Here is a 72089-nt window from a genome sequence, read left to right on the forward strand (position 1 = left end):
GTGTGGGCAGAGTTGGTAGCGGTCGAGGGAGTCGTGAGCGGCTTGTGATCGGTGAGGATATGGAATTGCCGACCTTCGAGGAAGTGTCGAAAATGCTGGACAACCAAACAGGCCGCGAGCAGTTCGCGACCGAACGTGCTATAACGAGACTCGGTCTCTGAGAGCTTCCTTGAGAAGAAAGCGACCGGCTGCCAAACTCCGTCGACCAAATGCTGCAGGGCTGCTCCGATGGCGACATCGGAGGCGTCCACGGTGAGTGACGTGATAGCGTCGCTCTTTGGATGCGCGAGGAGCGTTGCGTTGCCAGAGCTTCCTTGATGGAACTGAAAGCTGTCTCAGCGTCGTCTGTCCAGGACATGGAAGCGTTCGGCTTCATTTCACCGGACAGAAGTGCATGTACCGGTTGCAAGATGGCCGCGCAGTGTGGAATAAACCGACGGTAATAGTTGGCAAGCCCGACGAATTCACGCAGCTTCTTCGTAGTTGTTGGCCGTGGAAACTGCAATATAGCTTCCACGCGCGCCGCCGGTGGAGAGATCCCACGGGAATCCACGCGGTGACCAAGGAAGTCCAGTGAGGAAACTCCGAACTCGGTCTTCGGTCCGTTGACGACAAGTCCATATTTCCGGAGTCGCGTGAAAACCTGCCGCAGGTGAAGCTCTTGATCTTCTGCTGAAGTGATGAGTACGAGGATGTCGTAGATGTACGCGAAGCAGCAGGTCAAACCACGAAGAACGTGGTCCACGAATCGTTGAAAGGTTTGTGCGGCATTTCGTAGACCGAAGGGTATACGTATGTATTCAAACATGCCAAAAGGTGTTATTATGACTGTCTTCGGTACGTCGGAAGGCTCCACAGGTATTTGGTGCTATGCCTTCACTAGGTCAATTTTGCTGAATACGGTGGAACCGCGCAGCAATGCCGTGAAGTCCTGGATGTGCGGTATCGGATAACGGTCCTGTACCGTCACTTTGTTGAGGGCGCGATAGTCACCGCACGGTCTGCAGTCACCCGAGGGTTTGGGAACCATGTATAGCGGTGATGGCCAGGCACCGGAAGAGGGCGGACGTATCCGAGGTCAAGCATGTGCTCGAATTCTTGCCGTGAAATCTTGTAACGGTCAGGAGCGAGACTACGAGCACGTGCAAACACCGGTGCTCCTACTGTCACAATGTGATGAGTGGCATTGTGGCGCACCAGGTCTCCAAGAGATAGAGCACGGATGAGATCGGAAAATTCTTCCAGAAGCGTAAACCACGGCGAGGAGACTTGGCATGAGCTTGCACGAGACGTAAGGGTGGTAAACTTGATGTCACGCCTTGAACTGTTAGGTGGGTCTCAGAATCCACGAGGCGGCTATGTCGTAGGTCTACCACAAGCTTAAACGGCCAAAGAATATCCGCACCGATAATTGGTACACGCACGTCGGCGATTAAGAAAATACAACGAAACGTGTGGCTCAAGCCGATGTCAAGCGTAACAGACCTCTGTCCGTAGGTCCGTATGGTGGAACCATTAACAGCTGTGACAGGCGGCGTTGTCTGGCGCCGTCGATGGTCCTCCAGCGTAGGAGGAAAAACACACACTTCGGCACCCGTGTCAATGAGGTATCCAACTTTGGTGAAGCGGTCCATGACGTGCAAGAGGCGGCTGTATGTCGGGCCTGCAACACTGGCCGCCGTCAGTGCGTGGCCCGTGCGTTTCCCGCAAACTGGCATGGCTGATGGCACTGACGAGCGCGTGCCCCGTATCGTTGGCTGTACCAGCAGACACCGTGAGGCAGATTTAGCGATCTATCGCGGCTTTGGCGTCGTTGTCGTGACGTAGTGCGTCGGTGGTCTGCTTTCAGTGAGCTCAGTTCAGCGGCCAGCTGGTCCACTTTGCGGTTCAGCTCCTCGTTAGCTTGAAGGAGGCGGTCCAACGAGTCATCGCGGACCAGCGCAAAGTGGGAAGCGTCACGTTTCTCGATTGCAGATATGGACGGGGCACCAACACCCATAATCTTGTCAGCCATCTGTGCCAGTGAGTCGAGAGTTTCCGTGGAAGACACACTCAAAATCATCCGCACCTGCTGCGGCAGTCCCTGTAGGAAGAGGTCTCGTAGGATGGATGCGTCCAATGCAGCAGGGTTGTTCCCGATAAGATGTCACATGCGACGCAGAAGCTCCGTAGGCTTTCGGTCAGCAAGTTCTTCCGCGGTGAGCAGCTGCTGCAGCCTACGCTGTTCCGACTCGATTGTCCGGCGGATGAGCTCTGTTTTAAGAGTGTCGTAGGGGTTGTCAGGAGGCGGAGAGCGCAGAATGTCTCTTACGATGGCGAGGACAGCAGGTGGTAAAGCGCCGATGACGTAGTCGTACCTCACTGATTGCGATGTTACCCGGTGTCGTCGGAAGAGGGGCTCGACACTCAGAAACCAGAGTTCCGAGTCCGCCTGCCAAAACTCCGGTATCTTGAGAGTAGCGACGACAGCGTCGGGAACCGTGGGATTCGGCGTTGCGTCGCTGTTGGGTGTGTTGTCCATGGTCAGTCGGAATGTACGGGGCTGAAGTCCTTACTGTAGTCACCGAAGAAACGGGGATGGCCGTGACGCTCAGTGCGTGGGTGAAGGGACGAGCATGTGGCGCGTTGCGTGTTCGATGTCCGGGTCACCACTTGTGGGATGACGTGAGGCGTTCACTTTCCCACACTTCGTCGTCTTCTCTCGCGTTGACGGCTCGCCATACATCCATCCATCTCGTCACGTCTTTATTGTGATAGTCGTGACTGTTTTCCCTCAAATGTGCATAGTGTATTTCTACTCACGAAGTCGCCTTCGGCGCAGATGTAGGGGCCCGGCCGGACGGTGATTATGAAGCCGAGTCTGTGGGCGATCTTGAGGAAGCGCTCAAGGTCCTGCTGCCCTTCGAAATAGTACTGGCCAGCTTCGGGCTCGTGGCTGTTCCACTCCACGTAGCTACAAAAGGCCCATGCAATCTCTGAATGTACGTAGCTCTGAAATCACTGCTTGCAATAAATAACGGACGCTCGCCGCCGCAGCCAACACGATAGCTAATGAAACACGAGCTATGTGCAGTACTGGCGATTGAAACGAGATATTCTGAGCTTGGGGCTGTCGACGTTTGTTGCACCACAGGTGAGTGCTCGTGAAAGCGAACTGACGCATTGCGGTATACCGTGAGCTCGAGAGCGTTCGCGACGCGTGGCGATGACTGCATCTGGTAGACAACCGCTGGTAACGTTGCGCTCAGTCTGTGGTGCTTGGCGATGGAGCGCTGCACGTCATGGCTTCAAAACTGTACGCTCACGTGTTGCGCCGCGCGAAGCACCTATGGGCACGGTTTAAAGACACACATGTCTTCACTGCCGCTCTGATTCCACATCTCTGTTGTGACGCAATTGCCGAAATGGACGGTAATCAGTAAGGGGTTGAAGATCTGACCTCTCCGCGAAATGTTATGCAATAAATGTCTGCCTTCTGAAGTAGTTTAGGTGACGGGCCGAAATGCGACGTCTACAAAAGCATATCATTGATAAGCCTGTTTCCATTTTCATACAGAAAGGTAGCCCGTTGTGCGTAACTGGACCTGACGGGCCTTTATTGTTACACCCGTCGTGAGACGAAGACGTTACTCAGAATTCTGTTGTGTTCAAGCCGGACGCCTGCATTGTCTTGAGGCGGTCCTCCCAGAGGTTAGGCAGGACCCTGAAATAGTGGATGGCACCCGACATAATCTGGACACGATGGCCGTTCATCACGAATGATTTGCCAGAGTTGTCTACTGTGAAGGACGGCTTACGAAAAAAACATTCATGGCTGATCCCTCCGTCATAGGAATCGGTATGACACAAAAAATTGGCCGCGTATCTTCGTGCTAAGAAGATAGAGGAGATAGAGGAGGCGCTGCGTAAGATATGGACGCCATCTGGCAAGATGCCGGGAAACATGAGCTTGTGCAGAAGGTTTCCTTCCTCCGTGGCAGAGGGCGTTCGTCGGCGCGCACAGGCATTTTCAGCGTAGCCACATTTTCAGCGCAGCTTAAGAAACTAGGGTTTTACATTTACGTGTCTATGTATGTTCTATTAAAGGAGCACACCACCTAACACTTACCTAGTGATGTTGTGCCTCAAATATGCGTAATATTTACTTTTTCATCGACAACGTTCACAAGTATGAACAGCCGTACCAGTTCAAGACGGGTGGGCGGTAAGCAAGTGGTTCAGCATTGGCCGGGTCGCTGAATCGGGTGACAGACAGACAAACAGAAAGACTGAGAGACAGACCAATATATCTGCGTTTAAGTTCCCCAAGAAAGACTATCGTCTTTAAAAATGAAACGTATCTTCAAAGAAGTAGTGCTTACTGTGTTCTGATATATAAGAGCTTGCAAAATGTATAATGGAGTTTGGAAGCTATAGCACCGTTTGATGGAGATGCACCGACGCTGGCGCCCAGTGGCACATCTTGATCGAGAGGACTAACGCCCATGATTGTGATTTAACCGTAGAGGTAGCTGAAGCTTTTAACATATACCTGGACACAGCGTATCCTGAATCTCGCGCAAAGACGATATCAACAAGCACATAACAAACACTGCTACTCGATATGCAGTTCTTCAAAGCGTCGTCAGTTAAGGAGAAAAACGGCACGGTGTGCGCTCCTGAGTAATAGAGTAACCTACGCCTGCGCCCATGCACACACTGCGCTTCAGGCAGATGTCCTGCGATGACGCAACGGTACCCTACTGAGACGTTCCGTTATGTTATTTCAATAATTCCACATGTTTCCGTACGATTCATAGAGAAATAGAGGGATAATATACGGAAAACGTATGGGCTCCGTATGAATTCCATACGAAAACACGCGGAATTATTGGAACGGCATACGGAACATTTCAGTAGGGAGGCGCATGAAAGTACCAGCTTGTTGCAAGACAACGCTTCCAGTCTTAGCGACGGTGCATACATAACTCCTTATTGGACCATACAACCTGCGGTATGCTAGTGGTTACGGCACCGCGCAGCTGAGTTCGAGGCAACAGCACACGTGACACGACAGCGTGGAGAAATTCGTTCCATATGCCGTACAACACACGATGGTCTGGGACACTCGTGTTGGCTATTGCTACATGGTGCTGACTAACAGCATAATGAGTATTTTTGGCTAGTGTTTGCTATCAGAAAATAAACATTGTCTTCATTCAGTTGTAATTCAATGTGTGACTTGTCTGCCATTTTTTTAAGGCTGTCAGTTGTAAAATGACCACGCAGAACTTACACAAACATGAACAGATTGGAGTGCCATGTTTACAACCGAATGACTCAGCAAAATGATTATCTTTCTGTAAATTATTCATTCTGATACATTTCAAGCGAACAAAGTGGATATAGCATACGCTGCCCTTATGCATTAATAAAGGAGCCTCCTGCGACGAAATGCATTTGACACTGCGTGCATACACTCACCCGAAATGATGAAAGCCATATCGACCAGCCTTTCTTTAGTGGAAACGGAAGCCTGTCCGGGGACTTGTACATGGATAACCAGAAAAGGCAAAATACAGCGCTAAGCAAAACCAACCATCTGAAGAGGGCTGTTGGTCTTAGCGAGGTAACTGGTCGACAAATCCTGATCCTCATCTCGTCGATGTGTCCTCGTAAGAAGCCGCGTACCAAGTTGCGAAAAAAAAGAAAAAAAGAAACAGAACTGAACATCATCATCATCATGAACAACAGCAATAGTCACTTTTTGTCCACTGCAGGACGAAGGGCTATTCTAGCGATCTTCAATTTACGCCATCTTGCGCGAGCAATGAACGGCAAATTACAGGCAGTTAAGCAATAACCTCTGTCATGCGTACTATCTTGACAGGGATGCCTTTGTACGTGCTCATGCCTTTGTACGTGCTGCTCGGGTTGAAGCGACAGCAAGCACGAAGGTCGCATCGCTGGCTGCAGCGGCCACATTTCTTTACACCAGTGTTTTGTTGAGTTACACTAGGTTGCATGCTGAAGTAGTGAGCTGCTAGCCTTACTTCGTATAACATTCCAAATTGTCGCTCATGCTTTACCACTACGACGAAACGAAGTATCTATTTTTTCTTCAACGCGTTCTCGAGGGGTTGAAATGAAGCTGAAGGTTGGGCGAGACCGCACTTTTACTTCCGTATACGTGAGTACTGGAATATACAAATATTCGCTGCATGCTATAAATGGCATCACACCCACGCTCGCGCTACAAGGATGACTGAACTACCAGAGCTTGATCATGCCACCTTTCTTTCTGCTGACCACAAGAAACATGGCCCTCAAATTTCACGTTATCTCGACCGATTCTTATCAAAGAAAAGCTGTGTTAAGTAAAATACTTCTTACGTACAAGTGTAGCGCACTTCGGATCGAGACATGCCTTACCTGAGCAGGGCGGTTGCTTGGTTGGTTGGTTGCTATAGCGGAATAGCTCAACCCACTACGGAGGACTGGCCACGAAGCGTGCGGCAGTAGAATTTGTGACAAAAAATAAAATAAAAGGAATATGCGAAAAAGATCATTTATAGTAAAGCAAAAATGTTAGTGGTATTTTTCATTAAATGTTAGTTATCATCATCATCATCATCATCAGCCTGTCTACGCCCACTGCAGGGCAAAGGCCTCTCCCATGTTCCGCCAATCAACCCGGTCCTGTGCTTTCTGCTGCCACGTAATACCTGCAAACTTCTTAATCTCATCTACCCACCTAATTTTCTGTCTCCCCCTCACGCGTTTGCCATCTCTTGGAATCCAGTCAGTTACCCTTAATGACCACCGGTTATCCTGCCGACGTGCTACGTGCCCGGCCCATATCCATTTCTTCTTCTTGATTTCAACTATGATGTCATTAACCCCCGTTTGTTCCCTGACCCACTCTGCTCTCTTCCTGTCTCTTAAGGTTACACCTATCATTTTCCTTTCCATCGCTCGCTGCGTCGTCCTCAATTTAAGTTGAACCCTCTTTGTAAGTCTCCAGGTTTCTGCTCCGTAGGTAAAGTGTTAAATATTAGAATCAAATAAATAAATAAACACAGAAATTTAATTGAGGGAATGAAATGATATATGTCTATTTATAATATTAACATGGCAGTCTCTCTCTATCTTTAATATAACTGAATATGGCATCGCCTATGAACCTGTTGCATTGCCTGTTCGGGCAGACGGTCGTCTTTCTCATTTTCTTCAAGGTGAGAGCTCGTGCGCTCGTTTCAGCGCCCCGTTATAGATTATGATAACCATGTTCTCGCAAAGTGGGTACTCGCTGGTTGCTAGAGTCACAAGAGGATCTCAGAGTACCACAAAGGTAGGCTGCACGCGGCAACATTGGGCGGCGGCGGCGGCCATTTCCCTTCCAGACAGTCCGGCGCGTTGCTAGCGTGTGTTGAGAAGAGACCGATCTTTTCGCCTCGATGCCGTGTTACCCTCGGCGGAACTGCAATATGTGCGTGTGTTTCTCCAAGGGGATATCAGAAGTGATTTCGACTCATCGACATTTATGAATAGACTGCGCGGTAAGCGGTGTAACTAATGAAACGTACGGCGAATTTTGCCATGTGCTCGCGAACTCTCTTCGTGGCTTCACCGGTCTCTTTTCGTGTCACGGCCCGGTGTGTTCGTTAGGTCCGGAGCTGTAAACATAGTTGCATTAGCGTAGGGACTTCGTGCGACATGCCATTTAGTTCGACACTTCGTGAATCTTCACTGTTTGCGCTAGCTTTGCAGTCGGTGTACAGGTTCACTTCATAGTGCACTCGAAAACGTTATCGAACATCATCGAGAACATTCAACATTGCGTCCTTCGACTGATCGCTGACGCATACTTTTCTTGCGCCTCATGCTTGATGTTCAACTGGGTTATATGTCTAATCGAAGTGGTGTGTCTGTATACGGTAATTGGAAGTTGTGCGTGACGTATTTATGTCTCGGTTCGGAACGCCAGCAGCCGAACGCACGGGCGAATCGGCGTGCGGTAGGTAAGGTGCATCTTATTTTGCGAATACGTTGTCATTTAGTAAGAGATGCGTAGAAAATAGGACATCAAAAATGATTGACCTTACTACTTAATTGTTTCATTTCCTATTTTTTGTCTTAATATTCAAAATGTTGCAGCGCATTTGCAAATATTTTGCTGTGTTCCGATAAACAGTTTTTTTTGTTGACGTTGCCAGCGCGTAAACAGCTGGGGTTCGGTTTTTGCACTGCTTTTAGTTTCATTTTTTTCGTAATGCACTCTTATTAAAACTTCCTCACCACAGTGCTTTATGTTCTTTTGATCAGAAATAGCACATCCCGGAAATTTTGAAAGCGCATGTTACAGCAACACAGTATGTATATATACCTATGGCTCGAATGAAATCGATTCCCTGAATGCGTGGTATCTGCCGTTTTTTTTTGTTTTTTTTTTCTTTTGCTGTGATCATTTCTCACCCACTAAACAGTATTGCAAGGGTACGCTCGGCGTAATGCAGCATTAGCAACATTTTTCTGCAAAAAGAAATTTAAAATGCGCTTAATACCATTGCCTTATACCACGTTTATCAGCAGAGTTCCACGCTTCTGTTTTGGGCAATGGCAAATGCTCATGCCACAATTGCCTTCAAGGTATACCAGTACTTTAATAAATCTTCGATATCGCTCTCGTGCGTGTCACCTCGAAATGCACGCACAATCTGTTCAACAGATCTGATATAAACAGCCCAGCAAATTTGAACGTATGTAGTATTCAATATTGCTGAACATGGCGAACAGAAAATGTGAAGTATCCTGCCGCATGAGAGCTTTTCCAGCAAAGTTTCCAGCCAACTATGCAGCCATGTAGAACGACGCTCTTTGGACACGGAATATAAAAATAAACGAGATTCACAGAGTAGCTCACCAGCAACGTTGTGTTGCTGGTGAGCTACTCTCTGGCATCTTCATGAAGCGCTTAAAGAAAGCGATAAAGTACTTCTAGGGACCGTGGTACTGCTAAGTGTCCGGCCACGCTCTGCGTTCAACGCGCCTGCACCCAAAGCGCTTGGAAGGGATATGGCGGCGAGAGGCGGCGCGTGGAAAACAGATGCGATACTTTTTTCCAGTGACTTTACTGGTTGCGAGCAACTGCCTAGAATAATATAGCATGAATGAAGGTAATACGAAGGCAGCCGATTTCGGCAAGAGCTTGTCAAACTATTCTTTTACAACAAAACTGTGTATGCCGAAACGAAGCGAATGTCCACAGGCAGGTTGTCCCCAGCGCAGATAGTACTAACACAGAGCCACTCCATCGCTTTTTTTTTAACGCGATAGCGTTAAAGAGCTCGTATCGCAGAAATTCCGCCGTCGGCGTCGGGTCCGTTGGTTGTGAGCGAAAAATCATCATCTTGTCCGTGACCGAAAAATCTAAAAAGCTGCAAATAAAATAAATAATAAAAATGTTGGGTCCGAGTGAGAATCGAACCCAGGCCGCCTGCGTGGCAAGCAGGTGTTCTACCACACAGCCACGCCTCTGCTTGGAGCTGCACTGAAAGTAACTTTCATGCTTCCCAAAAATACGCGTCCTGTATACAGGTGTCACATTACGAGATGTAATATCGCAGTAATATTGCGTGGCACAAGCGTACATTGCCATCGGGCGTCACACCATGTCAATATCATAACGACTCGGTGGTTTAAAGACAGCCACCCATTACAAAAGGCACACACATTACTGCGCGTATTCCCTTAAGACCACGTAGTGGGTGCATCGCAACTTTCTCGCGCATAATAGCTCCTGGTTTAAAGCATGCTACCCATTACCTAAGGCAGACACCTTAGTGCGCGCATTCTGTTAAACACTCGTAGTGTTGGAACTGCGCACTAGGAACAGAATATCGCTGTCGCGTTCAACTCTTAAAGGCGAAGCTTAAGCGTCCCCGAAATTTTTATCCCGCCTCTGCCCCTACATTCACCGCAGCCCTCCTAGGGCACAAATGTGAATAAAGACGTGTGAACAACAACAAAAACCAGCGCAGGTATGTGTCACAGAAATTTGACAAACACCACTACCCGCCACTGTTCCACTAAAAATGAAGAAGTGTTCGTGAGCAGAGCGTATATGTGGTATAGTTTAGAGGATACAAACAAACGAACAGACAGACAGACAGAAATAAAATTGTAGTGGCTTGGCTCGGCTATGCCAGGATATACGTAGCGCGAGTGAAGTTTCAGCTGATTATTCTATAACTCGTCCCACGGCTTCATCCAACTCAGGCACCGCCGATAAACTCAACGTTTCACGCATGGCACTACTTAGGGGCGTGAAATTATCTTGTGCCAGTCTTTCACACATGTCGCACACATATCCAAACGGATTGTTTACGAAATCCGTCTCGAAGGTCCGAGTCGCACTGGCGCTTTCGCTAAGTTTCACCGTATAGTCAGTCGATCGGTGAGCTTTAACGTCATCGACAGCGTCTTGTTGTTGCTACTGCAGAGATGGGCGCGAACGTCAATGCTCAGCCTCCTGGCGACGTCGCTTTGCTAGACGTTCCTCCCATTGCTCCAGTGTCTCCGCAGCACCTTTACCATTGTGCCGTTCGTTGTTCCTACGCTCTACCGCTAAATGCCAGGTAACTGGCATTTAGCGGTAGTTATGAGTTAAGCTTCTCCGCTCTTCTGCGCCGGTGAGCAGCATTTGCGCTCTCCTCCATTGCTATACCACACTGGCAAACGCCAGCCAGAGACGCCATCAAGCAGCTCCAGCGCAGTGTGAGACGGCGACTGCACAGCGAAGGCGCACAGCTGCGCGTGCGCCATCTGCCGCGGCTATGACGTCGCTCCTCTGGAATGCTCAGACGGGCGAGTCGCGCGCGCGGCGGCGGCGGCGGCGGAGTGCACGGATGTGGCGGCTCTGGTGCGCCAGCTGTGTGACATCACTTCTCCTCGCGCATGCGCAGCACGGCTCTTGTACACGCACGCAAAACCGCTCCGGCTCAGCAATTGTAGCTAACGCTACAGAAACATATGTGCCACAGTAATTGGGCAAACCCCATTACTTATTAGACGCGAAGCATCTCTTGCTCGGGGGTATGTCCCGCGGCGTAGGCGCCCGCACTCGCACTACGCATGCGCAACTCTCCTCCTTCCCTCTCTCCAACAGCTTGTGTTACTCTCTCCACTTTTCTCCCGGCACCTGCTTGCGCTTCTCCTGCGTTCTTGCTTCTGCTCTCGCGGCGCATGCGCTACTCTCCTCCTCTAGTCTCGTCTCCTGCAAGTGTGAATATAAAGCGGGTAGAGCACTGCGCGCGTTCAGTCCGGTGCTTGCTTCCGTTGACTCATCTGAAATGCGGGCTCGACATGCCGAAATTCACTCCTGCGCAACGCCACGATGAGCGCCAGCGCATGCGCGTCCCCTCCCCCTCTCTCTCCTCTCCTACGCTGCCCCCCCTACCACGTTCCCCCCCCCTCCTACCGCATTGCCCGCTCGCCCTGTGAGAATTAACTGCCAGGCTAGAGGGAAGACACGACGCGCGTAGTGTTCCTCTTCGTGTTCCACGACGCGAGGTCGATAGCATGCCCGAGGTCGGTAGCATGCCCAACGAACGCCGACGGAACGCGATCGTGCTAGTGCTCCGGCTTCGCATCGCCTCATGGTCCCCTTTAGCGGGAGATGGTGTAGTTTTTTGGTGCGCCTTTCATTTCTCCTGTCTATTCATGTTGTGTTAGGGTAGCGAGTATGTTAGTCTGCTGATGACTAGGCTCTTTACCAAACTAAACGGCTCCAGGCTTCACAAATCACCAAGCCTCCACGGACACTGCAGCAGAGGACCTAACGCTCTTAGACCTTATAAGTGCGCAGCAATTCTTCAATACTACAGGGATAATCAAAAAACGCATTCAGTAAAACATAAGAACCTCACAGCAATGGAATCTACGGCCCTACGCAGACTCCCGACAAGTGCACACACCAACTTACGCAGGCTGCATGTAATCTACCCCACAACACACAGAGATATATGCCCGTGGTGCGGGACCACACCAACTCTGTAACACATTACGTGGGAGATTAAACTACACAATGAAGAACCCCACATCGTGGACAACATTGAGGAACAGTGGGAGGCGCTGCTTTCGAGCTGGGCCTTTGAGGATCGGCTTTGTCTGGTCCAAAGGGCAGAGATGATGGCAAGGGCCAGCGGATCCCTAGAATAGGGTCCCCGACCGTTTGCGATGCGCCGCCTTATGCGATAAGAATGTTTCGTTCTCTCTCTCTCTCATTACATACCACTGGTCCGTGTGTTTAGAAACTGAAAGCGAGGCAAAAAATACTCATGCTTCTCAAACGGCTTCTCAAGATCATGCACGAAACGCCAACCGTATACGCAGAAAGTCATACAAGACGGAGCATGTCGCGGAAAAAAAAGACGCATGCTGCTAAAAGCGAAAAACTTTAAAGGAGCATACGCTACATTAAAAAAAAAGACTTTCTGTATCTTTCTCGGCAATTCCGTGCCTTCCTGAACCTTTCATCAAATTTCAGTGTCACCTAGGTGCCGTGTGCTATATAGCTTCGCTGGTCATACACTTTCACAGAGTGGAATGTCTCCGTGATAAGTCCAGTGACAAACACCGAAGCCGCCCCCCTTCAGCTTTACTCGTCAACCGCCTCCACAGGGTGTAAGGGGCTGTTTTAACGAGGCACGAATAATGATAATACTAATGGAGATTTATACCACGTACAGACAACCTTTTACAGATTTTCCTAATGGAACTTACTATAGAGAAGGAGCATGTCACCTTAACAAGTGGGCTATAGTCACGGGAAAGCAATTATCATGCACTTCTCTTAGTGCGTCCAATACGCTCTAAGAGATAACCGTTTCCCCTCAAAATTTTCAGGGCATCATAAATAAAATAATTTAGCTACATCCACTATTTTGTGTGAGCAGAGGTGTTGTGTGAGCAGTTGTTAGATGCTTTTGCTGCGTTTCAACGTCTCAGGAAGGCCACGGTTTCACAGGCGGTAGCAAGACCCCTATGGAAGAAAGGGAGAACAATGATGAGTTACATGTCAAATGGATGTTATTTATACGCATCCACAAAGGAAGTTCAGGGGGCTTAAAACTAATCTCATTCCAAGCCAGGAGCAAGATATTTTTATGGAACGTGCTTTTAGACTAATTGGTTCTTCATAATACAGAAGTGACAGCGCGAAAGTAGGCGCTTTCGGCGCTCGTTTTGTCTCCCATTTCGCTCTAGTTTTACGTGCCAGAAAAATACGATGATTATGATACACGTCGTAGTGGAGGGCTCTGGAAATTTCGATCATGTGGGGTTCTTTAACGTGCACCTAAATTTTAGTACACGGCCCTCCAGCATTTTCGCCTTCATCGGAAATGCGGCCGTGATCGAACCCACGACCTTCAGGTCAGCAGCCGAGCACCGCAACCACTTTACGACTCGCATTCGTACTGGTCTTGTTTCACACTCAGTTCAGTAGAAGCAAGGGGAGCTGAAGCATTTGTAACTTAAACAGCATATCGACGGACACAGCTTTGTCAACAACTGTTTACATTAAATGGCAAATAACAACCAATCCTTGTACGTTCACAAGCAAGCTGGCGAAATTTTAGCGCATATTTTCATGTACTTGACCTATAATTGAATATTATTATACACACATCAGCGGCCTCTGAGTCGGGCAACACTGACGCACTCGCGAGTTGTGACGTAACCATCTCCTTGCTCTGCGAGCGTCTGTATTCCGGCGAATATATGCTCAGCTGCGCGTGCGAGGGAGCTATTTCAAGTTTCTTAAGCTTGGCATTGATACTGAGCCATTTTCAACGCGTGGAGCTTTGGTAGTAGACGACGGCTCCTCTTCATGCTGCGCATAGCGTCACACACACCATGGCAAAATACGTACTCCCGGATCACGGTTGATGTAAGGGAAACCTCTCAGTGTATTGTGAACAACTGGTAAAGGGCCCTTAAACCACCCAGAGGTGGAAATTTATTTGTGGCGTTGCACTATTGCACGAGTCTTCAACCAGCGCAGCTTCAACAAACACGTAGCCGCGAGAATTTCTCAAGACGGTGCCGTATGTCGGTATTAAACGCGCTTGATGATCCAAAGGAGGCTCTCGCTCGCTTCGCTCTTTCCTTCACTACGCTCCGTTCTTGGGCTCGTATCTTCTCCTGACCGAATGCTCATGCCACGGCAAGGAGGAAGTGAGGCGAACGCGCGTATGCAAACAGGCGCGAATGGTTACGTCACGGCCAACGCTGGGGATACCGAACGGCCCGGAGAGGACAAGGGATTTTTCTTCTTGGAACTTATGGCGCGCCCGCGGCTTGTAGCGCTGCCGCATTTGGCATCCTTGATCGTGACAGCATTCTGAACTCGATGCGCGTGTTTACTTGAAATGGAAAACAATATCGCATGTGACGTAGGCGCCCTTGAACATTACTCAATCTGTTCTCTAGAGTTAGGTACCATGGAAGCGCTGCACTTTATTGACCCTCGCCACGGGGATATCAGAATGTGAAGCACCCACCCCGTGCTGAGATCTTTCGCGTCACCTTGATGCCGCTGACTGCACAGGCAGCCAACGCACTAACGGGCACATTCAGCGAGGGGGCCTGAATCCACTTGTTTTCTCCAGGCGTGTAGCATTGCACGCTCCTCACTGGGTCATCATCTGCGTTTGAGGGCGGTGAAAAGGAAGGAAGACCTCGTGCTAATAATAACTTGCGATGGATTATCAAGTTTATCGATATGGAGTGCTACAAAGCTAGCCACTTGTCGCTTAGCATGTTTCAATTTGATTAGCTTTTGGGAATGCTCAACGCCCTATGCGGAATAAATAAATAAATAAATAAATAAATAAATAAATAAATAAATAAATAAATAAATAAATAAATAAATAAATAAATAAATAAATAACATTTGCTGCATGCTACATTCTCTGAAACACTTGAAATCGAGAGCATGTACCACTGCATTCGCATCAACGAGACACTTAAAGCTTTCGCCTTAAAAATATTTACCATGAAAGCCGCCGATCACGTAGATCACATTTCCTAGCGTTGCCACGCCGAACGCGCTGCGGCTAGAGTTCAGCGAGGGCGCCTCTTGCCAGGTCAGCGGAGACTCGTCGTTGCTTCGCAGCACTGCGCAAGAATATATTCGGACCGAGGGCACACAGTGAGTGCTTCCCGTATGAATTATAATATTCTTGCGTCTCGCATAGTGGCAATGAATGGGAACAAGGCGTAATACTATGGAGTGTTGCAAAGGGGTGCACTAAATCACAAGTGGTCTCACTGCTTGCGAAAGCACCCCACCACAGCTTCATACACTACCGGTGCTCAGTCGCTACACGTAATATACAGGATGTTTCAAGAAATGTGTCCGAAAGTCCTCAAAAATAAAGAAAATGCAATACTTGCTCTCTGCCAACACAACTGCATTTCTGTAGCTGTAGGCATCTTAATAAAGACATAACTGGGAACTGTAATTAAGAAAGTGAAAGTAAGTAACCTCTTAATTAGTGGAGTTAGGCGGTTATGTCAAATAGAAGAATTGAAGTTCTTCATGCGAAGAGCCTATCACAGCTTTCAGATATAGAAAAAGCGGCCTCTAGTATTCATTTAGGCGTAATGAAATTCAGTCAAGTACAACGGCGAAACCGAAACCGAAGCATTAATGAGCGCAATAAGCAGACGACCAGTATGACGTCCTTGTTCAAGACAACGATTACAGAGGTGTAGTTCTTCCGCGTTCCTTAATCTATGTGCGCCATGCCTGCTATAATTTCAAGCGCTGTATGTATGTTCGTGCGTGCGTTTCCATGACAAGATCGCCCATGTCTGGCAAATATTACCTTTTATCACGACCAAGTACTGGCGTCTGCGGACGTGCTGACCGAGCCACCTTAAATGGTAGGCGTAGATTCAAGACCACCAAGCCAAATACTTAATATACTTTCAAATAACGTCAACGAATACAAACATACGACCGGTTTAATCTTGTTTCCAGGAGAATGACACATACGTGATTATTTTGCGAAGTATGAGGGAAATCACGCTTATGCCCTTGAAAGCTTTGAATAAAAAGCACTGTCCGACACACTTGGCTCATTCGATTATTTTTTTTCGCCCCAAAGGGAAAGGTCCTTTAGGCGAACAGAAACGAATCACTGACGCATACCTACAGCCCTTTTAAGCTGAAAACTCCATTCTTGCTATTGCGTCGAAGTCGCCTGAGCTTCGAAAAGTGTCGTCACCACATTTAAACCGATACGTGACTTATGACAGATTATTTTCCGGATTCGAGTGCTTCAAGTGTAGGGCTACCGGACAAAGAGGAGTGATGAGATGTAACGAGAAAGCTAGAAAAAACAAGCAACCTTACGGTATAATCCAACACATGCCTTGCCTGGAAAGCCAACAGTGCAGAATCCATGACACGGCGCGAGCTACGGCACTTCGGTCTAGTTACGCAGTTGCATTAAAGCGAAGTGGACGTATTTGACTTTTTTGCCCGTTTTCATTGATTGGTTCCTGTCAACGTATACTACCGCTACTGAAGCACACTGTTTAAAAGCTGTGCTTCTTGCTATCTCTATTGCGATGAAATAAATGATGCCAAACTGTCCTCAGTGTTCAAGCCTCCAAGCCTGCGAGTACATCCTTCACGGCGGTGAAACGCTAAAAAGAACGGAGTATTTTGAAGAATAGAGGACAAGGCGCTGTTTTCTTCGAAATGCTTCCGTTCTCTTTAGCGCTTAACCGTCGAGAACGCATACGAACACGCCCAACTGGCAGTCATTCTAAGAGTACATCCTTCCTTCTAACAGTTTTCTAGGAGTGAATTCGTTTATTCGCGTAAATTGACAAACACTGTTGTGGGTTCCCAAACATTTTTCTTGGTCGTAAACCACATGTGAACGGCCAATACAGAAGCATAAAAGCCCAGAAAACTGCACCGCTAAATACGAAAGGAAGCTCTCACCTCTGAAAGCGCAGGCAGCGGCACCGCTTCGTCGACAGATCATAGAAGCAACCCTTGTCCACTTGTCTTTAGATGTGCAGTACCGCTCAACAGATGACATTCTCTCGACGCCTGCGTCAGAAAATAAGAAACGGAATGATATCCGTGAAATGAGGGTATGTTAAAATGAAGCCTTTCTTGCTGATCTCTCCGAGTTTTTGTGACCTTGATGCTGTCTTCGAGAATGGGCCACACGAGGGCCACACTTGTGTTGTGTCACTTCTAGTCGGCCAAAGGAATTTAAAGTACACACTTGCGGTTCTACGTTCCCTCACTTCTGGTCTGCACTTCACACACTACCGCACTACTACTGCCTAACAGTTATAGCCCAACTAAGAAAGGCCTCAGAGACTAGTTCCGAAAGAAAGGGTCCTCGAAATTGTGGACATCATAATCAGTTGCAGAAAGCGATCCTCCCGCGTCCGAGCAAGACGAGGATGCGAAGGAGCTTCGTTTATGTATACCGTAAATGAAGGCGCGTTCACATATGCTATAATGTGGGACAGTAAGCGTTGCTGAAGAACATATCTTAATACATGTAATGCGTGCATACGTTTGTCACAGTGTGAAACATAATCATGTGGGGAAGCTGCAGTGAATGGACACCTGCCCAACGAACGAACGTGTTGCCTATTCGGAAAGATAATGTCCGCATAGATGAGGTCCGACACGAGGTATAGAATGCTTTCATATAATGCTCTCCGTATACCAACGTTTGTTTGAAAGAAGCACAGAACGCTCCCGAATTTATTTGTGAATGTATAACTTTCTGGGAAAAGAAGGTCAAGGTGCATTTGTTGTCCTCCATGTCTGCATTGACGCCGTGAAGAAGACAAGGCCACTCGCCACCGCCCTTTCAAAGATTTTTCATGTCCGCCGTTGCTTCACGTCAGCAGTTAAATAGAACATGTAAGCCGCTGCAATATCGATTCCGCGTGCCTGTGTTTAGGCTCCGCACCATTAGACATCGCTGACAACGGTTTTTCCCCCCGTAGAGTTATTCTGTAACAGGTAGTCAAGCAACAATAATAAGTCATCGGACAAGACTATAAGGACTATCTAATACCTAAACTTGCGTCGCCGCAGGAAATGCCATACCGTTGTGGCCACCCATCGCGTAGATATTGCCGCGAAGCGCCGCCACTGCGACGTATCCACGCGGCTCCTCCATGAGAGCGTGATAGTCCCAGTAGCCTTCGTCCAGGCCGAAACTTTTCGTGGATCGCAGGAACCGCCTTGTCTGTCGCCCTCCCACGATGTATAGGCGCCTGTTCAACAGGACCACGCCGTGGTAAGCCCTGCACGCGTTTTTTCAGGTCAACGACAACGAATACGCGTCTCATCAGAGCAGCGCACATGTGTTTACGCGGTTAGTGTGATAGAAAGACATAAATGATGTAAATGTGCCGCGAATAGGATGTGCTAATAGGACGTGCGGATGATATGGGCGACTGATTAGGTTTAATTCAAGTCTTGTTTTTTCTTTCCGTTCTAGCTTATCAAGCGACAACTTAAGGTAAAACTGATTTATGTGCTCGTCGATGACGCGCAATCGCCTAATTTGATGTGTCTGGCCTGCGTGTGTTTTCTTTTCTTTTTTTTAACGAAGCTTTATATGTGTTAAGATACGGGCTTAAGTGGTGTCGTCCGTATGCAAGAACTCGGATGTAGAGCGAAGGGGAAATGAAGGTTTCCGAAGCCACCCCCCTTTCGAAGATCGCTCCGGCCGGGAGGGACGGCGGATGCCGTCTAAGGACACCGTCAGCGCCTTGTTCGTCCTTGTTCCTTTCGCCTGTCTCGGTTGTTTACGCGGTGGGGCGACAGAAAGGTGAGGGGTGTCATTCTACATATCGTGGAATTTCGCCATGTTGGCAAATTCCGTCATTGGTCAACTCTGTATGGTGTGTGCATGCGTGTGTGCCTCGCAGCTACACTGGTCAACCACCTTCATTGAGTGGAGTTTTTCAATGCGTTCAATGTTGAGGGATCCCGGACGAACCTCTTCGTGAAATCCGGATCCTTGTACTGAAACCACCTCTTGGCATGGGGATCCAGGACTTCAACGCTCCGTTGGGGACGTTCATCACGCCATCCCCCCAACACCACAATCACCTCATTCGGAACGCGAGGCAGCCACCTCTCCGCGTTGCTTAGGCCACACGTCTCACAGCTTGGCTGCTTCATGTCCCTGGGCACTGAAAAAAAATTGGCAGGTCCCATGCATTGTGGGAATCAGTTTCATGCGAAGCAGTCAGCGAGCACTTCTATGCTGTATTTTATGGCTTTTAGTCAAGCATTACGAGGTGGATCGACGTCTTTTTGTAAGTGTAGTAGCTTTGCGCACATCGTGGGCTTACCAAACACGTCGACAACACTGGCGTTTAAAGGGTAACTTATGGTGCGACGTAACGTCAGCCATGACGTTAGAGTACATACGTCAGTATTATCGAAACTAAGTGCAATTTATGGCGCAATCACGTGAACATCATACGTAACTTTCGTTAGTGTATTCCTCCGTGGTCGAGAAATGCTTCAATATAGCTTGCTGAACCATAGAAATAGAAATTTAGTGTTTATTAGAGTGCTATAAAAGCGGAGCCAACAGTGGAACCGCAGACGTTAATCTGATATGACACCTGTATCGTGGGGTACATATGTAGTGTTTATTGCTTTCTTGTAAAATGAAATAGTCAGCACCACAACCACAAGCCACGTTGCATAGACATTACGCCTGCATGTGGTGTTTTTCCAAAGCACTTTCAAGACCTGGCGTGGCTCTGGTACAATACCTTACAGGCACGCAGAATGCTTGGGCGCGAATCCCGCTGGGATCCTCATTTTTGTTCATTCCATTCGTCAGGTGATCGCCGCCGCTGTCGCTTTTTCTTAAAACTGTCGCATTTAAATTACCAATATGTGTTCTCGCCGTTCCTGGATAAATATAAACTGTCCATCACCTGTGGCGCACACCCGTACACCTCGGCCCGTGGTAAAAGGTATGTGCCCCACTTGTCTGGAGGAAAGGGTTTGACGACGTACGCGACAGGTTTTTCGTGTTATTCATGTCATGACCCGACAGTCATATTCGTCAAATCATCTTACCCTCTCATGGCAATTTTGGTCTACAAGTTAAGGAGGTGATCATGAGAGCACCCAGACGTCGGCGGCTAGACCGATAGATATATACGTAAATATAAACGCTCAAAGTGCCAAAAGGTCGCTAAGAAATGCATCGCATTTAATATTTAGAGAGTGCTATGTGTGCTGTAGAAGACGCAGACAGCTTCGATACGTTAATTTTCTTAGCATTCCTGCCTCTTCGGTTTCATGGCACTACTTCCCGCTATAAACTGTACAGCTGCAGTACTACATCACTGTACTGAGGATGAGTTCAATTCTGCCATGGTTAGTTTATACAGGGTGCCACAGTTAACTCTTGCCAGTGTTCTAAACTTAGCCGATGCACTCAATGACGACGCGACCAAATGAAATGTTGCTCACTATTGAATGGGGCAGGCGACACTATATTTGTGTTTTGCTTCATTAGGTAAGATTAATTACCTACTTTTGAAGCAACGAAGCTCGGTTGTCAACTTTTATCAGTTGCCAACTTTTTACAGTTGCCAACTTTCTATCCACGAAGTATTAGTGTTGTTCTGCTTACTGCAGATGCCCACAAAATACAGAAACGTACCACGTGACATGCCCGCTGGGGCGCCGCGATTGAAGTGCTCCCTAACATTCCGCGTACAGACTATATGCTTTCATTGCCGCGGTACATGACAGCGATAAGCAGACGCAGCAGTTAGTGCTTGCGCTGCTACAAGCAACAGGTGTACCATCGCCCAGCCACCACTATCGTCGCTGCCCTGCCGCGCTTTAAGCGGCAGCACACCCGGCAAAATGCTATGGTCGTTTGTACCTGTACAGTTGAGCGCCATTTGAAGGTTATCGCGCGAGCGCCAACCAATACCCACAACCGCTCCACGTCCCACAATAGTCTTTCGAAGAGAGGGAGGTATCACGCAAGACTCACACTCTTTGCTGTTCCCTAAGGTGCGCGCACTACCGTCTGAGCAAGACACAAGCTATTCACACGAAGCAGTACAAAGCACCAGCTTTACCAGATTTTTCCCAGCAATTTTGTTATCCCCCGCGGAGATAAGAGCCGACGCAGAAACCTACACTTGATCGCAACGAATGGAAAGCTTAAAATAGAAAGGGTATATAGTTTGTCGTAGGGGCGATTGTTGTAGCATAGAAAAGCCAACGAGGGCGAGAAGAATGCGTAATGTTAATTTTCACTGCTCCGAAACGTGCCGCCAGGGCCGTGGGACGCTAGGCCAGCAGATGTTCGCGCGATAACCTTCATGTCGCACTCGAATGTTATTAGGGAGCACTGCAATCACGGCGCGCAAGTGGGAACGACACTTGATATATCACCTATGATATGTCGGTTGGTATCTCAAACCGAGTGGTCTCCCCGCTCGGCTTGCAATTATGTGATCGACAGCACGAAGATCGATTTGCTCGCTGCAGCGGCCGTGCTTTGCCTTGAAGACATAGCGAAAGCACATCCACGTATCAGAAATAAATAAACAAGACACACCGCACCACATCTCCACAACCTACGGGTACCTGATGCATGCGAAAAATCTGCGTATTTCGTAAACGTTACTAACTAGAGTAGGTGAGAGTTCCGGGCAGTTGTGGAACAATGCACGATAGGCCAGTTCCACAGTGACACTTCTACCAAGCAAATCCCCACGCATCGTTATATTGAAAGCTCACCGTATTCTTCTTCAGGCTCCCCGGCTATTTCGGGACCTGGTTCGCCGGACATAAAGACCACTTTAGGCAGGTTGTCTGCCATGATCGGAGCATTTCCAGCTGCTGCGTGGGGATTTGGAAGAACGTCGTCCGTTTCGAGGAGGGCGCGCATAAGCTTGTTTGGTTGGCACAAACATGGTCCCACTATCAAGGCCTGAACAATGGAATCCCGGTATTCGGCGTTGTTCACCAACAATGGCCACCTCCTGGCGAACTTGTCCAGGGCCCTGAGCAAAAGTTGAAGCCAAGCGATTAGCCCTTCTTCAACAAAACGTATTCGTTCGACGGTTAATAATAATTGTTGGCGTTCTACGTCCCAAAACGACGATTGGGTTATAAGGGACGCCGTAGTGGAAGGCTCAATTTCCACCAACTGGTGTTCTTTAACGTGCACCTAAATTAAAGTACACGGACATCAAGCAATCCGCCTCCATCGAAATGCGGCCGTCAGGGCAGAGACTCGATCCCACGAACTTCGGGTGAGCAGTCGAGCACCATGCCCACTAGGCCACCGTAGCTATTTCATTTAAAGGAATACGAAATAAGGAATACCGCAGAAACTAGCTAACGGTAATTGCCGAAGTTTATGCGTAAACCATTTGAACACTGCTAACACATTCCAAACCAGAAACATGATAAAAGTTGCGTGGAGAGTTGGGCTAGTTGGTACGAGTTCATTCTGGTTGAACTGCGCAAAGGACGGGACACGAATGAAGGCAAGACAAACGAGCGCAGTTTGTCTTGCGCTCGTTTGTCTTGCCTTTCTTCGTGTCCCGTTCTTTGCGCAGTTCGACCAGAAAGATAAAGGTTGACGTGCAGAAACGAACACACGAGAACAACGCAAACGCCAACTACTGAAAGAGAGCGCTGCGGTGGAAAATTTATGCGCGCATGCGCAGGCGTGCAATGCTACCTGTAAACCTTGCACACGTGTGGGTCTCCGCGAGAGCTAACTATATCAGGCATTTCATTTCTTTTTAGTGTTTAGTTGTAGCGCAGGCGTTAGCCAGCCGTCGATGAACCTGTATAAAAAGAAATGAAATGCCTAACTAGTTAGGCATTTCATTTCACATTTCACATTTCAAACAGGTAGCGATGCATGTCTGCGCATGCGCAGATAAGGCTATGTCTATTTTCTGATAAGTTTTCTTATATAGATAAGTCTAAGTCTATTTCCGCAGCGCGTACCTTCAGTTGTTAGTCGGCATTTGTGGTGTTCTAATCTCTTGTGTCTGTCTGCGCGTCAGCTTCTTTTATCCGGAATCCGTACAAAATAGCTCAACGTCGAGCTTTCTACTTCCGCTCTAAGCTCCCTTTCTTGTACTCCGAGCCATTTATCCTGTTCTCATACTTATCTGGACAATAGATAGCTTGCACTGACGTCACTGAAACAGCCACGTCGGAGCACCAACATGGCGGGACGCGAACTCTCTCATGTCACGTTAGTGTTATCACTACATCGCATGTTGGTTCCTTCTCTGTTCATGCACAGATGCCCAATAACATTGCAGCGACGTCGTTATCAAACTGAAGCAGGTTAATCGTCACCTGAATATACTGCTCTGACGTCATCTAAACCGTCAGGTTGAAGGTATTTTGTACGTTCATGACATCACATGGAAGCTATCAATACTGCTTCTTTGGCTTGAATAATTGCTCTGTATACTTTCTGCGTTATAGGACGATGTCGTTTTCTAGTAATCGAGTGTGCCCTGTTGAAGTTCCGCAGCTTTTGTGCGGCTTTCTGCAACCATGCACCAGACATCCGGATTTGTTCTATTTTTCCGCGGAATCCTGGCGGCAAGTTAGGTTCTACCATGGAAGTGCTTCAAGGTCTGTTGCTTAACTTCTCTTGATCACTGCCTGAAGCTCCTGTACGCCGACTGGTCGAGAACAGCTGACCAACACTCCGAATTCTTGCGGATGGTTAAACTTCGTGAGCGTCAATCAAGTAGACAAAAAGCTTTTTTTACTAGTTCACCTTCTGGTCCTCGGAGCAATTGTCTTGGATGAGTCAGTGTAAAACCTTAGCCTTAGGTCCAAGATTCTGCTTTAAGCCTCACCTAAAAGCTGTCAACGTTTTAAGGCTGCCGTAACTAAAGACCACTCGCGTTGTATTTCGGAGTGTATTGCTGCATGGTACCAATAGATTCATTACGGGAATTAGGGATTCTCATCCGATCCAGCAGATGGTAAATTGCTTAAAGAATAGACTTAGACCCGTAATATCAGATAAGGAAGGGTATTTCGTAATTATGCCAGACAGCATACTCCCGGAAGAAGCTTCAATAGCCAAACCGAATATTTTTCAGACTAAAACTCGAGTTTTTGGTAGTTAGGCAACGCGCTGTAGACCTTTTGCTAAGGCATAATCTTGATAGGATCGCAAGTATTTTCAAGAATACGAAATCGCTAACATTAGAATTTTTTTTCGGAGAAGACGCATAAGCATAAAATTTTTTTATAGCAATTATTTCGCAGGAAGGGACTTTGCATTTCGATGCAGCTAGTTACATGTAGAACTGCTCAACATCACTAAAGTTAGTTCTCAAATCCTTTTCGCATGCCTAGTTCCCAGGTTTTACTTCAGATTCTGACAGAGGGGAATCGAAACGGAAGTAAAGCTTCTAGTATGGGCTTTGATGACCTTTGTGGCTCTCCGCCGCATGATGGCTTGTAAATATGTGTTAGACTGTATTAATGAACAAGTGCGGCAAACGCTTTTCACAGGCAAGATGTGGTGTTTGTGCGGGGTCTTTTCTAGAAATACTGCCCAAATATTTGAAGTCGACGCTGGTTGGTTACAGAGGTGTTTTTGTGCAGAAAGCAGAAATTTGGAGAACTAAGGTTGCTCGAATGCTTAGCAATATATATCTCAGTAAGGCTCACAGACACTAACAGGACACCTTAGGTAATTAATTTACCAAGGTATTTGGTTACGCGGACGACTACTTGATTTTTTTGTAGTGCTGACGAATTTGAATCCCCAGTTGCCTCAGGGAGCAAACAGTATAATTTAAATGAAAGAGGGCTATAGAGTTAAGTGACTAGTTGCCTCAAATGGCGTAATACAATTTCTAGACGTTTCCTTAGCGTAAATGGAGAACCATGTGTGCCAAGTCGTCTAAACCATTGTTAAAACTTATCGTCGAAGCACTCCAAGCTTGCAAAAAAAGAAAAAGAAAGAAAAAACCTTGCAGTGGTACTGCGCTCTCACGGTCATTAACCACTAAGTTACGACGGTAAGCTCGAAAGTTAGTGGGTACGTTCTCCCTCGTATGTTAAATGCTGTACCGGAGAAAAAAAAAAGACGCATGTGGCTTAGTGGTTAGAGCTTTGAGAACACGTTAAATAAACTATGTGTTCATCTGGTGTACATATGCCTTGCGCTGACGTCACTGCTATATTTCTCGTGTAATATCACTCAGGCTCATTGTTTGGTTGGTCGGCAAAAATGACTGGGAGGTAACCAATTAAACATACGCATTAGAACACCTTATTCAACACCTTATGAAGCGATAAAGCTGAAACTGCTATGCAGAGAACAGGATGTGCCTGTACCAACCAACCGTCCATTTTGTTGACGGGAGAACAATACGCTCGCCTTTTCAGAAAGTTCAGAGCGCGTTGAACGACCTGTTGGAGGTTTAGTATCAGCACGCTTATAAGCATGGCTTGACGAGATCGTTTTGATAATTGATGCTTGTTTTGTTTGTCTCATTTTGAATGTATTTTCTATTATTTTAACACGACACACTTGGGATAGTTCATTGTATGTACATCATGATTGCCGAGTTGCACCTGAAAGTTAGGAGCTTGCCCTGGTGTCGCCTGTTTCTCAATCTTGTGATTTTGCGAATCCAGTATGAATCACTCGAAACATTACGAAGCTCTGACTTTATCTGCGACATAAATACGTTTATATTTTTGGTTAATTCATAAGCAGATTATGTGTACTGTCGTTTTTCTATTGTCTTGTCGCGCTATAAGTTACTGTAGATAAACCAGATAGCAGTAAAACGGACAACTGTACTTCATGGTGGATGAGCGAGACCTCTGATGGTATACATGGGTGCAATGGTATATCTATCGTGGCCTCCGAGGTATTGGTGATTCCGGATGCGCGGCCCGCAGCTGGAGCCAATCTCGGAGGCCACGTATCTACCTTGATGCGAGCAAAATATGACTGTCAAGAGGTCGTCCTAATCTGCAGCATGGATGGTGGTGGAGAAGCGGAGAATAACGTCACCCAATTATTACACATATGCAGATGTCGATGCAGTAATATGAGATTATTAGAAAGTAATAATCCATTCATCTGCCCCGTGTGTAGACGGCACATACCCAATGGTTATCTTGAAAGAAACGTTACCTTCCGCTTATCAGCATTCGCGTCTAGGCTGCGGGTCGTATCGGCCGCACGTGCAATAGAAAACACGCCACACGAGGTCATCACCCTTTCGATTACGCACGCGATGCAAGCAGGCGTGCCAATACGGCACAGCAACGGCTGCATGCAAATGATATTCCCATACAGCCATGGTGCGTGCGGATCGGTTCGTACACGAGGAAGATCATTTTAAGTGGCCTTTCCCGCGTAACGTTCATGCGTTACCTCGTTGACATGACAAGGTGCCAAGAAGAAACTACATAACTAAAGAAAGAGCAAGCTTATTATTAGTATTACTACTGCTTCAACCGTTTAAATGAAGGCGGTAAACGCTGCATAGCTTTTATGAAAGGAATAATTGACAATGACCTGTTTGCAGCACGAGGCCACAAGGAAATCCATACGGATTTCTCAGAAATGAAAGCTTCTAGTTGAAGGAAATATTGTCCTGGTCCGGGGATCGAACCGGGGACCAACGCTTTTCCGGGGCGGTCGTTCTACCAATTGAGCTAACCAGCACGCTAGATATTCGCCGCGCGAGGGCGAATTCGACAGCTCAAAGCACATGGACACGGAATGTTGCAAACGAGTTCCACGGAATTCCGCAAGGTGGGGGAAGGGTTATGAAAGGGATAATTACCCAACCGTCCACATTGCGTGATTCCGCAGAACTCACTTTCAATGCATAGGCTTTCACCAAGCGCTCTTGTCTTTCTCTGCTGTTCCTTTTGCTTGAGATGGGCGCATGTTGTGTGTAATAAGTCCGTGCTGTCCGTTTGGAACTGTAAGGCTCGTAATATTGTGAAATGAATGAATGAATGAATGAATGAATGAATGAATGAATGAATGAATGAATGAATGAATGAATGAATGAGTTCATTCCACGCATATTAAAATATATCATGACGCTTGCTTATATTGAACCGGATCAAGTAAATGATCAATTCATTAGGTGTCGGGAAGTGAAAGGCCAACTCACTCTTTGTCGCATCGGCCAATGCGTACACACTGAAGCAGCTGCCGCAGGACGTTGCCGTCGAGCGCTGCGGCGGACGAACCTGACATCCACCATTTCGCTATGGCGTGAAGCACGTGCTCTTCACGTTGAACGTTCAGTTCCGGTGATGAAAGCAGCTCATACATGAGCCATCCAGGAGTGTTGACGAACTCATTGCTCCGCTGCCATATCTGCATTCACCGTGAAGGTTCAGGGTACAGAAGCGATGGATGAGTGTGCAACAGAAGCGTACAGCGAGACAACGTCTTTTCTGACTGCTTGCGCCTACGTTCTGTGGCGGGCTACACGGCGTCCGATTCTTGAAAACTATGGGCCGATCACCCGCTACTGTGGTCTAGTGGTTATGGTGCTAGACTGCCGACCTGAAGGTCGCGGCTTCGATCCCGGCCGTGCCGCATTTCAATGAAGGCAAAATGCTTCAGGCCCGTGTACTTAAATTTAGGTGCACTTTAAAGAACGTCAGATGGTCAAAATTTCCGGAGCCCTCGGCTACGGCGTCCCTCATAATCATATTGTGGTTTTGGATGGAAAACCTTAACAATTATTGGTAATTAGGGGCCGATCTCGAGAGTAGTGCAATATAGCAAAGCATCTCACTAAGTCACCTAGCTTTAACAACCGTGTTCACCTACGTACTACCAGCACTCGTTAGCAGTGGTAAATGCTGGCTAAATGATGGATATTGTTGAATAGTTCTGGCAATCCGCCGACATAACGTCAACATTGTCTCAATTGTCCATGCAATGATTTGATATATCTAACAATTTTTTATGGTACAGCACAGTGGCTTTATACAATACACGATACATTACTAGGATACGTGATGCATGGAAGGTCCACCATCTGCTCCACTTTTCGCAATGCTGCAGCCAGCAAGACGTGCAGACCACTCCACAATAGCCACCCATGCAACCAGAGCGACCGTCGATTACTTTTTTGGGGGTTCGTCATCACCTAAATCAGTCTCTCCTCATGCTCACTGCAGGACGAAAGTACCTTCCAATGATCTCCTACTTGCCCTCTCCTGCGCGAGCTGATACGCTCACTTCTACGCATCTTCTACGGGCTTTTTTCGGAGTTACATTGAAGGAAATCTAACAGCTTTTACAAAAATGCCTAACAATACTGAGAAAGGTGCGTCCGCCTCTGTCTCTATTTAATCGCTGTTGTGCAGAGATCGCGTGTTCGATTCCAGTCAGCGATCGCCGCGCAGGTGAAATGCAAAAAAAAAAGTGCTCGCGTACATATCAATCCGATAAAATACTATGCGCAGATCGCTCCAGAATTGCTACCTATGCAACCAGAGCGACTGCGGATTACATTTTTCGGGACGACGATAATCATCATCAACAGAATCATCATCAGCCCATTCGAACTTTTGAAAAACATCCTAAGCCTTCACTCAAAGTAAATCAATCTATAGCTGTGGCCGCAATTAAGGCGTTGTAATAAGGAGTGTTGGGCCAGTCAGATGCACTGAACAACAACAACCACAGCAACACAAAGCTGCCTTGAGAAACTGTAACAACAAATATGTGCTAGTTCATTCGAGCACCGCCGGATCAATATCTAGGACGTTTCTAGGACAAAAAAAGGAATGAAGAAAGCTCTCGACACAAACAGTAGGCTCACGGGATTTACGCTATCACTCCAGACCAGACGCGAATCAGTTCGCCGATCAATAGGCGATGATTAGGCAAGGTTCTCTCCATGGAGCGACTAATGTCGTCTGTTTCCCCGTGACCTGAATGCTGCGTCTGGAATGTTCGTGGAAGGCTACCGAAGTGTATGGCGTGAGTGCGGAAGCAAGCAATTGGCAATATTCTTGTAAAAAGTGTATTTATATAGTATATCGTTCGTCTCTCAGGCCTTCGTACACCGGATTTGTCTCTTCAAGTATCAATGCTCTGGTGTTCTGTTAATATTTTGTGAACTTCCGGTTGTCTTAAAGGGGTTTCGTTTACTGAAATGCTGAAAATTGCGTGCACAATTCTTTGATTGGCTTTAAACGTGTGCCCATTCCTGAACAGAGGCGGTGGGTACAGGCTACAGAAAATATTAATGTCCACTGACGAGAAGTCGTTAGCAAGTATATGCATATCCTTCGCGTACCTTGTGTTCCGTAAACACTCAATAGGGCAGTCTGGAGAAAGTCAAGAATGTGGCGTAATAAGTCGCCATATACTAGTAAAAGCAATCTGCAAGAAAATTTAGAATCGCGCATAAAAGCAGCTTCGGGTACGACAGAACTACTAAATTGGTGCCAAGACTGTAGATGAGTTGCTAATACTAAATTTCCGAAAGGGGGTTAGGTTAGGTGAGAAATACAGATCCTAAGAAAAAATTTTGGATAACGCGTGAGCATCGCCTTTAAGAGTATAACGTGATGGCTTAATCGGTCACTGTGTGCATCGCCTTCTCACTTGCTAGCCTGGCTTCGGTTCTCGGTGCATGCCTCAACCGTGCCGTAAGGAAGCGAACGGCTGTGCGCGTAACATTGGCCGTTTGAAAGTATCCTAGAATGCCTACTACAAGAACAGTTGTTAAATGCCCACTACGTCATAATTATTCCTTTTGCGAAACAGCGAAGGGCCCCCTACGCGTCCGTAAGGCAACACGCGATCATACGCAGCTGATCACTTTGTTGATGCTTTTGCAGCTGATGATGATTAAATATGTCTGAGCGCTTTGTAAGGGGTGGGCCTTTAAAACACCCACTCCTTGCGAAATTCACATGTTTTGGCGCCTGGTACGATTCTGCGCTTCTGCCAAGCAATATTACATGCGTTGATGATACTCCTTCCACTACATGACATTCATGGATTTAGAACGGTACGACAAGGCAGATATTCATATAGTGTTTTTTTTTTCTTCTGAAGTTTCAAGAATAGCGTGGCTCTGTAGTAGAACACCTGCTTGGCACGCAGACTGCCTGGGTGCGACTCTCACTGAAACCTAGGATTTGTATTATTTATTTTATTTGCATCTTTTTCGATTTTTACGGTCACGGACAAGATTTTTCGCTCACAACCAACGACGCCTACACCGACACCGACACCACACTTTCTGCGAAACGAGCTCTTTAACGCTATCGCGTTAATAATATATTAATATCTGGGCTTTTACTTGCCAAAACACCGATATAATTGTGAGGCACGCCGTAGCAGAGGGCTCCGGAAATTTCGACCATCGGGTGTTCTTTAATGCGCATTGACATCCCACTGTAGACGGGCCTGTAGCATTCGACCTCCATCGAAATGCGACCGCCGCGGCTAGGATCGAACCCGCGAGCTTCGGGTCATGAGCAGAGTACCGTTACCAGTATACCACCGCGGCGGTCGATCTTGGGGAAATGGTTTTGACCAGGGGCGCAAGCAAAAATATTGTTTCAGCGGGGGCACGTCCTTGATTTGAAGTGGGGGCCGGGCAGGCAGATGTGGTCAAGTGTCATTTTGTGCTCTGTATGCCATTACAAAAAAAATTGGAGGGCCTGGGCCCAGTGTGCCCCCCCCCCTCCTGGCTACGCCACTAGTATTGACTATACAATACATCAAAGCTTCTTACTCCCAAAGAGGGGGCGGAATTCTGGGCTTGGTAACCTTTTACCTATTTGGCATCACGACTGTAATAAAAGTTACTACTTTAGCAACTTCATTTTCTTTTCGTTAACACAACCTTACATCGTAATTTACGTTTACAAAATAATTTATGCATTAAAAATTGCGTCAAATACGTGATTTTTAATGACCAAGTTACTTTGCACCACCTGGAGGTTTGCTGCCTAAGTAAACGATTCGCAGTAAAGGCACGTTGCAACTACCATTGGTGTATCATTCTTGAAAAAGACAAGCGTTCATGTAAGTAGGTTTTTAACGAAGCGCTATGGCGCACGCCCACTGAGGGTGGGATCAACAAACAAACCCTCGGAAAGCTATATTAAACGTGTTCTCTCTCCTACCTAAACACATAAACAGCTCAGCAAATAAAGCAACGTTGTTCTTTGTTGACTGACACTTGGCTCGATTGTATTCTTTGCGCGCACGGCACGAAACATGAAGTCAGAAGTGGGGTACGAACCCACGCCCACATACGTGGACCGGTAGGAAACAATAGGTAGCAGACAAACTGCGGTGCATCTTATCTTATCTTTTGGTAGGTCAGGTGGTGTCTACCGCACGCTAATACCAAACCACCAAGAATCACGAAGTACCAATCACCGACTACGTCTGCTTTCTCCAAAGGTAACCATCTTTCTGTCAAATTAATAATAATCAATCAATCAAACGTTTATTTAACGTGCCCAGGAACAACCTTAAGGTCTTTGTTCTGGCGCACCAAAAAAACAAACAAACAAGAATATCAGGGATAAAAAACGTTATAAACTTGCACATATACAACTATGCGCAGGAAAAAAAAAAGACAACGGTGTACGAGGCTATGTAAGTACAGTGCAAAGCTCGGAGCAGAACAACGACTGGTAGCTGTGAAAAACATCGAGCTCCAAAAAGTACGCATTGTAAAGACGTTGTATCCTGCCAATGGTCGAACGAAAAAAAAAATAAAAAAATGTCAGCAGTGTACGAAGCTATGTAAGTACAGTGCAAAGTTCGAAACAGAACATCGATTTGGAGCTGTGAAAAACATCGAGCTCCAAAAAGTAAGCATAGTAAACACGTTGTATCCTGCCAATGGTCGAACGAAAAAAAAAATAATAAAAAAATGTCAACAGTGTACGAAGCTATGTAAGTACAGTGCAAAGCTCGGAACAGAACATCGACTGGGAGCTGTGAAAAACATCGAGCTGCAAAAAGTAAGCATTGTAAAGGCGTTGGATCCTGCCAATGGTCGAATGTTCACAGAGGCAGGCGGCTACATGAAAAGGTCTATTCTCTCTGGTCAGCTTACTTGGAATTCGGAAATTACGACAGTTGAGCAGTACATGGCAAGATATGATACCATGCACAAGCTTGTGAAGAAATAACAGATCGGCGCGATTTTGTCGGCAGCAAAGTGATGGCAATGATAATAATCCAGCAGCGTTAGAACGAGATCCAGAGTCATTTCCAGCGAAACGATGGTTGTAAATGCTTAGGAATTTTTTCTGGACTCGCTCAATGGCGTTGCTGCTGGAATTAGGAATGTCATTCCAGATCACAGATGCATACTCAAGTTGAGGAAGACATAGCGCGGTGTACAATTTTCGGAAGGGCATAGGAGAACGGGATTCTCTAGATATTCTGCACAGCCTAGGGTGCGAAGACCCCGCAAAGCAACACGCTTAGCGTGTGCAGAAAAGTGTAAGGTGCTATCAAAAAGAACACCTAGATCATTGATCACACATACCTTACACAACGACACAGAATTTACAGAATATAAAAATGGCACACTAGATGTTTTTCGAGTGAAACTCATTACCTTGGTTTTTGAAATATTTAGGGAGAGGTTATTGCTCCTGTACCATTCAGAAAAAGAACACAAATCAGATTGCAGCAAGCGACAATCGATAACTGAATGAATTTCCTTAAATATCTTTAAGTCATCGGCATATAAAAGGAAAGAGGAATTCCGAATGAGAGAAGATGCATCATTAACATAAATTAAAAAGAGGAGTGGGCCCACTACCGACGCTTGAGGAAACCCACTAGTAGCTTTATACAAAGAGGACGTTTGGCCATTAACGGCAACATAACATGATCTATCAAGAAGATAGCTATGATAGCTATAGTAATAATAATAATAATAATAATAATAATAATAATATTATTATTATTATTATTATTATTATTATTATTATTATTATTATTATTATTATTATTATTATTATTATTATTATTATTATTATTATTATTAGTTTTATTTCCCCCAATACAAAGTTGATGGAAAGGGTGAGAAGAAAAGCGACTATCCGCTTGACTACGTCTTCAACCCCCTATATACAACAGAGACAACAGAATACAAGATATGTTGGCCACCCGCAGTACCTCGAGAATATTGTGAGAATTCACGCACAACTGCAAGAGTTGGGATACAGAGCCGTCGTCACAAACGTGACTGGTTGCAATAGTACGGCGTCTTCTACGGTACATCGAGGCCATTTTGTGACTCCAGAATCAATATTTAGGCAGCGATACATTCGCTTTGGATTTGATCGCGTCTTCGCTTAAGCCGTCTTCGCCACCTCCGAGCGACATGGCTCAGGCCTGGCCGACCACGCGTCCTTGATCCTTAGATTTATGGGCGAACTCATTATTGCCTTCTAGAATTTCTGTACGAATGAGATCCGTTCGTGCATTTTTCGCACTCTTATGCATTAAGCCAGAAGCAAGCTTTCAAAATAAAAAAAATTATTTGCTCAAGCAGTCTCGGTATACTTGCTGCCATCCGCATTCACGAATATGGTATATACTATTACTAGACTTGCGCAGAATTTCGCGACATCCGAGTTATGTAGTATGACTGTCAAGGTCGCACGTATAGAAATACCCATGAGGTCCGCCTTGAAACGTTCCCTACGCCATTCAAATACCGCCATGTTAGATATTTATGGAAATATAGAGAATAATACATAGAACCCATGAATTTACCCCAGAAATGATGCGGAGTATGTGGAGTGCTTTTTTTTTGCGTACCAGTATCGGGTTTTTCGCGCACCTCCATTCAGGTATTCCCTTACTTAACCACACTCTCATATACTTGTATTCTCGTACCTGCGATATCTCGTGGCCCTGCTCTGATAAAGCGTGATTATTGCTATCATTGAACACCATGAATGTGCATTTTGTTCGAATAAAAATAGTTCTAGCGCTCCACTTTCTTGCCCGCATATATCAACCAGACACGGTACATCCATTCCCTTGCTTGTCAGCAAATAGCATAATATCGGTAGCATGAAGCAAGCTCCGGAGGTGTTGCTCTATCAAGGCCGGCACGCTTGTATAACGAAAAAACCAATGTTGCTACTCTTCTAGCCCTCTTTCCACCCTCACTATCTACATAACAGCAAATACAATGAACACCTTTGCCGTATGTTTTTGCTTATACCAATGTTTCCCTTGCTACTGCGTCCCAAACTATGGTAAAAATTGCATTGAGAGGTTCTTCTTAAAAGTTTCCGCCCTTGATTACCTTTCGCGCCGAGGATATTAAGATACCGTTTATCGTTCTACTGCGTAATTGTGCACAACACAAGGGTCATGCGCCAGGGCATCTGCGTAGCGGTAGTCCAGCTGGACATACATATAAACAACGCGCGTACACAGTTCAGTAAATGTGGCCTTTTGCCCGCTGTCGGCTTTTCTGCTAGCATACAGACAACGATAAAAACTGGGGAGGGGCGAAGCATGTAGGGAAGGGTGTTATCAGCGCAACGATGTTATCACATTTAATAATTTAAACAATTTCACCAGAAAAGACGCACTCGGGTAGGATCTTTCGTTCCCATAGTCATGCAGTTTCCAAGAGAATGACTGTCGAGGCGTCATCAAAGCCCTGTGACAATCTTAGCTCTGTCGTTTTGAGTTCACAAATTACATAAGTTTGCACTATCAATGAAATAATAATTGTATCACAGCTTAAATTGCCGGTATTCTTATTCTGTTAATTTTTTTCACTAATACTACGAATATCTTGTTCCGGCTTTTCAATAGTACGACTGTTCTTGTGACATTAAAAGTCCAACCGAGTGTCTTGATTACTGTGGGATCCCTTTCAGTAATTTCTATAAGCCTACGTAGGTGCAGTAAAAAAAAGGCAGCGTAGAAGAAGTTACAGCTTCAATGATACTGTGAACAAATGGTAGGAAGAACCCTGAAGCAATATTTTTGGCAATTTATTTGGACCGTAGCTAGCGTATGTAATGAGGTTCTGTACGAAGGTTTGACTGCCAAAGATCGCATTCTGTAACTTTTGGGTTGTGTTCCGTTCTCGCAACGGTGCCCGGATGACCTCGTTTTAGAGCCCGTATGTCTCGTTCAGGTATTCGTATGGTCTCGTATGAGTGCCCCGATAACGGCATTGGGTTTTGGCTAGAGGTTATTTGAAGACCTCCGACCACGGGAGCTAAAAGCATCTATACTTAGAACTGAATGAAGTTTCAGGCAAGGTGAACGCGAGTCAAGATTACTCTCGAAGCTGCCGTTTAATGGCTAACTCCGGAAGTTGCCCACCTTGCCTGTGTACTGAAACGTGAGGAGTGTGTCGAACACGGCAGCGCTGACCCTGCTGAGGAGTACGTCCTTCTCGGCTCCGAACGCCTCGCTGAACAAGGCTGCAAAGTAGGGGCTCACGATCGACAGGTAAGCGCGCTGCACCTCGAAGGACCGGCCATCCGAAGTGCGCAGCTTGCCGTCGCCTGTTGCGTCGCCGCCGGGAAGCAGCACGCTGCCGGAGAACATGGCGGCGGCGGCTGTTCTGCTCCAGGGATGATGGCTAGATGCAGCGCCGGGCCCAGAAACTCTCGCGTGTAAGGCACGCGATGCACGCACCGCTCGCGCTTGCTTGTTCGCCCGCTTGTGCCTTGATTCTTGGCTCGTACCCACTACGGGAGATTGGCCAAGAAGCCAGCGGGTAATGTAAATGAAAACATTAGGATAAAGGCAGGGAAAAGGAAAAGCCACATTTTCAAAAAATTCGGCAGATACCATGAACCGTGGGAGTCAATGTTATGCGAAGCATGCGGCGGAAAGGTGCCTGTGGCGTAATTTCTTTTACTGAGCGACACGTCACAAAACGACGATAAGGATTTGCATAAATTTCATACGCACACACATATGTAGAAGCCATAACATAACGCATATATGTGTTATATAACCAGCTGTTTGCGGCTGGGTAAACCTGACAAAGGCAACGTAGGTATTACCAATACCAGAAGCGGTAAGCTGATATGTAGTGCTTATACTTGTCCCTTATGATGGAGAACGCACGCACGTTTCACGAACCCGTGTAAATGTGTGGAAGAAGTTCTTGACAGTTCTTGATCAAGGTCATCATGACCGTGATCAGGGAGCACCAGCAGCTGGTCATGACTTGCTATAGAATGTAGATGTAGATGTAGATCCTGTACTGCTGGCTCACACCCACTCAGGGTGATTGGCCAAGAAACAGGTAGCTTTGAAAGAATATGTAAAATCTGTAAATTAGAATAATTTCTAATTTTGTATAACAAAAAGATTTTTACAAGTTAATTTTGCGGGAATATTAATAAAAAAGGAAATAGGTAAATAGGTGGCTGGAATTAATTGTCATCAAATAAGATATGAATTATTGTAGAAAAGAATCTTCCTGTATTTTGCTTTTGGTTAACTACGGAACTTTGCGACTGTGGTTATTGTGTAAATCTTTTTGATTGTTCAATGAAATCTTGCATGGCCTCCGGTCGTGATCCCGGTGACGAGGGGTCCATGTGTAGTGAAGTATGTAGTACAGTAGAGCTGTTGGAAATCGTGGATGCCTCGGTCATTTCGTCGACAAATTGTAAGTCGATAGAGCCGGCGACATGTCGGAACCTGAAGCCGCCCTTCGCGTTGGAGAGGTATAGGCACTCGAGGCTGGTAGGCCTGGATAGTACTACGTAGACCAACATCAGTGGATGGCGCTTGTAGTATTCGTAGACTACCTGAGCGCATGTGGCCTACGTTTCCTATTCTACAAAACGGCTGTCGATCAATCTGGCATCATCCTCGGTCAGCATGAGGCCATCGCCCAGCCTCGTAAGAAATGAAGAGGACACTGCGTCATTCTGGTGGACGAAGTGCACTTTACGATGCGGTGATGTGGATATCATATGTAACTTTCGTTAAAATCACGCCATCTCCCGCCAAAGGGGACCATGAGGCGATGCGAAGCAGCGTTGCGGCATGTCGAGCTCGCGTTTCAGAGGGGGAGGGGAGAGGGGGAGTGGAGGAAAAGTGGAGAGGCGGAGAGGAAAGGGGAAGTAGAGAGGGGGAAATGGGAGTGGACAGGAGAAAGGAGAGAGGATGTGTGGGGAAAGGGTTTGCGCATGCGCAGTAAGGGTGGTTACGCCGCACACCGCCACCACCGGATTGAACTCCGCCATAAGATGCTTCACATCTAATATATTCATGCGGAGTCGAGCGATGCTTCAATATAGCTTGCTGAATCATAGGAATACAAACTTAATGTTTATTAGACTGCTATAAAAGCGTAGCCAACACTGGAACCACAGACGTTCATCTGATATGACGCCTGTATCGTAGATGTACACATCGTAGGAGTATCATCTAGTGCTCATTGCTTTCTATAAAATTAGATAGCAAGCACTACAGCCACAATTGAAGTTGCACCGATATTACGCCTGCGTAGGCTGTTTTTCGAAACCAGTTTATAGACCTGGCGTGGCCGAGTGGTAGAAAACCTGATAGCCACGCAGAATGCTTGGGTGCGATTCCTGCTGGGATCCTTATTCCTGTTCTTTCCATTCAATCGAGTCAACGCTGCCGATGTTGGTTTTTCTTAACGCTTTCGCATTTAGGTTACCAATGTCTGTTCTCGCCGTTCCTGGGTAGATATCAACTGTCAATCACCTGTGGCGCATACCTGTACACCACGGCCCGTGGCAAACGGGTATGTGCCACACGTGTCTAGTGGAAAGGACTTGACGACCTACGCGACAGGATTTTCACGTTATTCTTGTCATGACCCGGCAATCACATTCGTCAAACCTTCTTACCCTCCCATGCCAATTTTGGTCCACAATTGGTTAAGGAGGCGATCATGAGAGCACCCAGACGTAGGCGGCTACAGAGATAGATACGTAGATAGAAACGCTCAAAGTGCCAAAGGTTCGCTAAGAAATGCTTCGCATTTGAAAACAGAATGTCGCAATCTTAGTGACAATTAAATAAGTAAATAAATAAATAATATTTATTAATTAAAATATAATAACTCCGAATGCATGATTGAAAAAATATCAATCGTTTTCCAAAGTACGGAAGAAATAATGCTGTTCAATGAATTAATAAAGTAATTTCCTTGTACTCGCAGGAACTCGCAGAGGAAGGAACTCGCAGAGGGCCCTGCAGATGCTTCCGTTACTATATTCCAATGGAGCAGCCTCAAAGGAAAAAAAATATTTAGAGTGCTTAGTGGAATTCCTAGCTGTTTGAATACAATTTCGAAGCACATTTTTCTTTGAAACGGTGACAATTGCAGCCCACCACGATAGTCGACAAAGTGAAGCACCTCTGGAGATGATGACGATCCTTGAAATATTGGCACCTATCCCCCGGAGCGGGTTGCGCCCAGATACCGAGGAACCAACCAACCAAACACTCTAGCATATTGACCAAGAATAAAAATTGTTGGGGTTTTACGTCCCAAGGCCACACGATACGATTACAAGAAAGGCCCTAATGGAGGGCTCCGAAAACTTGACCACCTGTGGTTTAACGTTCACCCCAATGTAAGCACACGGGCTTCTAGCATTCTGCCTCCCTCTAAATGTGGTCGCCGCGACCAGGATTCGATCGCGCGACCTTCGGGTCAGCAGTCGAGCACCATAACCACTATACTACCTACCGCGGCAGGTTGCCCGAGAATCGGCTGGACATAAGCATGATTTTAAAAATCTCCATTTACTTTACAGTTTTTTAAATCAACTATAATAAGGTTATGAGCCTTGGACAGATGTTTATGTCCTGAAATGAACACCAGTTACGCAACATCGAGGATGAAGGTAGAGTTCCTTCGTACACATATATGAAGGTATTGCGTCTAACTTCTACAATAGAGTGGTGGCTAAACGAAAACAAAACGTCCCGTTCAGAACACGCTATTCAGTACTAATAACATTGAAAGCCGTTATGTTGCTGAGAGAGACAGGCAACGCAGACAGGGATGTTGACCAGAGGAGGTTTCCAGTGGGCTGCCCTGTGCTTGGGAAGGGGAAAGAGAACGGTTTATGACGACACTAGAAAGTCATTATGACGATGGCGACGACCGAGTAACACTCAACAACATTGTCTATGGACAGTCCAATGTGTCGTTCAGTGCAGTTTCCCTAAAGAAAGAAAACCGCAGCAATGCCTTCATAGTGACTCACGTTAAAGTCAGTGGGGGTCAGGGCCCTCACATTTTGGTTTATGTGAGAGCGGTTATTCTCCATTTGGAAGTTAAAGCGGGTGCACTCGCAGAGTGCACATATTGGTCTATCAGTCATTCCAAAAGGGAAAGAATAAGCATTTGAGAAGGCCACTCCAAGCCATAGACGGTCTAGCAGAGTAGAGTAACGCCGTTAGAGGCTATTGCCGGCTGTCAGGAGGATAATCAGGTTAATGTTTGCTTCAACAGAATAATTTCACAAAATTCACGTAGAAAAGACCGGGTCTCGCTTCTTGCTTTCAACAATGGTACGTTTCCACTCAGAGGGATTGGCCAACAAATTGCCAGTATAGAGCCTCAAAAGACTAACGAGAGGATCGGAGCATATTATCAGAGCTTGTACTCAGTACGGTGGAATTAGTAACAATAGGGCCGTGGTCATGCTCCGATCGATAAGAAGACGTCTTCTGTTGATGTCAATTGCGCCTCTTTAGATTGTCTCTAATCTTTCCTACTGTAGCTAAATGCCATTAACACTAAAAGAATAAGCGCTAAAGATCGACGAGCAGAAAAAAGGACAGCAGACAAAGGACTGGTGCTATAAACAGCTGTTTATTTTCCTCACACCCACCGACTCTACGTACACTTTCATGGTGTTGGGCATGAGCACCATCACACTGCAAACATGAAGAAAAAAAAATCAAATATAATAGCGAGAATGAATGTTTGATAACACCTGCAGTATAACAAGGTGAAAGTGACAGCGGCGCGCATGTCAGAAGGAGCCGTGCAGTATATTGCCGTTAACATAGTTGTGGTATAGTAAGCTGTGAGAGCTTATGGTATTTGTGTTTCATGCCTGACGTGAGTTTTTTTTTTTTTTTCTTAAGGCACTGTGATCGCGAAGGTCGCGGTATCGAATCCCGGCGGCGGCGGCGGCTGCATTTTCGATGGGGGCGAAAATGTTTGAGGCACGTTACTTTGATTTAGGTGCACGATAAATAACCCCAGGTAGTCGAAATTTCCGCAGCCCTCCACTGCGTCGTCTCTCATAATCATATCGTGGTTTGGAGATGTTAAACACTAGACAATATTATTAAGGCACAGTGATCGTAATTTAATGTATAACTTTGTAAGTCACAGAAGCTACTGCAAAACGTAACTATGAATTTGAGGCTATGCGCTGAGGCTTTGCAGGAATTCAGTTCCTGTTTTGACAGCGCAACTGTTTAAGCTTTTTGCTCCGCCATTTCGCGTCACCAGAAAACTAAGCTGCGCCTAGTGCGTGCAATGCAATAACTCGGCCAGTGCACACTCTCTTCGTCTTCTTTTTCTTAGGATTGACTATAAATAAAGACAGTTTGCTCTTGGCGACATACACTTGAAAAATAAGGATCGTTATAGTACATTTTAGTGTATGGCCTAGTAATTCGGCGAATAATAAGGCCTTTTGCCAGCACATCCATTGAAGTTGACGCGATGGACGTGCAATGTCGGCCTTTCTTCAGTGTGTGTTTCTTCTGAAGAAAACAAAAGGCAAGCACAGAACTGATAAACAGAACAGAAAGCAGAGAAAGATAGGGAGAGAAAGAAATAGACAGGACGAGAAAGACAGACTGGAAATGAGAGAGAGGGGATATTGATAATTAGGATTATGGTAAGTAAGACCACATTATTCAATTGAAAGCTAATTGAGACTGCGTTAATTATAATTTGCTGATCAGGGTCAAGTTAACTCAGACCTTGCTAATTGGGACTATGCTACAAATTTTGGCAGGACACCAGCTGCAATGCTAGCCCTACCTTGCACCACTAGTGCAAGATGCCCACATTTCTGGTGAAGCTTTTGAGGTGTAACGTGATGTGGCTGACTTTACTAACTATGTAAACTACTGCTGTCGCTTTGACGTTTCAGAAAAAGAGTACTTTATAGGCGGAGGGATTGGGATCTTTTTCACACTGCGCTCTTAAATCATACAGGATGTCGTCGTATGCGAGGCCTGCGCTTCACGAGCTGCAAGAGCGCCAAGGACCGACTGGCATGTGCGTAACCTTGGAACAAGGGAAGATTCTGCTACAGGACTTTGGCCTCGATTCTAAGGAAGTGCCCATGGCAGTGGTCTGCATACGAAGGTGAGTGTCTGCCTCTGAGCATTATACTCACGATTGTCTTGTTGGCCTTTCATGCACGAAATTAGGCCTCAAAGTACGCTTTCTCTTGTAGACAAATCTATGCGACATGCCATTGGTGGCAAAACATGAACCGCAAATAGCTGGCAAGCGGCTATATTATCTTGGAACAATGCAACTGAGTGTCCACGCTATGTTTTCAAGCATTCCACATGCAGCATAGCCGGGATATTACCTACTGGTTGCCTGTTTAGCCTTGTAGACAAGAGACACAGAGATCTATAGCCATCTCTTCAACTATGTTTGGTGTCATTGCTGGTCGCAGTGAACAGGAGCATGAAATTACAAAAGCGTCATGACAATTACCTGAGGCAGCATGCTTTGTCTAGCAAGGTGGATGCAGCAGACACCAGAAAAGGGCCGCACATGATGTTGGAACTAAGCAACAGTCTTCTGACAGTAATCTAGAAGCATCGCTTCTGCTCACCGGAAACATCTGAACTTTCCGTGCAGTTAGGGCGCGAGACGGCACAACACCTTCAAGAATGTTGGTGTGCGCAAGTACGCCTTGAACAGGCTGCAGATGATGCCGCTACCCAGACAACACCGCCCACCGCCAGGCACCTTTGGCAACGTCCAGTCCTAGTGGTCTTTCTACTGTTCAATCACACTGCATCTTGAGCAGCTTGGCAGCTCTGGATTTTCGTGGCATGCTACTAACACACGCATAGGAACACCCAAGGTCCCCTCATCTCTTCAGTTTTATTGTTACCGTTTATACACGAGTTATATGTCGTCCATTACCATTTTAGCACTGTTGCACAGTGTCGGCACAAGATGCGTGGTGAAGGTATGAGATGACATGACGCATGCCACTCTTTGTCGGGCACTGTACCTACTGAAATGTTCGATATCCAGTCCAAAGAGCATGTTTGCCATACACCAAGGGTGTTACGCAGAATTTTTAAATACCCCTTACTTACCTCATGATATTGATGTGGAAAGCGTAAGGAGTTGCTAAGGCTGGGTTTGGAAGCGTCTCAATAGAAAGCCTGTAGTTTCAAGAGGTAGTGTCGGCGTTGCAAATTGTGCTGACACGTTAGTCATTTCGAATTTTTATGGTTAACTAGAATGAGCGCGTCCCATTGTGAGAGACCTGTAGGAACGGTCACGGTGCAATACCTGTATTTTGTTAGCGTTGCACAGTTGCATGCATATTTCTTCATACCCTGTGACCCATGACTTTTCTACTTCACTTTTTTGTAGTGTGGTGGAGTGATCATTTTACGAGAGATGGTTAAGCATGTATCAAAAGGGACACTGAAAGGCAAATATGAAGCCAACATGGAGTGATGAATCGATCCTCCGATATGTCCAAAGAACGGTATTCTCAGGCTACCATTTTCGGTGAATAGTGAATAGAGTCACTCTTCATGATTTGGCAGGAATTGAATGTTGTAAGATTGATATTGTGTTTGCCTTTGGTGTCCCTTCGAAAAAAAAATGATTTTATGAGTCTCAAAAAAGAAAAAGAAAGCCCTTCCTAAAGGAATTGTGGTATTTCAGGAGTGCGCGAAAAGTGATGATCTGTGCAAGCACAGAGGTATCACAGACCTGAAGTTGTTGATGTATTCCTGTCTTGGGTGATGAGATAAGGCTTCTTAAATCTGTAGTTAGGTATTTAGGATGGGCATTTCTCTCATGCAGTGGTGGATCTGTCTGTCAAACATTTGTTATGAGTAGATGTGGTGTGTTTGCAGGAGGTTTCTCACCGTGCACTTTTGCAATCTACAAGTATGGCATTTTTAAGGTTTTGGAGGCCGGGAGACTTTAGGCTTCAGGTTAACTTGCGGCTGAAGTAAGAGATGTTTGTGAAATAAGACAAAGCTTTTTTATGCTCTTAATCCGCTGCACGTAAAATGCCGCAATCTTTTTGTAATGTTAGGATTTCTCTAATCATGTGCAAGCAGCTTTATTGCTCTTTCTTCTAGGTGTATGCTGTTTTGGGTATCAAGAAAAACACTTCTCTCTTAGAAACGTGTATTGGACACTTGTAAGGGTGCCCACGCATGGCATATCCTCACATTCTCTTTTCTTTAGGAGCCAAAGCTCAATCTAATATATGCGCTCCAATTTGTTACGCTTTATACTCGAAAGATATAGGAAGTGGTGCCAATAATGTTGTGTGGACTTTTATATGAATATATTGCGAGTGAGCCATAAGGATGCGAAACTGTAATGGCACTGTAAGTAGTGACGCTCTTGTACATAGACAGTTCTATATCTCTAAAGAAAAACAAGCATTTGCTTCGTTCTCTTGTCACACTACTTTCCTTTAGCATTCTAGTGTGCTCGTCCCTCCCAATGTGAGCACTGTGATTTTATGTGTGTCGTTTCATATTTTAGGGGCGAAGCTCCTTAAGGCGGCACCCGCTCGTCCCTCGTAGTCGTAGTCGTAGTAGTCGTAGTGCGTAACCAATCTTACGCTTTGACCTCCAAGGTGGTGCTGGTGGGAGATTTTTTCTGTGCGTTGTTGAACAATAAAAAATTCGCAGCGTGCGCGTTAACTAAAAGCCGAATTCTTCTGTCTCTCATTCCCCATTAGCAGCCATTAGCATGTTCCAGTAGGAAACGTTAGTAGAAGTAGAAGTGTAAGTGTTGCTAAAAGCCGACTTCTTCTGTCTCTCATTCCCATTAGCAGTCATTGTTTACCTCCAAGGTAGTGCCTGGTGAGATTTCTCCTGTGCGTGATTAAACAATAAAAATTTTCTTCAAAACGCCGTTGATTGATGAAATAAACCAACGAAAGACGCCAGATGTTTTGTAAAAGCAAAACGAAAGAACGCCAGAAGTTTCTAAAGCAAAACAAAAAGACGCCAGCTGCTTAACGAAAGACGCCAGATCTTTTCTAAAGCAATGGTTTTCTAAACAATGAAAATTCAAAGCGTACATGTAAAATTAAAGTGAGCTGCAAGTCGTCATAACTCTCATCGAACCTTTAGTATATACGCGCCCGATCTCACGTCGGTGATGATGTACTGGGCAGAATTCACGGAAGATCCACGGTTTACAGATGAACCTCCGCAGCTTCGCCCACTCATCATCATTCACTCCGTGGATATGCTGTGATTTTTTTTTGCTACGACGGGAGTTTGGGCATTCGTACCCTCTCCTGTACGCAATAATCATGTTGGATGCGTAACTCGGCCAGTAGATGACGCCCAGATGAAGTTTCTGCCAGTCGTGTGTACTGGCTGGTGACGGGAGCCTCTTTCATATTTCGGAGTGTTCACCACGTACGTTGCAAGTGCAAAGCGGAAGATCAAAAGCTCTTTTAATCGTTTTCCGTAAGATGACTTCGTGTTTGTCTTCTTCACGTTTCCTAAGATGTACGTTGGGTACTGAGTATAAGTTTCGGCTAGTGACAAAAGCATGGGCTAGCCGCAAAGCGTCTTCGGTCCTGTCAACGTTTCAATAGAGCAGCGACGTCAGCGTGATTGTCACGCTATCTCTTTGCCAGCTGAACATCGTGCTGCCCACAGGCGTGTTTGTGGGCGTTCGTTCTCTTTCGGGCAAGTTCTTTCGTTCCACCTGCAGAGTGGGAATTTCCACTCTCGACGACAACAAGGGCGCACGCGCAGCATTCTCGTGCAGCTCGCTTCGCTTATCTGGAATATTAAAGATGAATAAATGCGCAGGTTACTGCATCCCACTTACATTGCACGTCAGCAGATTTTTCTGCAGTAAGGAATCGGTAGAAAGAACGTCTCCACAAACAATTAAATAGCAACATATCTCGCCGCAAATGAGACCAGGGGCGCTTGCTTCGTGACTGTGAGTGGAACATCGTGAGCACGGTGAAATTGAATGCGAGACATTGTGGCCACGTGATGATATAACCTTTACTTCTTCGTGCGTGTGGGCCTAGTCTGTGCGATTAAGCTCATAGATGAATTGTGCCGCTCCCTGGCGTTGCGGCGCGAGAACTGCACTTTGGCAAGAGCAAGCGCGTTGGGCGGACCCGATCTTCTCCGCGGGCGTCTGCAAATCAAGCTAATTCACGCGCGAACTCGGGTACAAGCTCGTTGATCCTGAAGAGGCCCAAGTTCAACTCGTGACTGCCATAGTGCCGGTGCGACTGCCAAGAGTTTCATGCGATGGACGCTAAGCAGCAGCTTTTTTACATATAAAATAATTTGGTCAGCTTGCACTACTTGTGGAAAGCTGGAGCCATCGGAGGAGCTTGTGATCACCTAGCTTCTTTCAGTTTTTTACGTAGCTCGTCTACTCAGTCTGCTCGCTCTGCTTTGCAGTGAAGATGACGTCAGTTTGGTCTAACTATGATGGTATCATAAGCATGGAATGGATTTATTTACAAGGTGAAAATAATGAGAGATGCTTAGTGCAGCGCAAGGGACAGGACGGTCATCCCCACAACGGCTCGCTGCTCGCGCGCACTTCTGCATCCTCTTGTTCTTGGCTCTATCAAACTCATGCAGCGTGACAATTTCCCCGAGTGCAGACGAAGCTCTCCGAGCGAGCTGCGTAGCCCAATGGTGGTGATGCTTTAGCCGAGCAACATGCACTGCTTGGTTTCTACAGGACCGCCGATTGCCAGAGGTCACTTTGGCGATGACGAACGTAACGTCACTCAAACGCCTCAATATGACATATGGTCCTGTATACTTGGAGAAAAATTCCGTGTATGATCTTTTTTTCGCACAGGCGTCAAAGGTAAAACGAAATCTTTAGGAGCAAATGTGACAGACGCGGGCCGAGCGTCATAACGGGTTTTGGCTCGGTCTTGTGACGAAAGAGTTCTGAGGCGAGCCAATCGACGAGCTTCTTCAGCACGACATAAAGACCGGGCTACTGAGAAGTCTTCGTGTGGACATCAGGGAAGTATCACGTCGATATAGCTTTGGAGATGGCGAGCGTCGAGCAAGAAGAATGGCGCATACTCGGTGACTTCGTGCTTCGCCGTGTTGCATGCGTACACAACAAATGGCTCAATTTTTGTGGTCATTGCACACACACATGACAAGCATGTTGGTCAAGGTGCGATTCCTGCTCTCCGTCAAGCCGTTTGTTTCAAAGTTGTAAGGTTAGGAGTGCCGATAGTCAGACCCACAAGGCGTAATAGTTCCTCAACAACATCCGCTGTAAACTGCCGTCCTCGGTCAATAATGGCGAAAGCACCATGGCGAAAAATAACGGAGTGCAGCAGGAAAAATGAGACGTCAGCTGTTGTAGCCGAAGTGAGATCTGCCGTTTCAGTATATCGCGTCAGGTAGTTCACACACACTAAATTCCAGCGATACCCAGTAGACGGCTTAGGGAAGGGGCCAACTAAGTCAACGCTGATCTTTTGAAAGGGAAGGGTTTGTGGCTTAACTGGCTGCAAGGCATTCGCCGAAGGCGTGGTTGGTTGTTTGTAATGTTGGCAAGTCTCACAGCTGGCAACATACTGTTTTGTTGTCGTCCGGAGCTTGGGCCAATAGAAACGCTGACAAACTCGGTGCAGCATCCGAGAAAAGGCAAGGTGACCTGATGTGATGTCATCGTGCATTGCGCGAAGGATCTCGGGTCTAAGGTTCTGGGGCACGACGACGAGGAGTGGAGCACCTTTAGCAGAATAGGTCTTCTTGTACAGTAAACCTGTGGATATGGTGAAAGGTGAACTACGTGGTACAACATAGCAGCGCATGGGCTCTTCTGAACGCTTAGTGCTGTGGTCACAGCTCGGCCGACCACTACCGTTATACACGACTGTTACTGATCGTTTATTCGCGCGCGTCCCTGTCAACACTTAAGATATGATGAAATTGTCAGGGTGTGGCTAACCGGAAAGTGTCAGCAGATTCTCTTAGGACACTGAAATTTCACGAGCGCCTGCTGGCTAGGCCAGTTCTCCTGTGGCGATTAAAAAGTACGTGAGGCAGAAGAGAAAATGTAGTGCAGGTGACATCAGTGTGCTGGCATTTTCTGCAAACGCACACTACTTTTGTTTGAATGATGCGGTTTTACGTTACAAACTACCAGCTCGGAGAATCATGCGAGTGGTGCTACTTTTGTCTAGAATGGATTTTGTGTGCTCGAACATTGAGGTGTAGCCATAAAAGCTGTAATGTGGGGCTAAAGAAGCCCCACTTTCTGTAGCTATAATTTACCTGTCTGGTCGCCTACGGAAGCATATGAACATTAGAAAGGCACTTTTCAAAAATGAAGCTTGCTCTTTATATTTCATTTTTTTCCTACAGCTTGTTCATTTTCTGTTGCCCTGCAACAGAATTCATCTTCTCTGGTTTAAGTGTAATCCTCGATTTTGTGCAGTATTTTACTACAATATCATCAAATATACTTGTTCACGCAGACCTCCTATGTAATTACTCTTATCAGCAATTTCTGTATCCTGGCGGGTTCATCAAATGCGAAAACAGTGCCTCGTTATTATACGTGGAAAATTAGCTTCGCTTCAATCATATGTCATAGCTGTTAGGATGGAACATTTTCGCGCTGCAAAGGATCGAACGCAATGCTGTAAGCCTCGATACTATCGCCTTACAGGTACTCCTACGTTATTAGTGTTATCGTCCATTGCTGTGTCCTGGTAAGTTTAGCACTAATGCAATTTCATTGCTTTGGTATTTGATGGCGATATTTAGTTTCGCTTCAGTATGTCGCTCGCGTTGAAACGTCCTTCTAAAAAAGGACAGTACGATCACTGTTAGGTTTCAACATTTTTGCGCTGCAGAGGACACAACACACTACTGCAAGCATCTATGCTATCGCATCTGGGTCACACTACAGCACTGTTCTAATTTCTTGATACAGAAATATTTCCATTACGGCGTACTATAATGAGCTCCGATAAAAGAGTTCGCTTTGTGCAAGAGCTCAAGCGGCTTAGCCTCTTCTGCGCGTCAGCACCCTTATCTTCATGCCTGGATTTTCATTTAATGTTTCGCCTGTCTCGACAGCCGTAAATATGTAATTAAATGATCTGTCATACATCGAAATTTAAAGTATGTCTGGTATGTAAGTACTTGTCAGTACTGCTAATAACGTGGTTAGAATAACTGCATATAAGTACGCCATTCTCTTCCCCCTCAAGCTTAGAGTTGTACTGGTTAAAGGCCCAAGAACAATTGCCATTTCCGAGCCGTGTAGGAGAGTACAGCAGGAACATGCGGGTGGCTGTTGGTATTCTTGTTGTTTGTGCCCTGCTAGAGCGACACGCCAATCCTGTTTCGGGTCAAGCAAAGCATCGTCTGCAGCATGACGTCCCAGACGCTTTCAAGGTATGCATAGGCTTAGCAGCCGGTAGCTTATGCCCCAAAGGGGTCCGAAGGTCGCGGGATCGAATCCCAACAACGGCGGCTGCATTTTCAAACGAGGCGAAAATTCATGAGGCCCATGTACTTAGATTTGGGTGCACGTTAAAGGTGCACGTTATAATCATACCGTAGTTTTGGTACGTTAAGCACCAACAAATAAATATGTCCCAAAGGGGCGCTTGTAGTTTTCGAGAAAATTGTAAAAAAATACGTGGGCAGGCACCGAATGTTTCAGCCTTACGCATGCGTCGCTATCGTTTATGGTATGCTTTGAGCGAAACAATACCTATCACTAAATCGCATGTATCTGGAGTGTTTTTGAAAGCTTAACATGCCTCAGCATCACGCAGATACTGGCGACGCAAGCTGTAGTCTATGATTTTTACTCAGTCTTTTTTTCCGCACTTTGCAATGTTTGATATGCGTAGTTGGTAGTCAAGCGTCTAGTTACACAATTCCATCAGTATGTAAGACTTCGGGGAGCGTTTCCAGGTACTGCACTCATTTGACTCACTGAACAGAAATACGTTCTCGTAGCATAGCCTACATTGGGTCCTTTAAGTTAACTTATCTCTCAGTAACTACACACATCACATCTATGCAAGCTACGCAAATTTCGATTGCACAGGTGATTTTTTCAACTCAGTAAATTTACTGCGCTTTCATATAGAGAAATCCCCATACAAAGACAACTGCTTAGCTCCTTCGTACAGGCCATAGCTGATTGCGGGAGTAATGGAGAAAGCGATCCTTGAGTTGTACACGCCAGCGAGGAAGTGATGCCGCTATAACTTTATTCCCTCAGCGGCTTGTGCTTCGGTGCCTATTTTGTCTGTAGCCACAAAACGGACCTCTGCTAACGGGAAGTTTGATCCCTCCCAGATGTAGTTGTGCGTGGTTGAGCCGCATGCCATGAGAAGGTGATCCTGAGGTTCGGGCCTCTTTTGTGCGAACGCCAATGTCAAGGCAGCACTTTGTGCCTCCTTTGGTGTTCGCATCAGCGATTCTTACAACCATTCAGTCCTTCCGCATTCTTTAAAAAAACAGCTGCATTGACAGACTTGTTAGGCATCGCAATGTTCCTAATGTCGCCCCGAAAATCAAGTTCCCAGTACTCAGTACGATTTCTTCAGTTGTATGCACACAATAAACATAAAATTAGCGTGTTTTAATGCGCTCTGTACCTGGCCATAATTGCGTCCCTATAAAGCCACCGATGGAAACATGATTGGCGATCGTATGACCACCTATTTCTTACGTAAATGTGGGAGCACTGGCACATGTGATCTTCCGGTGGACTTCTAGCCTTTCTTTAGCAGAAAAAGTCTGTCATATTAGCAGTGCCTGTGGAAAAAAAAATCACAGTTTTGCCGCAAGGGCGACGAAATAAATGCTATGGCAACAAATTGGAATGTTGTAAGAACTAAGGCTAAACGTTAACTGTTTTCGATACTATCTCCCGTAAATCATGAAAACGCTGGTTTAAAGGAATACGGCCGCTCCTGGGACCGAAGAGGTTTTCGTGCTGTCAGTTCCGTAAACGCGAAGCGTTGTGATCGCAGTGGGCGCAATAAGTTTACGAGCCGCCTCAGGATGTCCGTCAAGATAACGCGCGCTGCAGCGTTCGCGACCACGCCTTTATGATCAAAGTTCGCATTTACTGCTCGAGCGACGAAGCACCCCCTCTCCCTCCACCCGCCGACGCTCCTTCGCCTGGCGAAAGACGGCTGGAGCGTTTGCTCTCTGCTAGAGGAGCCATCGACTGCAGACCTCGCATGCGCGCCGATGCTATCGCTGCACCGTTCGTTCGACGGAGACGGCCGGCTTGTCTCATCTCTGCTTCAGCCGCGTGCTCTTACTCGCGCGTTGAACATACGATGCGCGGGGCGATATTATCGAATATGACTTTGTAGAGAGCATGACGTGACGGCTGCACCAACGGCGACCCGAAAGCCCACAGAGAGTGTCCATATACTTGATATCGCAATAAAAAACGTTAAGTAAGATCCACCTATAAAGCTGACGTCATCAAAAATAGGCACATCTATGATATTCATTTCTTTATGTTAATTCACGGCGACCATTCCCTCTGTTACAGAGTGGGTTAGAGGCTTCCCGTTCTCCACGTCCTCTTAGAGTGTTGAAAAGTTGAAACGGAACAAAACAAACACTCGTGTCTGCCAACAGCGTATTCCCATACATCTATCATTACTTTCTAACAGCCGGGCTGTTTGTGCGAGCAGGTGGTTGTAAACCATGAACAGAAAACTATCATAATCAAGAACCTTCTTCCTTTTCAACCTCTTCTTCATCTTCTGCATCGCCCCCATTTCACCTGCGCCAATTTGTCCGGGGTGGGACGGAATAACTCTGATGGTTGAGACAGAAAAGAAAGAGAGAAAGAAGGAGAAAGAGAAAAATTGTTGGCGAAAAAAATGTTGACGAGGCGGGATCTGAACCCGCATAGCCACGATCGGGAGGTGAGCATCGTAACCGCTCGGCTATCCAAGCAAGCTAGCAAAGCATAGCATAGCCTTTCATAGTATAGTATACCAAGAGGGTGGGCACTGGAAGTGAGATGAGGAGGAGGGATGTGAGGGTGAGAAGGAATGAACGAAGAAGGGAAAAGAGTAAAGCATTACATAGAAAAAAGAGAAAGAAAAAGGAAGAATGGTAAAAAAAACAGAAAGCGAGAGTCAGTTGGAGAGAGAAATATATAGACAGAAAGAGAAAGAGATAGAGTGAGGAAGCGTGAAATAAAAAGAGAGCGGCACAAGAAAGGGCAGAAATAGAAAGAAAGATAGAGGGGACGATAAAAAGAAATATAAACAGAGACAACGAGAAAATAGAAATTAACAGAGACAAATAAGTGCGAAAAAAACAGAGAAAAGAAAGAAAAAGAAAGAAAGAGATTAAGATGGAAAGAAAAAGTAAAAACAAACAAAGTAAGCTGCCGAGCTCCGCACTTCGTTCAGGCTTGGCACCACCAGTGCGCATCTGACTGTTTTTTTTTTTGTGCAGAACCCTTATTTGCCAAGAAACCGGTGCGTGAGTTCTTAAATGATGTGCTTCGTGCTATCAGTCCGAGAGACTAGTAGCACATCCTTTCTCTAAAGAGCGCCGGCACAAAAAACATTAGTTTTCTATTTATAGTCCATGCATTTGGGCCCTTGTGTACACGGCCTCTTAACACAGCAGTGCTACTCGGGAAATTTTTATAGTGGAGGATCTTGCCGGATCGTAGAACGTTCGTTTGTATATTTATGTTTTATTACATCCCCACTAGTAATTCAAATATGTTTTCTGTGTATGCTTTTGCGCATTTCACAGTTAGGTTTCAACTCACTCGCAGCCAAGTCGCACCTAAATGTTATATTTCAGATATACATAGTTGCGTCTATATATGGCGACACTAACGCTGGTCTGGCGCTACTTGACCATGCTTTACACTCGTGCCATAAATAGACATATTTACAAACTTACACGCATTCAGGAGGCCTATGCTCGTTATTCAGTCATATCGAACACATTCTTAACTTTCTACTGCCAAATGCGTAACTGGTTCCGGTTTTATCGACAGGTCTGCTGTTAAGGCTACTTGAAGCATGCTCAGTAAAAGAGTACGCTCAGTAGCCTTCGGCTTCTTGTATAAAATTCACCCAGTAATACACATTAAAACAAAATTCTGACTAGCCACTTCTATACGTCATCGTTGAACGGATCGGTGGATAGATGAAAGTTTATTAAGGTCCAATAGGTCGCGCTAGTTTCCTGGCCCGAAGCTGGCCGCTCCCACGTTGCGACCGAAAGGCCGCGAAGCGACCTTTTGGCCGCTTCGCGGGCCCCCTGGACTGCCCATAACTGTCCTTCTAACGTTTGAAGTCTGGAATTTAATTTTTATGCTCGAATATTTTCTTTTAATTGTCTGCAAGGCGTTCTTTTCCACAGCTCCAGATTAAAGCAACCTGCGATGCGGTGTCCGCATTGTTACTTTTAACAAATCATTGCAGAAATATTTGTCTTTGACGCAGTGGATAAAGAATACACCAAGACATCGAAAATCAACATAGTACAAGCCATGCATTTATTGCCACATCCCTTTTACACTTCATTAATTGCAGCATTATACTATGGATTTAGGGTTTTTTTTTTTTCTCTCAACAAATCACTCATAGCACCACTATGAGCTGTTCTGTGTCCAATTATACCGTTGCAGGTCGACAAAAGTTGCTGCAGTTTGGACAAAGCGTTTAATGATTTTTATCATGCAGCATCTGAAGGTGACGAAGTGGAAGTAGGCAATCCATACCTGTAATTAGTAGCACATTTGAAGTAGCATTGATGTCCGGGTTACCAAGCCAGATAGAAAGCGATGGTTGGATGAGCGAGAAAGTACGCTGCTAAATTGTTCCATCACAGTAGTAGCATTGGCTCCACTGATTACGATAAAGGTTCATGAGGCTTCCATCTCCGAGCCAGCAGTGGGCGTATAAAGTGCCATGATAAATATTTTTAACGTAGGCGCTTTAAAAGTGTCAAATAAGATTTAGTTCTGGTATGCGATAGTCATAAAATTTATTTTTTTAGCGGTATACCGCAATCAACTAAATCTAACACGTATAGCATATCAATTTTGCTAAATAAGTGACTGCTGACTTCGCATATTCGCGGGAATTATGTATGCTAACGCTTTAAAGCTGACCTTTTTGTCACGTTTTTCCTAAGCAGCGCAGTAAATCTTTTGTTTTTGTAAAATATTCATAAATTCCCTTTTGGGAAGCTTGCACGTAATACCGCCGATGCTTACAATGCAAATAGCAAGCAACTAGAACCCTTATGTTATTCTCTCACGCAAGCATATGTAAGCTTGTTTTGCTTTCGTCCACGCGAAAATCACTCTATCACAGCTTTCAGCTACGGTGGTGCAACTTCATGTACTGGTACAAGAGACAATCAAAAAACATCCTTGGACAAGCGAAATTAAGGATAATACAAAGTTGGGAAAGTTGATATTGTGCTCAGGCAGCGGGGAGTTTAAACAAACAAAAGGAATGAAAAGACAGACATGATGTTGGCGAGAAACAAAATTCGCGCCTTTCCACACCATGAAAACTCCGTGGAGCAGAGCTGAAGATTCGCCTGATTCTGTTCACTCTTGGCTTGTGTTTGAGTCCAAGCTGCGCATTCGCCTGTGTTTGCTGGCGCTCGGCTTGCGTCCGAGTCTTGCGAAGCTGAGGGTTATCCTGCAGTCGCTCCCGTTTCGTTATCGCTTCGCTGGTTCGGACAGGTGGTTTGCCTCTCGGCAACGATGGCGTTGACAGGCAAGCAAGCGCTGGCGTTCCAGACGTACAGACTGTTCGGCGTCCATAGTAGGAAACGAAACCCCAATTTGTCATGCAGTGCCACCCGCTCATGACCAATTTTTGTATTGACTTGACCTTCAGCGCCCCATTTTGACCTATTTTCGAATTTACTTCACCTAGCTGTAGCAGTTTCGGCCAATTTTTATTCCTTTAAGCGTGATTCCAAGCCACGACATGAGACGACAGTCCGGGCTTCTCAAGACTACCACCCCGGTCGACAACCTGACTTAACGCGCTGGACGCACGGGCCTTTGCATCGACCGCTCCTGGCCTTTATCCGCGAAACTGAACTCTTTCTTTTTATTTACCTTATGCCGTAGGGCATACCGGCGCCAATCAGAAAAAGGCGCTCCCGCCTATAACGACGTCGAAGGCAGAGATCTGTCAGTCTCGCCACTAAAGATGCCGGACGTTCTCATTATTGTAATCTGCCGAAAGCTTCTACAATGCTCTATAGACAACTAAACGCCATGCCGTAATAATGATAATAATAATAATAATAATAATAATAATAATAATAATAATAATAATAATAATATTATTATTATTATTATTATTATTATTATTATTATTATTATTATTATTATTATTATTATTATTATTATTATTATTATTATTATTATTATTATTATTGATAATATTCTAACGTTGCCACAAACAGCTAAAGCGTCTTAGTGCTGGTACGCTAAAAAAAATATTAACAAACCATCAAATCAAAACAATACAGGGGAAATGGCAAAAAAAAAGAGATTATTCACCCAAGACAATGTCGCAGCAATACCGGAAAGTACATTAACACAAGACAAGAAATATACAAGGTCATTGATCATAAAGACGTTGCACACAGAACAAAGCAAGCTATAATATAACAGACAGTGGAGAAAAGGATTTGTACAATGTATGAAAGTTTCTTAAAACAGAGAAAAGCTCCAAAAGAACAATGATTGCGAGCTATCAAAAGATCGAGAGCAAAATAATAAGCGTTATCAAGAACTCGTATGCTGTGGACGGTTGAGTGTTGGCACAGGAAGGCAGGTACATGAAAAGGCGCATACTCGTCCTTTATCTGATGTACAATGCGAAATGGAATACAACGCCGCAGGTCAGGGCAGGTGTTGATCAGTGTTGCGAGGTTTGGCTACTTTGTGCCAATTTGACTACCTTTTAAAAACGTCCTTAAAAAAAAGGAGTGACCATCGCTTCAACAAGGGAGAAACGGCGACGTCCCCTATGTTCGTCTTTAAATGCGGTAACGTTCCTCCCTTTTGCCACAGATAAACGTTCCTCCCCCGTCCAAATCACGATGGCTGACACTAGGCTAGCTGAGCGAGCAATACAATTAGGTCCAGCTGGTGCATCAATTCTCTACTGATAAAGAGTGTGCGGCACTGGTAATCACAAAGTAAACGGTCCCGCTGAGCTTAATAACGAAAAATATCACAATAAAATCAAGCAGACAAACCTATGGTGTTGACAACCTCGCAAAACGGAACGACAAAACTCGTACGTTTCGTTCGGCCAGCGAGACGGCGTTCACTTTGGAAGGGACGGATACTGCAAAGGTGTTCTTACCCGGAGACGGCATGTTAGGCTTGCTGTCTTTGTTTCTCGAACCATAACGCGGCGCAGCGACGTTATCCACGCGATTACAGGGCAACAGGCCCCGACATGTGCCTCTAAAATTTACACTTGATGTCACAAAAATAATACCGGCGCAGCGAAGCATAGTTTCGATATACAGATGTTCAACAGCATATAAGTAGGTGGAGCTGTGAGAGCGCCACAGCCGTGAAGTAGGCGGTAGCTGTCGCCATCTGGAGGGATTCTGAGATGCTAAAAAAAACGTTCATGCTTGAGGCAGGGTATGGTGATACTACAGAAGGGCCTTTCGGCGAGGTGGGCCTATTCATGGATTACGCAAGGTCGCCGAAATGCTCATGCAGAGCATTTATATATAGATTTTATTAATACGTACCCGTTTGCTAGCACCCCGCCGTCCGTGAGAAGTGAAAAGAAGTAATGCGTCACGATCGACACTTACAAGTGCTTACTCCGAGATTGCGTGCTATATCGGAGGTCATGTTTACAGCGTCTCGATACCAGCGAGGGACACTGGCCGCGCTGGCGTCGCCGAGGCACCCTAGACGCAGCTACGTTCTCTGCCTTTCGCTTCGTGTTAGCGTGCGCCGGCTCACCGGAGTAGCGCAGCTTCCACATGCACCAACGGGATTTCTCCGCCGCCGAATACTTCGATTGCGAGAGCACCGACTAACAAAACTGCTGCAATACGCTTTGCAGAAAGGACACGATTTCGACGGTGAAATGTCATGCCTCGGTGGAACGAGACAAAGGACAGCGGGACGCACGCGTTTGCGGCTCAAGCTACGAACCTCTACGAACTAGGCGTCAACATGTGCGCATCCACGCCAAACGGTGCTATAGCTGGCAAACACGAATAGACATTCTAAAGGCTGTCTTATATGACTACACAATAAGCACTACTTCTGTGAAGACACGTTTCACTTTCGTGCTATACCGATACCTATGACGGAGGGATCAGCCATATTTTTAAAACGAAAGTGTTTTATGCCGGGGTCCACCAAGACTTCAGTGACGTACTTCCGTCACGGAACTGACGTCGAAGAAATGTACACGATCAGATGGCAAAGAAAAAAAAAACGTCAGTCAACGTGCATCGAACCCACGACCGCTCGGTCTGCAACAACAGATGCCCGGCACGCTATCCACGGCGCCACGGTCACAGACTTTAGAGACTTTACAAATGCGCCTTTTATATCTACCACTCTCCCGGTCAGCGGGGTGGTGTTGCCCCCTGGGAGCGGTAAAGTAAAGTAACTGCTCATTACTGCGGCCTCCGCGATTAGCACCTGCAACGCGTTACAGTCCGTCCCATTCGGCGCGTTTTCAATAGAAGTTCAATTTTGTCAATGAATTAACACACCGCGAGGTGGCGACCTTAGCCCTAGCGTCGTAAAGGCGTCAGCCTCGCTCATATCATCACGCTAATCCAAACCAAAAATCACAGTATATCCACGGAGTGAATGATGATGAGTGGGCGAAGCTGCGGAGGTTCATCGGTAAACCGTGAATCTTCCGTGAATTCTGCCCAGTACATCATCACCGACGTGAGATCGGGCGCGTTTATACTAAAGATTCGATGAGTTATGACGACTTGCAGCTCACTTTAATTTTACATGTACGCTGTGAATTTTCATTGTTTAGAAAACCATTGCTTTAGAAAACATCTGGCGTTTTTCGTTAAGCAGCTGGCGTCTTTTCGTTTTGCTTTCGAAACATCTGGCGTTCTTTCGTTTTGCTTTTAGAAAACATCTGGCGTCTTTCGTTGGTTTATTTCATCAATCAACGGCGTTTTGAACAAAATTTTTATTGTTTAATCACGCACAGGAGAAATCTCACCAGGCACTACCTTGGAGGTAAACAATGGCTGCTAATGGGAATGAGAGACAGAAGAAGTCGGCTTTTAGCTAACACTTACACTTCTACTTCTACTAACGTTTCCTACTGGAACATGCCAATGGCTGCTAATGGGGAATGAGAGACAGAAGAATTCGGCTTTTAGTTAACGCGCACGCTGCGAATTTTTTATTGTTCAACAACGCACAGGAAAAATCTCCCACCGGCACCACCTTGGAGGTCAAGATCTGGTACTAGCGTTACGACTGGTTCCGCACTACTACAACTACGAGGGACGAACGGGTGCCGCCTTAAGGAGCTTCGCCCCTAAAATTGCTCTGCGATGCGCTCCTGCCTGTAACACCGCGTTCCCCGCTTGCGTTCTCCCCGAGAAAAATCGCGGCCGGGCTACCGGGGCGGCTCGACGCGCTTTGCGTTTCCCTCTAGTCCGGCCGTGGTGTTCAATAATATTTAACATGCCGCGGGATGGCGACCAAGTTCAGCGTCCAATATGCGACGCTCTTCTGGCTATCACACCTCGTTCTTTGTGTACGCTTTCACCGTTAACTACCACAGCTACCACAAGGGATTGTTTAATCATTTAGCATGGACGTTAGTCGTCGCGATGGAGATGTACCACCAATCATCAAAGTGGGTACATCCCCGTAAACGGTGCTATAGCTGCCAGACATCAATATACATTGTGCCATCTCTCTTATATCAATGTACAGTAAACATTCTATTACTTCTGTAAGGGCGCCAAGACGGTGAGATGGGCTAGTTGGTGAACATTCATGTTAAAGCACAAAGCTTATAAGCGCACATTAAACGAGGACCGAATATTTGAGTTGTGAGTTAAGCGCTGTCCTGTCATGTTCTTAAATCTTCGGTCCTCGTTTAATGTGCGCTTATGAGCTTTGTGCTTTAACATGAATGTAAGGGCACGCTGTAGTTTCGTGTTATTCCGATTCCTATGACGGAGGTATCAACCACGTTTTTTTGTTAAACCTTTACTTTCAAAACTGCTATTATTATTATTATTATTATTATTATTATTATTATTATTATTATTATTATTATTATTATTATTATTATTATTAACGGCTGCAAGTTCTCCAACGTCTCCAACGGCAAAGTCTTCCGTGAACTCCGACACCCCTGCGACCTCTGACACGACTCATAACACCGAAACGCTCCCACCTTTTACCCCACCACCAGGTTTTCAGCGTGATTTGAAGCTCCGCGTTGTGGATCGTACGGAAACCTCTTCGGCCAATGTCACAGTGAGTGCAAGAAAAGAAACGAAAAGAAAAACACATGCATCTACTGGAGCCATGGACTCGTCCACTTTGTTAGTGGCTCAAATCCCCCAACGACCCCAGCGGCAGTGGGCTTTATTTGTGTCCAAGTTGAGCCCTGACACTACATCTGCTGACCTCAAGAAACGCATTGAGTCTGTTGACCTTTCTGCCATTTCCTGCCGGCGGCTCAAAACAAAATATCCTTCTTACTCCTCGTTCTGCGTTACAGTTGACGAAGATACATCGAAACGTCTGAATGACCCGTCAATGTGGCCGTGCGGTTGCATTTTCAAACCATTCCGTGGGATTCTCCACGACGACATGCTCCATCCCTCAGACTGCGCACCCGTAAGCAACGGTGCCGTGTAATTTGGATATATTTTATCAGAACGCTCGTGGTCTTCGCACTAAGACGCGCGAATTATTTGCTAATGTTGTTTCGTCTTCTTTTGACCTTATTGCGATTTCTCAAAACGTGGCTGTGCAGTGAAATTCCTTCCTGTGACTATCATCTGTCGAACTACACCACCTTCCGCAGTGATCGGGACTTCTGTGCAACTAAACAAAAAGGTGGTGGTGTATTGATGGCTATAGACAGTTCTCTAAGATCTGTTAGACGCTAGGACATAGAAACATTTTTTGAATCAATTTGGATCGAAATTAGTCTTGAGCACTGTGAAAAATTGTTGATTGGATGTTTCTATGTATCGCCTAGCGTTTCACCAATTGCTTTTAATCAGATCGTCTCTTCTATTGAAAATGTGGTAAATTCACATAAGAAGCACAAAATTCTTGTACTTGGCGATTTTAACACACCTGGAATTGACTAGACCACACTTAATTTTTTTCATTATCATCATTTCTTAAAGAACAAATGCAGCGTGTTGTTAGATTTTCTCGCTTTTAATTCCCTACAGCAGCACAATAGTATTGCCAATTCCTGTGGTAACGTCTTAGATCTGCGTATTTCTAATAATCAACCTATCGAAGTATCACTCTCTCGCATCTCTCTTGTTCGTCCTGACAAATTTCACCCACCACTCAAACTAACACTCTGTATTTCACCAGAAAAACCAAGCTTTCCCAGAAAAATCGACAAAACGCCCAGATTTGCCTTCAAGCGAGGTGACTACGTTGGCTTGTACCATGACTTGTCCACCGCAGATTGGTCAATGATAACTGACAAACCCAATGTTGATGATCAAGTCGATCAGTTTACGGAGCTTATCTTGACCAGCATGCGCAAGTTCATTCCCCAGTATACACCTCATCATTGTAAATATCCCTCCTGGTTCTCATCAGAACTTATAAGTGCACTGAAACATAAGGATTGTGCACACAGGAAGTATAAAAGTTCTGCATCAACTCATTTGAAGGAAGTATTCTGTCGTTTTCGTACTCTTTGTAAACGCCTTTATAAACGGGATCACAGTCTATATATTTCATTTTTAGAAAAAAGCGCGTCTGACAGGCCGGCTGAGTTTTGGAAGTATGTGCGCAAACGGTCGAGCAAAAGTGGCGAGTCCTTCAGGATACTGGACCCAAATGGAGTAGAAGTTCAAGCCGTTGCTGACTGTTTTGCCATGCATTCTTCATTTGTCTATAAGTCTCCAGCCTCTGTAGCTAGTAACGGTCGACAGGTTAAGGCAGTTGGCACAGCTGATGCTGTGTCGCTAGACGAAGATTCCATTTCAGAATGCATTAGGCGCTTGAAACCATCCTTTTCAGCTGGCCCAGATGGCATCCCCTCTGCCATACTAAAAGCCTATGGCAGTATACTTGTACCAGTATTTACCATATTTAATAAGTGTCTGCATGCTTCAACGTTTCCTAGCATGTGGAAAAGTGCTCGTGTTTTCCCAGTGTTTAAGTTTGGCTGTAAAAGTGACGTCTCGAACTACCGCCCTATTTTCCTTCTTTGTGCCGCATCCAAAATCTTTGAGCTTGCTCTTCACAAAATATTGTCTATTGATGTAAAAAAATTCATTGATTGTGAATCAGCATGGGTTTCTCGCTGGCTGCTCAACTGTCACAATCTTGCCAGTTTCATGATGCAAGTCTCCACGCCTATTTCGCAGAGAGGACAGGTTGACGCTATTTACTATGACCTTAGCAAAGCTTTTGATATTGTCAGCCATTCGCTGCTTGTGGATAAACTTGCACACTTTGATGTTGATTCTTCAATTGGGAATCTCCTCCATAGCTATCTTCTTGATAGATTATGTTACGTTGCCGTTAATGGCCAAACGTCCTCTTTGTATAAAGCTACTAGTGGGGTTCCTCAAGGGTCGGTACTGGGCCCTCTCCTCTTTTTAATTTATGTTAATGATGTTTCTTCTGTCATTCGGAATTCTTCTTTCCTTTTGTATGCCGATGACATAAAGATATTTAAGGAAATTCATTCAGTTATCGATTGTCGCTTACTGCAATCTGATTTGTGTTCTTTTTCTGAATGGTGCAGGAGCAATAACCTCTCCCTAAATATTTCAAAAACCAAGGTAAAGAGTTTCACTCGAAAAACATCTAGTGTGTCATTTTTATATTCTGTCAATTCTGTGTCGTTGTGTAAGGTATGTGAGATCAATGATCTAGGTGTTATTTTTGATAGCACCTTACACTTTTCTGCTCACGCTAAGCGTGTTGCTTTGCGGGGTCTTCGCACCCTAGGCTGTGTTTGCAGAATGTCTAGAGAATTCCGTTCTCCTGTGCCCTTCCGAAAATTGTACACCGCGCGATGTCTTCCTCAACCAGAGTATGCATCTGTGATCTGGCATGGCATTCCCAATTCCAGCAGCAACGCCATTGAGCGAGTCCAGAAAAAATTCCTAAGCATTTACAACCATCGTTTCGCTAGAAATGACTCTGGATCTCGTTCTAACGCTGCTGGATTATTATCATTGCCATCACTTTGCTGCCGACGAAATCGTGTTGATCTGTTATTTCTTTACAAGCTTGTGCATGGTATCATATCCTGCCCTGTACTGCTCAACTGTCTTAATTTCCGAATTCCACGTAAGCTGACCAGAGAGAATAGACCTTTTCATGTAACCGCCTGCCTCTGTGAACATTCGACCATTGGCAGGATACAACGTCTTTACAATGCTTACTTTTTGGAGCTCGATGTTTTTCACAGCTCCCAGTCGTTGTTCTGCTTCGAGCTTTGCACTGTACTTACATAGCCTCATACACTGTTGATATTTTTGTTTCTGCCTGCGCATAGTTGTATATGTGCAATTTTATAACGTTTTTTATTCTTGATATTTTATTATGAATGTCTCCTTTGTTTTTTTTGTTTTTTTTTTCGTGCGCCAGTACAAAGACCTTACGGTTGTTCCTGGGCACATTAAATAAACGTTTGATTTATTATTATTATTATTATTATTATTATTATTATTATTATTATTATTATTATTATTATTATTATTATTATTATTATTATTATTATTATTATTATTAATGATGCTAATCATAATATAAAAATTCGGCAGATCCCAGGCGCTGTGGGAATCGGTTTTATGCGAAGCAGTCAGCGAGTACTTCTATGCTGTATTTTATGGCTTTCAGCAAACGTTACGAGGTGAATCGACGTGTTTTTATAAGTGTAGTAGCTGTGTGCACATCGTGGTCTTACCAGGCACGTCGACAACACTGGCGTTTAAAGGGTAACTTATGGTGCTATGTAAAGTCAGCGCTCACGTTAGAGTACATGCATACGTCAGTATTATCGAAAGTAAGTGAACTTTATGGTGCAATCATGTGAATATCATACGTAACTTTCGTCAATGTATTCCGCCGGGGTCGAGCAATGTTTAAATTTACCTTGCTGTATCATAGGAATACAAGTGTAATGTTTATTAGGATCCTATAATTGCGGAGGGAACACTCTAACCACAGACGTTAATCTGATATGACGCCTGTATCGAAGGAGTACATAGGTAGTGCTTATTTTTTTCTTGTAAATTAGATAGCCAGCACCACAACCACAATTGACGTTGCACCGATATTACGCCTGCATATGCTGTTTTTCCAAACCAGTTTATACACCTTGCGTGGCTATGTGGTAATTTACCTGATTGCCACGCAGAATGCTTGGGTTCGATTGCTGCTGGGATCCTAATTTTTATTATTTCCATTCGTCGGGCCAACGCTGCCGACGTCGGTTTTTCTTAACGCTCTCGTATTTAAATTACCAATGTCAGTTCTCGCCGTTCCTGAGTAGATATAAACTGTCAGTCACCTATATGGCACATACCGGTACACCGCAGCCCGTGGTAAAAGGGTATGTGCCACACGTGTGTGGAGGAAAGGGTTTAGCGACGCACGCGACAGGGTTTTCACGTTATTCACGTCATGACCCGACAGTCATATTCGTCAAATCCTCTTACCATCCCATGTCAATTTTAATCTACACTAAGTTAAGAAGGCGATCATGAGAGCACTTTGACGGAGGCGGCTAGATAGATAGATAGATAGATAGATAGATAGATAGATAGATAGATAGATAGATAGATAGATAGATAGATAGATAGATAGATAGATAGATAGATAGATAGATAGATAGATAGATAGATAGATAGATAGATAGATAGAAACGCTCAAAGTGCCAAAGGTTCGATAAGAAATGTTTCGCGTTTATTAATAGCCCTAAAGGATGAGTTACAATATTCCATAACGGTAATAGAGTGAATGCTTCGTTGTTTCAAGTTATAGTGATGCACTTGTCACCCATGGATACTAGGCTTGTCGGGTAGCTGTTTTTTGCTTGTTCGCTGTGCCCTAACATAAGATGCCTGTAAATCGTGATTTCTGCAATAATTGTTGTGCTAAAATGAAAGCGTATTTTGTAATGAAGATTTTTTGTTTGCTCATAACGTGGTTACCCCTCTTCTCAGAATACTGAGGTCACTGAAAAACCCTAGTGGGGACGGGAAAATAACACTTGAATGTTTGGATGGGCTCTATTTAAGGCTAACTATACAGGGGCTGTTTTCCTATATTTTTTTACGCGGCGGATGTGCCACACGGCATCTTGTTACGATATCTAAGTTGGAGTGCTTCGACTTATGTTATGCCTGCGTTTTTTAAGAACTTTGCACAACGGTCTACAGTGGTTGCAGTGGTTGCATTGTGCAATCAGTCGTTGCACAAAAAACAATGGTCTAACGCACTGCAAAAGGCGAATGCCGAAAATACCTTGATTGAATGCCTTCGTATTTTACAGATGTTCGAGATTTTTCCGTTTGCTATCGCCGTATTTGACGAGGACCAAGACGGAGAGCTTGACTGCCTAACAGCCATTCGAACAGATTACGACGAGGATGGCCATGTTGCTAATTACATTTGGCTCTTGGCGGGTGTGAATGGCCATAACAAGTGAGCCTATATTAAAAAATACGGATATTGCTTTTAATTTGAAGAGTTTGGATAATTTTGATTCATGCATGGTAAAAGCAGTCCACTCAACGTAGTGGTGCTTACATGTTGTGCATTTGATATCACTCGAGCTGCCCATTACTAAAGGGATTTTAACAGAAAGGACACAAAACAAAAGTGTGCGTAGTTTTTATGCTGGCACGTAGCACTGACAGTTGATGTGAATATACTTTCTTAGTTCTGCGGTAATTATCCCGCACACATATTTCTTTTTCAGAGAAAACATTACCCTTAATATGACTGAAGGCCCAAGCCCAGACAACCTAACGTTAATCATGGGTGGTAAGTACGCAGAGTAAATGTCCATTACTCTTCTTATTTAGCCGGCAAACAGGTTCGAAGACGTTGGCCCTAACGCTGAATAGGAGTACATTGTTATATTACCAGCTATGGTGATGCTATTAACGTTTCGGCTTGTGGGACAACTTTCAGCCTTCATCAGAATGAACAGAGTGCATATTATTCAGGCAGCAATAGTGGGTGTGCACTTTCACGCTGTCACACAGTAGACCACAATCTGAAGGACCGCTCGTTGCTAAAAGCACATGGCACGTGACACGTTGCTAAATGCACGTGACAAGCAAACATTGAAAACAAGAACAAAACAATCAAATCGCGTTATACAACATATTCCGTCATTGGGAGGGGAGCTACGGAGACATAAAATCGGAGCACGCACAAACTGATAGACACTGCGTAAGGTACATAAAAGGAAAGCCAGTCTGCAGTACAATGGGGCAGATAGCTTGTTGCGTTGATATATATGTATATATATTCTTTGCCTGCTCGATGTACAGCACGTTGCAAAGCTCTCCGAGCGTGCCCCTAAGTGTGAAACAGCATGTACATACATCTGATCGTCACCTACATCGTTGCCTTGTGTTGCTTAGTGCTGGTTAATGTACGCTACCGCCGTACCGTGTTACATATTCGCTGTTATATATTATGACAGCCTACTAATTGCTACTTTTACACTACTACGAAACTGCCAATTGTATACTCTATCGTTGCTCGACCCAGCAGGCATGCGCCAAATAGTGCTGCTAGGATATCCCTAAGACCAAGGGCAGTCCAGGGCAGCCAACGACTACAGACAAGCTGATTATATCGCTAATCCAATCAGCAGGAATGCGCCAATTAAAGCTGCTAGGATATGCTTTAGTCCAAGGAAATCCAGTGACAAGCGCCGACTGCAGGCAAACACATTCTATCGTTCCTCAACGCAGCATAATGTGCGAATTAACGCTTTTAGTATATGCTTAAGACCGAGCTATGGTAGTGCAGCGACAGGCGACGACTGCAGACAACCGCATATTGAAACTTACACATCCAGAGTAAGATACACCTCACGAAATATAGACACGAACGCTTCTAGGGCGGAGGCAGACCAACAAAGACACACATCGCGCACCTTTACCCTCGCGTCCGAGTGAGGCAAAATCAGTTCTAACGCAAACGCACAACCAGATTGGTCGTGGGACCCATGGCCCTTTCAATAGGTCCTGGGAAGCCAACTAGTAACACTAGGTAACGCAGCCCCTAGGTAACGCAGCGACTGGTAAACCTAGATAACTAGTAACCCTTTAGATAACGCCGCGCTGGACTAACGGCCCCAGCCACATTTGACTTAAGGAGCTTTTGAATTGATAAACATTTTTTATGTCTTAACACATGCCCGTTAGCGCGGCGGAATGTGTATTTTTTTCTTGATGAAACTGACGTAAGCGGTTGAACGCGAGTGCAGACTTCACGTCATCCTGTAAACGAGCTGTGCTCTAGGTGTCCTGATGTAGTCGGTGTATCGGGTGAGCCAGTTTCGCGTACAAAACTACGTTATTTACACAAATGTGTCGATCGCCTTGGAACACTTGCTAAAAAGTCAAACAGTGCGGCACAGCCAGTTCCTTACATGGCGGCGGCAGCTTAAGATGGCGGCTGCGGCCGCCATCTTAGTAGGCGCACGATAAGCTGTCGGCGTTTAGCGAAAGAAAGGAAGCGTTTTTCTCGCGCGCCAGACGAGTTTAATATGACAACTTTTACGGGTCAGATACTGCTGCAAGTGTGTCTTTGCCTTACTAGTTTTCGTTACTACTTTTCGAAGTTATGACAAATTTTATTGGAGATCAAGTCGCCAATACTCCGCTCGATGGGGGACTTTCGTCGGCGACAGCAATCTTTGATTTTAATATTAACGTATCATTTACACTAACATATCAAAGCCATTTTATGTCTAAGTAGGCACCACCTGAAAAGAGCCTCCTTCCGAGATCTTTGGTGGGCAAAAACTGGCTTCACTTTTGACGGCAGGGCGTTGCGAGCGCTTCCACTCTAAATTCCACTCTAGGGTGCCTTGATGTTCGTTTTGCACAATAACAACCTCGTCTCTAACTAACCTCTTTTAGATGCGAAGCTGCTTTTGCTCGGGGCTGTCTCTGTCCTTCCATCGGCGACCGTCCGCTCGGGAACCACGTGTGCTGGCACGCGCTAGCGCGTTCGGGCCAGTGTAAGGGAAGTTTGCGCCCGTCCGGGTCTGTTTCGTCCGTCGTCTAAAAAAATTTCAGCAAGAAGTGTTGATCTGTGTAAGGGGCTGGTTAAGACACTGCAGCCTCTCAGCAATCACGTGATGGGGAACACGAACAGCAACTACAGTGAACTCATGGTGTGCTGCACTTGCAAGGACGCGTTAACATAGGGCAAGGTGCCATTGATGAACGGAACTTTAAGTCGACCCATGCGCTGTTTCGCATCCCCACATGGTTCCCTTTAGTGGGAGATGGTGTAACTTTTTTTTCCGTAGCAATTTCATGCTGACATCTACTTTCCATTACGGGAGAGCCAGTCATTTTTGTTTGTTTTTACGCCTATTTCTGTGCTTACACTACATTGTGGTATGTAGATCTCAGTGAACATTGTTCTTGGATAACATTATTAGCCTTAGGGATTTAGCATTGGACGAAACCTTGTAATACGCAATCTTGAATTGCGTGCTGCGTGTTGAAAAGAAACATTAGCTGATATGTAGGCCCTTAAAGCCAGTTAATGATGCAAACGCGCTATGTAGGTACGTTTACAGAATATCATGCAGAGCAGGTATCTTGTTCTAGAGCTGAAATTTCTAGCAAATCTGCAGAGACGTGCAAGCGTTACTCCTAGTTAATGGTGACAGGATTTTTCAAGTAAGTACATCAATGCTGGCTTTGCTCCACGAAGGTCTCTTTACTCTTTTTTTTTCAGACGATCCTACAGAGAAGATTGCCAACTTTGTGTACACGGACTACAAAACCTGCGCTGTTACACGAATTCCGTACAAGAACAGCGAATGTAAGATGACAATGTGAACGCCGAATATGTTACTTACACATTACTTTCTGTAGTGCTAAGCGTGGCACAGCCTGACACAAAATATGAGCGTTTTGTGTTGCCCTTCTGACAAAAACCGCGCACTGAACGTACAATACGGAGTGAAACAACTGTAAACTTAAGCATTTCATTGGTATTTAAGCTCACTTGTGGGACAACAGCATGTCAATACTATGGAGATCGGCTCATCGTTTTCCTGTTCGCTTGCTTCCACCTGAAATATTCAGTAACCCCAATTCATGTACAGAAAGAAAAGCAAAATTACTGCATGAAACGACAGAGAGCGCGTACACCTTACATGGACTACAATATATGAGTTCAGCTCGTGAAGCGCATGATTTTCGCTTATCTGATGCGCCGTTCTTCTTCAAGATTTTGGGCGTGCATATTGTGCTTGCTTGTATGCATGTAGTATAAGATATGGTAAGAAACTATAGCGATGAGTAGACTTGAGGGCATGCAGTTTTCTTTTGTTGTTAGCTTTGTATTTCAACATGGCGTCTATTCTTGCGAGCATGTGCTTCAATTTGTATTTAAAAAAAAAGGACGGGGTGATGCTGAGAGTTTAGACTCTTCGACTACGAGTAATTTTCAAGATTTGCGACAGGCATTCTTAGCCAGTGGTGCGTAGTGGTATTCACATTCGTATACATCTGAAAATCATTTTTCCTGTAAACTGTTTTGTTCTGAGAGAAATATATTGTGGTAGTTTTTTCCTTATGATCATGACATTTCTTTCAACGTAATAAATGTTCCAGGCTTTCTTGCACATTTTAACATTTCTTGCATCATTAAAGTGTCAAAGCAACATTACTTACTCGCCTATACTCTGCTCGGATTGGGAAGAAAATGAGGGCAGAGTTATCAGATATAAGGATGATACGCAGTATGATGCGGATGTACAAACGCAGATGTACAAACCCGAGACGTTCGTGTCCGAATGTTCAGTTCACAGCTTTGAACGTAATTCAGCGTCGAGAAATTACTCTAACAACTTTTTTCGGGCTTCTACAGTATTTACCTGTCATTTAAAGAGGCGTATATATAGAGCATAGTTGATGGTGTGCCACTTTCTCTTCAGGTGAAACAAGAGAGATTCCTTCCTCTACTTGTTATATTAGCGTATGAATGCTGAAAACATCACTTGTGATTTAGCAAACACAAAGGGTTTTCAACTTGGCATATGAATGAAGTCTCCATACAGATATGTTTACGGTGTTGTTAAATTTTCGAAAATTTACGATCACCTTCTGATGATCTGGATGGCGTGTGCCCCCCCCCCCCCCCCCCGAGTAACAGATGACGCAACCACATTAGGCTGATGAAGGATAATCTTTATACAAGCTGCATCGATGTATTTTCCCGTATCCCGAGAGAACAAAATGCATTTGAGAACCAACTTAAATTTCCACGCAATGAAGTGAACGTTTTGAATGAATTCTGGCAGCATTTAGAAGTATCCGGCCTGTTTACAACCATGTAAACACGTTACTTGTCGCAAGAAACTGTTTCATTGGTAATTTGATCGTAACTAAGCTATATGTTGCACGAAATATGCGTTTTATTTTTCTCATGTTTTGCCTTTTACGTCACCCGAGTTTTTTTCTATTTCAGCATGCATCTTATGGGTGAACAGGAAAGGCTTGAACGATATTCCCCAGCAGTGTGTAGACCAGTATGAGGACAACTGTGACCTAGAACTGACGGCTTTCGATAAAGGAACATGTAGTGGTGTGCTGCCCAATCAGTAACTCCTGATCTATATCAACACATCTTACACGTGGAATGTGCAAGGGTGAATTTTTCATCAGAAGCAAGACGAATAAACATCCATGCTTCAATTATCAGTGCTCAAAAACCATGACAATGCTACTGTCTCTCTTTTTTAATCACAGCATTTTACAAGTTTCGGATAGAGACAGACAGATCGGTTCTCGTACACACCACTTTAGTGTTAGATTTCGCTGTTGGCTGCACTGTAAAAGGAAGCAATTAGGGAAGAGTAATAGCAATGAAATTAAAGTCACGAAGATTGCGTCCAACAGCCGCTCACGTCGCGGTATGTTTGAATGCCTTACTGCCGTGTTAGCCGCGCTCTCAGCACACTGCTACTGACAACTTCAACGAATGCGACAGTAAATGTGGAAATAAGAAGTCGCCTAATGATATCGACAAAATATTTGCACGAAATGGTAATCGAAGCACCCGAGCATGCTCGCATCAATGAAACCTATCAAGAAACCAGAGCAACGTCCGCCGAGTTCACGGTGACGCGTTGAAGGAGAAAAAGTGCAACGATGTCTTCGTGCAGTGTTGCTGCGGAAAGGTTCAGCTGCGTGACGCAATCCTCCCTTTTATTTTCATTTTGTGCCTGCATGATTGTCCAAAAGACCCCATGCCTGTCAGCGGTCCACAATGAAACACAACTATGTAATTTAAAATCTTTTCTTACTGATGTCAGAGGTGTTTTCTGAATACGTCCTTCCGAAATGCACATCATTCAGCGGGCTTGCTCTCTTATAAGGATGGCACAAGTGCTAAAAAAATTGGGTCCAATCTGCGTTGTGAAGGTCATTGGCCACCGAAGCTGTGGTCTCAACTGATACTATTGACTAATGTAACGTAGCCGTGAGCGATTGAGGAATGGATTAGATGAAATGACAAACAGCAAGAAAGTTAGGTGCAGTATACCGTTGTGCTCAAGCCACTCTTCGCGAGTGCTAGCTGTGCGTGGCCTCCTCATAGCACTGTCACAACAAAAACAATCACGCCATATCCACGGAATGAATGATGATAAGTGGGCGAAGCTCGAGAGGGGGAGATCATCGGTAAAACCATAACCTTCCCGTGAAAGTTCGCCCATTACATCATTAAGAAAGACGTAAGACGATGTGCGTATATACAAATCAACTTTTATTTTGTTATTTTATTTTGTTCGTCTACTGTCTACAGCCACCTGCTCCATCCGGTGACTCGCTGCGAAAGAGGAAGCGCGTCAAGAGCCATTACCTTTTATGGCGTTAGTCACGTGCAAGTGACGTCATCATGACGTCACTCACACTAGCGCCACCTGCTGAGTGAGTCATACAACTAGGTGATTACGAACCGGTCACAGAGGAAGGACAGACCCACGACGTAGTAAAGAAGAAAGAACACCACACAGGCGAACACGCACGAGTGTGTCACTCGTCAACGTCGTCTTCTTCTTCTACTGCATACCAGAACGCGCGCAGTAGAGAAGAAAGAATGCCACACAGGCGAACACGCACGAGAGTCACTCGTGAACGTCGTCTTCTTCTGCTACTGCATACCAGAACTGCATACTAGCTCGTGAGAAGCGCGCGTTCTGGTATGCAGTAGAAGAAGATGACATTGACGAGTGGTTACAAACCGGTCACAGAGGAAGGACAGACCCACGACTTAAGGAGCTTCGCCCCTAAAATGAAATCAATTTCTAGACGGGTTCTCCTCGGGAGAAACGAATGCAGACCACTCAAAGCACGAATGCGTTTCCCAGGCATACTGCCGTTGCCGTTCCCGTCGCCGCTTGTCGTATGCGCGCAGGACTTCGGCAGCACTTACCGTGCGTGTCCTCGCCATAGAACACTCTCGTTAGACTGAGTGAAATGTACCCTCTTTCCCATGCTGACACATCCCAAATGGTAGCGCAACGGGGGAGCGATGAGTGCGTCACAGGTCGGCAAAAAATGTAGAGCTCTCTCAAATGCACTCAAGATATGCCGGGTGATTATTTTGGCATTGGCCTATTTCATTGGGCTCTACTTCTGTTAAAAATTATCCGATTTTATTGCAGTTTTGCGACAAAATATTCAATACGCATGAGAATTCAGTGGTCTCTCACGTATTTTAATATGCAACGCCAAAAAAAGAATAAATAATAACGAACAAAAACGATGGCATTCTGATAATTTCTATACAAGAGGAACTGCATGAGGTTGAAGTCAGAAAAGTGTGACGTTTCGCCAGCAGATCTAACCCGTGTCGGCACCGTAGAACACGTGATCTGCCAAGGCCGTGAAATGAGTCTGCACACGCTTCCCAGGGCCATTTATAGTCCGACATAACATCGACGCGCGCGCACTCTCAGCACATTGACACTCCGTTAGGAAGCGCGCAGTCCGACGCGAGGCGTGGCCGACGCGTCGTCTGGCGTCTATTGAAGTGACCTGGCGGCAGCCGGAGTGAGATGCGACATGCCGCATTCTGAGCTTGCATTTCTAACAACGTTCGGTAGGCACAAGCCATCCCTCTTGTATAAGATTTCGCAGTCTTCGTTATTTCTTAGTTATTCTTTTTTCTTTAGGTGTCGAGAATCAAAACACGATACGAGCCATTAAAATTTTGTCCCCCTTGAACGCTTTGCCTTAAACTGT

General features: G+C 45.5%; 2 protein-coding genes across 2 annotated transcripts; one reads left to right on the forward strand and one right to left on the reverse strand.

Moving 5' to 3' along the window:
- Positions 1–3630: 3630 nt before the first annotated feature.
- Positions 3631–35672, reverse strand: LOC119385763 (kelch-like protein 20). The gene is made up of 9 exons (XM_049414101.1): positions 35445–35672; positions 27241–27449; positions 21833–22098; positions 19041–19236; positions 18140–18339; positions 17003–17113; positions 15037–15159; positions 14544–14687; positions 3631–3779 (listed from the first exon to the last, which is right to left on the reverse strand). The coding sequence occupies exons 1-9, from the start codon at positions 35670–35672 to the stop codon at positions 3631–3633; spliced, it is 1626 nt and encodes a 541-aa protein (XP_049270058.1).
- Positions 35673–64129: 28457 nt separating this feature from the next.
- LOC119385077 (uncharacterized) lies at positions 64130–69517 on the forward strand. The gene is made up of 4 exons (XM_037652628.2): positions 64130–64275; positions 64553–64617; positions 67570–67656; positions 69310–69517. The coding sequence occupies exons 2-4, from the start codon at positions 64572–64574 to the stop codon at positions 69444–69446; spliced, it is 270 nt and encodes an 89-aa protein (XP_037508556.2). The 5' UTR covers positions 64130–64275; positions 64553–64571; the 3' UTR covers positions 69447–69517.
- The last annotated feature ends 2572 nt before the right edge of the window (positions 69518–72089 follow it).

Source organism: Rhipicephalus sanguineus, chromosome 3, assembly GCF_013339695.2.
Source record: "Rhipicephalus sanguineus isolate Rsan-2018 chromosome 3, BIME_Rsan_1.4, whole genome shotgun sequence".
In the NCBI taxonomy this organism is placed as follows: Eukaryota; Metazoa; Arthropoda; class Arachnida; order Ixodida; family Ixodidae; genus Rhipicephalus; species Rhipicephalus sanguineus.

Coding starts and splice junctions, on each gene's coding strand:
- LOC119385763 (XM_049414101.1), bottom strand. CDS start 35,672: ATGTTCTCCGGCAGCGTGCTGCTTCCCGGCGGCGACGCAACAGGCGAC. Junction 27,450..35,444: donor CGTTTCAGTACACAGGCAAG/GTGGGCAACTTC, acceptor CGGTGAATGCAG/ATATGGCAGCGGAGCAATGA. Junction 15,160..17,002: donor CGCTGCCTGCGCTTTCAGAG/GTGAGAGCTTCC, acceptor ATTCTTGCGCAG/TGCTGCGAAGCAACGACGAG.
- LOC119385077 (XM_037652628.2), top strand. CDS start 64,572: ATGACTGAAGGCCCAAGCCCAGACAACCTAACGTTAATCATGGGTG. Junction 64,618..67,569: donor CCTAACGTTAATCATGGGTG/GTAAGTACGCAG, acceptor TTTTTTTTTCAG/ACGATCCTACAGAGAAGATT. Junction 67,657..69,309: donor TCCGTACAAGAACAGCGAAT/GTAAGATGACAA, acceptor TTTCTATTTCAG/CATGCATCTTATGGGTGAAC.